Below are 72,089 nucleotides of genomic sequence, written 5' to 3'. Positions count from 1 at the left end.
ATGTTCCACTTCAGGTATGATTCCAGTGACTCACTACAGAGCTTTTATCAAACAAAGTTTATTTAAGAATGTAGTTGACAAGTATAGTAAGAAAATTAGCAACAACTTCTTTTGTTTCTCAATTACAAATGAGAAACAAAACAACCACTATAATGCATAACCCTTAACAAAGATATCTAAGGTGTTCAGCTGACCACATTTGGAATATTGTGTGCAGTTCTGGTCACCTCACTACAAGAAGGATGTGGAAGCGCTGGAAAGAGTGCAGAGGAGATTTACCAGGTTGCTGCCTGGTTTGGAGGGTAGGTCTTATGAGGAAAGGTTGAGGGAACTTGGACATTTCTCTTTGGAGCGGGGGAGGTTGAGAGGAGACTTGATAGAGGTTTATAAGATGATGAGGGGGATAGATAGAGTGAACGTTCAAAGACTATTTCCTCGGGTGAATGGAGCGGTAACTAGGGGGCATAACTATAGGGTTCATGGTGGGAGATATAGGAAGGATGTCCGAGGTAGGTTTTTTACTCAGAGAGTGGTTGGGGTGTGGAATGGACTGCCTGCAGGGATAATGGAGTCAGAAACTTTAGGAACATTTAAGAAGCTATTGGATAGGCACATGGAGTACTTCGGGATGATAGGGAGGAAATAGCTTGGTCTGGGTTTCAGACAAAGCTCGGCACAACATCATGGGCCGAAGGGCCTGTTCTGTGCTGTACTGTTCTATGTTCTATGTTCTAATCAAACCAAAGCCCTTGCCATAGACAAAACCCTTTAAACAGGTTCAATAAAGCAAGGTTTACTGCCCATGCGATAATGGAAATTGAGTGCTTTGGTTCAAGTCTGCAGACCTCTGGTTTCACTCCGAACAGTTTGGAGACAAGACAACTTCCCAAAACACCAGAGAGGCTCTGATCCAGCCCCCAACAACAGCAGATTATCACCCTTCAGGAAAATAATATCTTGTTTTCAGCTAAGCAGCAGAATGTTCAAAACAACAGGAAGAGAGGGAAAACACTTCTTTTTAGCTTGAGTTTAACCCTATGACAGTGCAGCACTCAGTACTGACCCTCTGACAGTGCGGCACTCCCTCAGCACTGACCCTCTGACAGTGCAGCACTCCCTCAGCACTGACCCTCTGACAGTGTGGCACTCCCTCAGTTCTGACCCTCTGACAGTGCGGCACTCCCTCAGTACTGACCCTCTGGTAGTGTGGCACTCCCTCAGTACTGATCCTCTGACAGTGCGGCACTCCCTCAGCACTGACCCTCTGACAGTGCAGCACTCCCTCAGTACTGACCGTCTGACAATGCGGCACTCCCTCAGTACTGACCCTCTGACAGTGCGGCACTCCCTCAGTACTGACCCCCTGACAGTGCGGCACTCCCTCAGTACGGGCCTTCTGACTGTGCGACACTCCCTCAGTACTGACCCTCTGACTGTGTGGCACTCCCTCAGCACTGACCCTCTGACTGTGCGGCACTCCCTCAGTACTGACCCTCTGACAGTGCGGCACTCCCTCAGTACTGACCCTCTGACAGTGTGGCACTTGTTCAGTACTGACCCTCTGACAGTGCGGCACTCCCTCAGTACTGACCCTCTGACAGTGTGGCACTCCCTCAGTACTGACCCTCTGACAGTGCGGCACTCCCTCAGTACTGACCCTCTGACTGTGCGGCACTCCCTCAGTACTGACCTTCTGACAGTGCGGCACTCCCTCAGTTCTGCAGTGGGGTTTTCCACCTTGGTTTTTTTGTTTTATTTTCCGGATTAAGCATTTGTGTACATTTCCTTGAGGGCTATGGTGAAGGGCTTGTGTTAGGTGTGGGTATGGGGGAGTAATCCCTGGGGGTTGGGGTGTGGGGAGAGTCCTATGGTGGGGAATGAGGGTTGGAGCATGGGGGGAGGTACATGATGGCAGTCAGGGGTGTAAGGGGAGACCTGTGATGGAAGTTGAGAGTTGGGTGTGTGGGGACAGACCCGTGGCTGGGCTCAGGGGTGTGTGTGGGGGGGAGGGAAGATCCCGTTGGGGCTGGTCTGGATGTTCACAACAGTTACCCAGAAGTTAGAAAAGGTTTAATTCTTCTAACGCTTTCTGAGTAACTATTAGTGTAACCCTGGCTGAACCAAGTAATGTTTGAGTTTTAAACTACATTTCTAGATGGTTCCGAGCGTGCTGCAATTGTCCAGGGGAAGTCAGTGTTTCTGGCAATTATTGTGCAAATCTTTACCCTGTAACGTCTGAGAGAGATTTTCCCAGCATGTCCTGAAAGCTGACCCTGGGGAGCCCGGACGCTCTCGCTCAATGTAACAATTTAATTCCTTTTGTCATTTTATTCTCACTGTTCTTTTGTCCTTTTTTTTACAAGGCTTGGAAAATCAACAAAAACTGACACCAGTGGATCTGAAGGATGACATCTTGTGGCTGAAAAGTGAGTTTTTTGAATGATTCACATCGTGAGGCTGGGGAAGGACAATGAAACCAATAAACCAACTCAGATCTTTCCCAGTCGGGGTATCTGGTAAACCCAGCACCCAGAGTGACTCTTGATGTCTCTGCTAACACACTCAGAATTCTGGATGAATGTGTTCATGTCACTCTCACACATACACACACACACACACACACAGTCACATGCACAGACATACACACAGACATGCACACACACACAGACATGCACACACACACGCATACACACAGCCACATGCAGACGCACAAACACAGACACTAGCACACAGAGACAGACACACACACACACACACATGCACTCACACACAGTTTCACACAAACAGACATACACATAGGTATATACAAGCACACACAGATACATACACTCAGGCACACAAAGACACACATATCCACACAGTCACACACACACACACACGTGCACGCACACACATGCAGCCACATGCAGACATATATACACACATGCATGCACACAAACACACACACAGACACATACACTGGCACACAGAGACAGACACATTGATACACACCCATTCACAGACAGACGCACACACACAGGCACTCACACACAGTCACATGCACACACATACACACAGGTGCACACAAGCACACACAGATACATGCACACAGGCACACACACATCGACACACAAACAGACACACACAGATGCACACACATACACACACATGCCCATATGGTGATGGAGTGAGATGATGAGAGGTGGAAGGAGGCCTGGAACCAATTGGGGCAAACAGCCCTTTTCTATACCAAAGATTTGAGGTAACTCAATGTAACTATGTCTATTTAACAATCTTCTTCACAATTTAGTTGAAGTATTCAGTTAGTTCTTAACATCACATGCCATTAATAATCAGGCCTCTCACATGGCACCATATCAAATGCCTTCTGAAAATCCATATGTACAACATACAGTGTAATCCTAGAAATGATGTTCTATTAATGCCACAAATATCTCTGGGTACATGTGTTAAGGAGGTCCTGTGGCGCAGTGGGTTAGCATGCCTTCTCTGACCCAGAAGCTCTGGGTTCGAGTCCCACCCTAGGACTTGATGGTCATCATGATGTTATAGTTCAGATTAGAAACTCTAATGTGTTTTATGAAGACTGCCTCGATCATAAGTTTTGCATCTTGAATTTGGCTCGGATAAGCATGAGATGTTCCACTTCAGGTATGATTCCAGTGACTCACTACAGAGCTTTTATCAAACAAAGTTTATTTAAGAATGTAGTTGACAAGTATAGTAAGAAAATTAGCAACAACTTCTTTTGTTTCTCAATTACAAATGAGAAACAAAACAACCACTATAATGCATAACCCTTAACAAAGATATCTAAGGTGTTCAGCTGACCACATTTGGAATATTGTGTGCAGTTCTGGTCACCTCACTACAAGAAGGATGTGGAAGCGCTGGAAAGAGTGCAGAGGAGATTTACCAGGTTGCTGCCTGGTTTGGAGGGTAGGTCTTATGAGGAAAGGTTGAGGGAACTTGGACATTTCTCTTTGGAGCGGGGGAGGTTGAGAGGAGACTTGATAGAGGTTTATAAGATGATGAGGGGGATAGATAGAGTGAACGTTCAAAGACTATTTCCTCGGGTGAATGGAGCGGTAACTAGGGGGCATAACTATAGGGTTCATGGTGGGAGATATAGGAAGGATGTCCGAGGTAGGTTTTTTACTCAGAGAGTGGTTGGGGTGTGGAATGGACTGCCTGCAGGGATAATGGAGTCAGAAACTTTAGGAACATTTAAGAAGCTATTGGATAGGCACATGGAGTACTTCGGGATGATAGGGAGGAAATAGCTTGGTCTGGGTTTCAGACAAAGCTCGGCACAACATCATGGGCCGAAGGGCCTGTTCTGTGCTGTACTGTTCTATGTTCTATGTTCTAATCAAACCAAAGCCCTTGCCATAGACAAAACCCTTTAAACAGGTTCAATAAAGCAAGGTTTACTGCCCATGCGATAATGGAAATTGAGTGCTTTGGTTCAAGTCTGCAGACCTCTGGTTTCACTCCGAACAGTTTGGAGACAAGACAACTTCCCAAAACACCAGAGAGGCTCTGATCCAGTCCCCAACAACAGCAGATTATCACCCTTCAGGAAAATAATATCTTGTTTTCAGCTAAGCAGCAGAATGTTCAAAACAACAGGAAGAGAGGGAAAACACTTCTTTTTAGCTTGAGTTTAACCCTATGACAGTGCAGCACTCAGTACTGACCCTCTGACAGTACGGCACTCCCTCAGCACTGACCCTCTGACAGTGCAGCACTCCCTCAGCACTGACCCTCTGACAGTGTGGCACTCCCTCAGTTCTGACCCTCTGACAGTGCGGCACTCCCTCAGTACTGACCCTCTGGTAGTGTGGCACTCCCTCAGTACTGATCCTCTGACAGTGCGGCACTCCCTCAGCACTGACCCTCTGACAGTGCGGCACTCCCTCAGCACTGACTCTCTGACAGTGCGGCACTCCCTCAGTACTGACCCTCTGACTGTGCGGCACCCCCTCAGTTCTGCAGTGGAGTTTTCCACCTTGGTTTTTTTGTTTTATTCTCCGGATTAAGCATTTGTGTACATTTCCTTCTAATTACAAGGTAAGAGTTAGACCCATAGAGTGGGATTTTCTAACCGCGCTCACCCCAAAACCTGAAAATCCCACCTGATGGACCTTTGCATGGTCCACTCCCTCCCCCCCCCCCCCTACCCCGTGTGATTCCCGTGGCAACTTGGACAGGAAAAGTTCCTCCTTTGAGCCTCAAATGGCGATGTGTAGCACAGTGTTATTTTACAATGCACTCACTGAGAATAATTATCAATTGCACTAAATTGCGAGAGAGATTCGGACTGGCTTGTGACCGGGATCAGCCTTTCAATAATTCTTCCTTTTCTCTTTCATGACTTGTGCTGAAAGGCGAAGAAATTACAGACGGTAAGATGTGAAAAATTTCAAATATTCAACACTTCAGGGCTGTACATTCTCAGTTCCAGTCTTTAATTGGAGTTAAATCCTCTCCGTAACAAGTCGATATAAAGTTCCTCTTTCTGCTATTTTAACACAATTGTTGATTGCTTTGAATTATTTGAGTAAATACATTCAAGAAAGACTCACACCTAAAGTCTGTAACTAAACCATCTGTCCTGACCTCAGGATGTTACAAGCCCAATGAAGTGCAGTTGCTACAGTAATGTCGGAGACACAGCAACCAAATGTGTGCACAGTAAGATCCCACAGATGTGTGATAATGACCGGGTCACCTGCTTTCTTCCATAGAATCCCTACAGTGAAGAAGGAGGCCATTCACAGAACACTATGCCGCCCTCTGACAGTGCGGCACTCCCTCAGTACTGACCCTCTGACAGTGCGGCACTCCCTCAGTACTGACCCTCTGACAGTGCGGCACTCCCTCAGTACTGACCCTCTGACAGTGCGGCACTCCCTCAGTACTGACCCTCTGATATGGCAGAAACTCCCTCAGTACTGACTCTCTGACAGTGCGGCACTCCCTCAGTACTGACCCTCTGACAGTGCGGCACTCCCTCAGTACTGACCCTCTGATATGGCAGAAACTCCCTCAGTACTGACCCTCTGACAGTGCGGCACTCCCTCAGCACTGACCCTCTGACAGTGCGGCACTCCCTCAGTACTGACCCTCTGAAATGGCAGAAACTCCCTTAGTACTGACTCTCTGACAGTGCGGCACTCCCTCAGTACTGACCCTCTGACAGTGCGGCACTCCCTCAGCACTGACCCTCTGACAGTTCGGCACTCCCTCCGTACTGACCCTCTGACAGTTCGGCACTCCCTCAGTACTGACCCTCTGACAGTGCGGCACCCCCTCAGTACTGACCCTCTGACAGTGCAGCACTCCCTCAACACTGACCCTCTGACAGTTCGGCACTCCCTCAGTAGATTTGATCACATAACATCCTGACTCCAATCACCTCAACCCCTGTTGGTCGACCAACATTGCACACTCCAGTCTTCCCACTGCCTAGTCAGAAAGCTAACACACTCTTCATTATCCAATATTTCCTTTCAATCTTAGATGTTTTATTATCCATAACTATAATGTTCAAAGAATTTTGAAAAAAACATAATAATTCCCAGGTGTTTCTCACCTGGAGATTAATCTTTAATTCTGAGGGTGGCACGGTGGCACAGTGATTAGCGCTGCTGCCTCACAGCACCAGGGACCTGGGTTCAATTCCCGGCTTGGGTCAATGTCTGTGTAGAGTTTGCCCATTCTCCCCGTGTCTGCGTGGGTTTCCTCCGGGTGCTCCGGTTTCCTCCCACAGTCCAGAGATGTGCGGGTTAGGTGGATTGGCCATGCCTGCCACTGTACCACCCGTACCGCCCCACGTGATCCTCTCTCATCCTTCTAAACTCCAGCGAGTACAAGCCCAAACTGTTTAATCTCTCCTCATGTGTTACAGTAACTTCACTGCAGTGTTAATGTAGGCCTATTTGTGACACTAATGAGTAAACTTTAATTTTAAAACCCTTTCGTCCCGGAATCATTGCCCATCCCTAATGGCCCTTTGAAAAGGTGGTGGCGAGCTGCCTTCTTGAGCCGCTGTGGTTTTCGGAGGTGAAGGGGCTGAGATGATGGAGTGGTTGTGATGCTGCGAGCTCGGGATGCTGTGTGACCGGCGGGGGGGCGGGGGGGGACGGGGGGGACTTGGTGCTGATGGTATTCCTGTGTCTGTGATGGATGCTCCGATCCTGGCAGGGGAATTCCTGTTTCCAATTCTGTGGAACTTGTGACTCTGGAAAAGGCTGTACTTGGTGTTGTTGCCAGTCTGTAAAATGGTTTCTTTTCATTCAGGTTTTGAGAAAGATTGTCTCGACTTTTCGGACAAGAAGCCCGTGTTTTTGCAGGATCACCTTCATAAATTGTTGGTATTCACGAATAACAAAACAGCTGAATTTCGAGACTTAAATGAGAAACAAAAGGCTGAAGGTATTTATTTGTGTTGGCAAATTTAAAACTGGAATATTAATGTTCATGTTATCCAATCCCAAGTCACAGTTAAGTTTATATTGTTATTTTTAAGGGGCCTGGTGTGTACTTAGTGGGGACGAGCGATTGAAAAGTTCAAATACATCAATGGGGATGAAGTAGAAAGGGTCGAGAGCTTCAGGTTTTTAGGTGTCCAGATGACCAACAACCTGTCCTGGTCCCCGCATGCCGATACTATAGTTAAGAAAGCCCACCAACGCCGAGCCAGCGACACTCACATCCCATGAGCAAATTTCAAAAACCGTGAATTTGCTGTTGCGAAACTCTTGCTGTAAAACCCAAGAATCCATTACGTTCTTGACTAACATAATCCATTTTAGGAGTCTGGGGATAATGATGCAGCTATATAAGACCCTCGTCAGACCCCACTTGGAGTACTGTGCTCAGTTCTGGTCGCCTCACTATAGGAAGGATGTGGAAAAGATTGAAAGGGTGCAGAGGAGATTTACAAGGATGTTGCTTGGATTGAATGGCATGCCATATGAGGATAGGCTGAGGGAGCTCGGTCTTTTCTCCTTGGAGAGACGAAGGATGAGAGGAGACCTAATAGAGGTGTATAAGATGTTGAGAGGCACAGATCGGGTGGACTCTCAGAGGCTTTTTCCCAGGGCGGAAATGGTTGCTACGAGAGGACACAGGTTTAAGGTGCTGAGGGGTAGGTACAGGGGAAATGTTCGGGGGAAGTTATTGTAACCTAACTCAACAGGAGGGAACAGGATGGGTTTTGTGGGGGAGAAGAATATGCTGTCGGCCATTTTGAAGTCAAATCATTGAAAACAACAAGAAGGTAAGTCAGAGAGGGATGTAAAAAGGCATCTGATGTCACCAACCAGCTGGGCTAGAATGAAATAAACTCCTGTTTGGGATACATTTACAGCAGCTCGCCTGGGTAGACCTTCTGGCTTAGTGGCTAACTGCAACACAAAGGGAATGGTGGTGAGCACTACAGCCAAGGGCTGGGATTTGATCTGTTAGAGCACAGTCAGAGTCATAGATATGACCCTAAGAAAACCTCTCGACATCCTGAGGCTAGGCCTTAACTCTGGCACTGTGGCCATTGACCAACACTTCACCCAAATAGCATCTGAGCCTCAGTCAGAAGTACGGGAGGACAATTCAATCATGAGAGGCATCACAGCCCAGCCACATCTTAATCCATCTCCATCTTCTAGGAGGTTGTGTTTGTGTATGGAGGAGGAATTGCTGCAAAATCTGTTACAATGCAGAGTGATAGAAGCGAGTTTTTAAAAAGTTTCAGTAGTACGTTTAACAATTTTCCATTCTTCAGAATGCACTCGATTACTTTTGGGTTTAATTGACTAGTCCGTCTACAGGAGGGGCAGGACTGGCAGCTCAATGTTCCAGGGTTCCAATGTTTCAGGCGGGATAGAGGCAGAGGGATAAAAGGTGGGGGGGTGGCATTGTTGGTCAGGGAAAATGTTACAGCGGTACTCAGGCAGGATAGATTAGGGAGCTTGTCTACAGAGGCCCTATGGGTGGAGCTGAGAAACAGGAAAGGTATGACTACATTAATGGAGTTGTATTATAGACCACCCAATAGTCAGCGAGAATTGGAGGAGCAAATCAGCGGAGAGATAGCTGACAACTGCAAGAAACACAAAGTTGTGATAGTAGGGGATTTTAATTTTCCACATATAGATTGGGACTCGCATACTGTTAAAGGTTTAGACGGGGTAGAGTTTGTAAAACGTGTTCAGGAGAATTTTCTACATCAGTATATAGAGGTGCCAACTAGAGAGGATGCGATATTGGATCTCCTATTGGGAAATGAGTTAGGGCAGGTGATGGATGTGAGTGTGAGGGAACACTTTGGATCCAGTGATCATAATGCCATTAGTTTCAACCTGATCATGGATAAGGATAGATCTGGTCCTCGGGTTGAAGTTCTGAACTGGAAAAAGGCCAAATTTGATGAAATGAGAAGGGATCTGGGAAGTGTGGATTGGCACAGGCTGTTCTCTGGTAAGGATGTAAATGGAAAGTGGGAGGCCTTCAAAGGAGAAATTTTGAGAGTGCAGAGTTTGTATGTTCCTGTCAGGATTAAAGGCAAAGTAAATAGGAATAAGGAACCTTGGTTCTCGAGGGAGATTGTAACACTGATTAAGAGGAAGAGAGAGTTCTATGAAATGTACAGGCAGCAAGGAACAGATCAGATGCTCGAGAAGTATAAAAAGTGCAAGAAGCTACTTAAGAGGGAAATCAGGAGGGCTAAAAGAAGACATGAGGTTGCTTTGGCAGACAGAGTGAAGGAAAATCCAAAGAGCTTCTATAGGTATGTTAGGAGCAAAAGGATAGTGAGGAATAAAATTGGTCCTCTTGAAGACCAGAGTGGTAGACTGTGTATGGAACCAAAAGAGATGGGGGAGATACTAAATGGTTTTTTTGCATCCGTATTTACTGAGGAAACGGGCATGGAGTCTACGGAAATAGGGCAAACTGGTAGGGAGGTCATGGAACCTTTACAGATTAAAGGGGAGGAGTTGCTCGCTGTCTTGAGGCAAATCAGAGTGGATAAATCCCCAGGACCGGACAGGGTATTCCCACGGACCTTGAGGGAAGCTAGTGTTGGACTTGCAGGGGCCCTGGCAGACATATTTAAAATGTCAGTATTCACGGGGGAGGTGCCGGATGATTGGAGGGTGGCTCATGTTGTTCCGTTGTTTAAAAAAGGTTCCAAAAGAAATCCGGGAAATTATAGGCCAGTAAGTTTGACGTCGGTGGTGGGCAAGTTATTGGAAGGTGTGATAAGGGATAGGATCTACAAATATTTGGATAGACAGGGACTTATTAGGGAGAGTCAACATGGCTTTGTGCGTGGTAGGTCATCTTTGACCAATCTATTAGAGTTTTTCGAGGAGGTTACCAGGAAAGTGGATGAAGGGAAGGCGGTGGATGTTGTCTACTTGGATTTCAGCAAGGCCTTTGACAAGGTCCCTCATGGGAGGTTAGTTAGGAAGGTTCAGTCACTAGGTATACATGGGGAGGTAGTAAATTGGATTAAACACTGACTCAATGGAAGAAGCCAGAGAGTGGTTGTGGAGGATTGCTTCTCTGAGTGGAGGCCTGTGACTAGTGGTGTGCCGCAGGGATCGGTGTTGGGTCCATTGTTGTTTGTCATCTATATCAATGATCTGGATGATAATGTGGTAAATTGGATCAGCAGGTTTGCTGATGATACAAAGATTGCAGGTGTAGTGGACAGTGAGGAAGGTTTTCAAAGCTTGCAGAGGGATTTGGACCAACTAGAAAAATGGGCTAAAAAATGGCAAATGGAATTTAACGCAGACAAGTGTGAGATATTGCACTTTGGAAGGACAAACCAAAGAAGAATGTCCAGGGTAAATGGTAGGACTCTGAAGAGTGCAGTTGAACAGAGGGATCTGGGAATATAGGTACAGAATTCCCTAAAAGTGATGTCACAGGTGGATAGGGTCGTAAAGAGTGCCTTTGGTACATTGGCCTTTATAAATTGGAGTATCGAGTATAAAAGTTGGAGTGTTATGGTAAGGTTATATAAGGCATTGGTGAGGCCGAATTTGGAGTATTGTGTACAGTTTTGGTCACCTAGTTACAGGAAGGATGTAAATAAGGTTGAAAGAGTGCAGAGAAGGTTCACAAGGATGTTGCCGGGACTTGAGAAGCTGAGTTACAGAGAGAGATTGAATAGGTTGGGACTTTATTCCCTGGAGCGTAGAAGATTGAGGGGAGATTTGATAGAGGTGTATAAGATTTTGATGGGTATAGTTAGAGTGAATGCAAGCAGGCTTTTTCTGCTGAGGCTAGGGGAGAAAAAAACCAGAGGGCATGGGTTAAGGGTGAAAGGAGAAAAGTTTAAAGGGAATATTAGGGGGGGCTTCTTCACGCAGAGAGTGGTGGGAGTGTGGAATGAGCTGCCGGATAAAGTGGTAAATGCAGGGTCACTTTTAACATTTAAGAAAAACTTGGACGGGTTCATGGATGAGAGGGGTGTGGAGGGATATGGTCCAAGTGCAGGTCAGTGGGACTAGGCAAAAAATAGTTCGGCACAGACAAGAAGGGCCAAAAGGCCTGTTTCTGAGCTGTAATTTTCTATGGTTCCGTGGTGACCCATAAACTATTTTGCCCTATCTACTCAGTCGAAACTGCTCATAATTCTGAACACCTGTATTGAATCTAGTAGCTTAAAGTTTATTTATTAGTCACAAGTAGGCTTACATTAACACTGCAATGAAGTTACTGTGAAAATCCCCTAGTTGCCACAGTCCGGCCTGTTTGGGTACATTGAGGGAGAATTTAGCACCCAACCCAGTACGTCTTTTGGACTGTTGGAGGAAACGCATGTAGACACGAGGGAGAACATGCAAACTCTGCAGAGCAGTGACCCAAGCCAAGAATCGAACCCGGGTCCCTGACGCTGTGAGGCAGCAGTGCTAACCACTGTGCGCCACAGTGCTGGCCTAAGCTCTCTACTCTAAGGAGGAACCCAGCTTCTCCAGTCTCTCCACATTAACTCAGGGGTTTCAACGTAACCCAACTCACCAGGAAGGAACAGGGTGGATTGAGGTCCCTCATTTCTGGAACCATTCCAGCAAATCTCCTTTCAACAAGACTTTGACATCCTTCCTAAAGTGAGGTACCTGGGATTGGTCGCAAATCTTGTTGGGGCCTGTGGTGAACCATAGATGGTTACCACTATGGGTACTGAACCATAGATGGTTACCACTATGGGTACTGAACCATAGATGGTTACCACTATGGGTACTGAACCATAGATGGTTACCACTATGGGTACTGAACCATAGATGGTTACCACTATGGGTACTGAACCATAGATGGTTACCACCATGGGTACTTGTACATATGTTACTCTTGTTACTGTTGGGGTTAGGGTTGGGGTGTTCCACCTGTTAGCATTGTTCTGCCTTCTTATAGGAGTATAAAGGTCACTGCCACTTCCTAGTGACCCTTTAGTCTGGGATAGTATTGTTAAGCAGTATGCTCTATTCTTGTTGCGAATAAAAGCCTTTATTCCCGGGTACGATCTAGCCTCCCGAGTGGATTAATCGCGCATCAATTTTATTCGCAACAATTTTGTTCAAAAAAATGGAGCAGATGCTGAAACCCGATCGGCTAACCTTGGATCCGCGTGCCGCGGGAGCGTCGAACACTTTCGACCATTGGTTGAAGTGTTTCCAGGATTATATTGACGCCTCGACAGCAGTCCAGACCGACGCCGACAGATTGCGGGTCCTCCACGCAAGGGTGAGCGACACTGTGTATGCAACAATCCGTGATTCCCAAGATTACAAAGAGGCCATCGAATAACTCGAAGCTGCCAGGTATGTGCAGAGTGCAAGCCGCACTTCTACCGGCCTGACAGGGCACACCTCATTAAGGCCACTCGCCCTTTTGAACGACTGAGTGTCGATTTCAAGGGCCCCCTTCCTTCGACAGATCGGAATGTGTATTTCCTCAACGTGGTTGACGAGTACTCCCGATTCCCCTTTGCCATCCCCTGTTCTGACATGTCCGCTGCCACGGTCATCAAAGCCCTGCGGAGTTTTTTTACCCTGTTCGGCTACCCCAGTTATATCCACAGTGATAGGGGTTCGTCGTTTATGAGCGACGACTTGAGGCAATACCTGCTCTCTAAAGGAATTGCCTCCAAGTAGGACTACGAGTTACAACCCCCGGGGTAACGGGCAGGTCGAGAGAGAAAACGCTACAGTGTGGAAGGCTGTCTTACTGGCGCTAAGGTCTAGGGGTCTTCCAGTCTCCCGTTGGCAAGAGGTACTTTCTGATGCGCTCCATTCAATCCGGTCCCTCCTGTGTACGGCAACCAACGCTACCCCACATGAGCGGATGTTTACCTTCCCCAGGAGGTCTTCCTCTGGGACCTCACTGCCGTCTTGGTTGACGTACTCAGGACCTGTCCTCCTGCGGCGGCATGTTAGGGCCCGCAAGTCCGACCCTTTGGTCCATCTCCTCCACGCCAACCCTCAATATGCCTATGTGGCATATCCTGACGGGCGAGAGGACACTGTCTCTATCAGAGATCTGGCGCCTGCAGGGGACCTGGAAACCCCCGTCACTCCCGCACCCCTGGTTAGGATTCCTTTGCCCATTCTCTCCCCTCCTGACACGGCGCGGGCAGCATCGGGACCTCCACTTAATCCTCTTACTCCCGTGTACAGCTTGCCTGAGTCCAGGAGATTGTCGCCACCTCGAGGTCCACAGGTGCGTGAGGAACTGGAGGAGTCACTGGACACCACCTTGGAGAGAGGGACACCACGGTCACCAGAACCGGCACTGGAGCCAGTGCTGCGGAGGTCGCAGAGACGGTGCGGACCTCCGATACGACTGAACTTGTAAACATATGGACAGTTCGTATTGTCTTTTTACCCCACCGGCCTTTGTTTTAAAGGAGGGGTGAATGTGGTGAACCATAGATGGTTACCACTATGAGTACTGAACCATAGATGGTTACCACTATGGGTACTTGTACATATGTTACTCTTGTTACTGTTGGGGTTAGGGTTGGGGTGTTCCACCTGTTAGCATTGTTCTGTGGTACACTCCGTTTGGCTCTGCCTTCTTATAGGAGTATAAAGGTCACTGCCACTTCCTAGTGGCCCTTAGTCTGGGATAGTATTGTTAAGCAGTATGCTCTATTCTTGTTGCGAATAAATGCCTTTATTCCCGGGTATGATCTAGCCTCCCGAGTGGATTAATCGCGCATCAGGGCCTAACCAGTATTTTATAAAGGTTTGGCACAATGTATCTTACACTGCTATCCAAAAGAACTTTAACAAAGAACAAAGAACAGTACAGCACAGGAAACACGCCCTTCGGCCCTCCAAGCCTTTGCTGCTCATTGGTCCAACTAGACCATTCGTTTGTATCCCTCCATTCCCAGACTGCTCATGTGACTATCCAGGTAAGTATTAAACGATGCCAGTGTGTCTGCCTCCACCGCCCTACTTGGCAGCACATTCCAGGCCCCGACCACTCTCTGCGTAAAAAACGTCCCTCTGATATCTGAGTTATACCTCGCCCCTCTCACCTTGAGCCCCGTGACCCCTTGTGATCGTCACCTCCAACCTGGAAAAAAGCTTCCCACTGTTCACCCTATCTATACCCTTCATAATTGTGTACACCTCTATTAGGTCTCCCCTCATTCTCCGTCTTTCCAGGGAGAACAAGCCCAGTTTAACCAATCTCTCCTCATAGCTAAGACCCTCCATACCAGGCAACATCCTGGTAAACCTTCTCTGCACTCTCTCTAAAGCCTCCACGTCCTTCTGCTAGTGCGGTGACCAGAACTGGACGCAGTACTCCAAATGTGGCCTAACCAGCGTTCTATACAGCTGCATCATCAGACTCCAGCTTTTATACTCTATACCCCGTCCTATAAAGGCAAGCATACCATATGCCTTCTTCACCACCTTCTCCACCTGTGCTGCCACCTTCAAGGATTTGTGGACTTGCACACCTCGGTCCCTCTGTGTTTCTATACTCTTGATGGCTCTGCCATTTATTGTATAACTCCCCCCTACATTAGTTCTTCCAAAATGCATCACTTCGCATTTATCTGGATTAAATTCCATCTGCCATTTCTCCGCCCAATTTTCCAATTTAGTTCAACAACCTTCTCAAATTTGGCCAGCTACCTTCATAGTTTTGTACATCCCCAGGTTTCCTGCAAGCTCAGTTACAGAACCGTCACTCCTGATTCAGAGTTGATTTTTCATGCTTTGTTTTTGATCTTTTTGCAGGCATTAGGTTTGAGATAATTAACTACGAGACAGTAGAGTGCACTAAGAATTGTAACTTCCGGAAGTTTTCGTTTCCAGTTTCCTTCGTGGTACAACACAACTCAAAGACATATCAAATGTCGTGCACCAAGCCCCCAAGAATTGAGTTTCTGGTAGGTACAATCTGAAAATCATGACATCAAACCTCCACCAGCGCCCTCAAGGCTCGATCTTCCATTACTCACCATGAGGGAAAAATCTGTTGGCAGATGGAACATGTTTCCCCCTTCTCCCACTCACTATTATCAGACAGTCACCAGACCATACAGAAAGCCTCAGGTTCAATCTGCCTTTGTGTAGGTTGGAGGTGCCACGATTACTCTGAATGTGCCTGGGGTCAGGAGTAGCTCAGCGCTAGGACTCTCGCCTCTGAGTCAGAGACAGAGAGTGATGAGGACATGGAGATTCCCACTCCATCTCCTCGCCCTTACCAACATTTCTTTGAATTCTTTCATGGGCTGTGAGCATTCCCGGTGAGAAAGTGAAGGTGGGCTACCCTCTCGAACTTCAGCAGTCCATTTGGTGTAGTGCATGCACAGCGCCACCAGGAAGGGGGCTGCAGGATTGTTGTCTGTGGGACTACTTCCCCAATTGTGACACAAGCAACCAGATGATCGTTATCATGACTTTGCTGGGATGACGGGGGAGGGCGTACCATTGTCATATCCAATGCCTAGCATGATGGTGTGTGGTCTGTCAGGTTTTATTCCTTTTCAACTTTTCTGAATCATATAATCCTACAGTGAATCGAGTCTGCACTGACAACAATCCCAACCAGGCCCTATTCTCGTAACCCTGCATATTTACCCTGCGAATCCCCCTGACACTAGGATCAATTTAGCACGGCCAATCAACCTAACCCGTGCATCTTTGGACTGTGGGAGGAAAGCAGAGCACACAAAGGAAACCCACGCAGACACGGGGAGAATGTGCAAACTCCATACAGACAGTGACCCGAGGCCGGGAATCGAACCCGGGTCCCTGGCACTGTGAGGTAGCAGTGTTAACCACTGTGCCACCACGCTGCTCCTGTAGCGGTTTGGTACAACTGAATGACTTGCTTGGCCACTTCAGCTTCGACTTTATGACGTCTTACCCAGGCCGGCCAGACTGGGTCAGGCTGGCAGATTTCATAGAATCATAGAATCCTACAGTGCAGAAAGAGGCCATTCGGCCCATCGAGTCTGCACTGACCACAATCCCACCCAGGCCCGATCCTCATAACCTGATGTATTTACCCTGGCTAGTTCCCCTGATACTAAAGGGCAATTTAGCATGACCAATCAACCTAACCTGCACATCTTTGGACTGCGGGACGAAACCGGAGCACCCAGAGGACACGCAGACACGGGGAGAATGTGCAAACTCCACACAGAGACAGTGACCCAAGCCGGGAATTGAACCCTGGCGCTGAGAGGTAGCAGTGCTAACCACTGTGTCACCGTGCCACCCCATTTCCTTAGTGAACTAGATGGATTTTTATTGTAATCGATAGTTTCATGGTCATCTTTACTGAGATTAGCATTTAATTTCAGCTGCCACGATGAGATTTGAACCAATGTCTCCAGAACATCTGTCATGGCCTCTAGATTTCTCATCCAGTGGTGTAACCCACTATACTACCACACCTGTGAATTCCCCTAAATTCTTTATTTGGTCTATTACTGACCATCTTGTATTTGTGGTCACTAGTTCTGAGCACATACACACGCAGGTGAAGAAAATATCCACCGCCATCCATTTGAACCACTTCATCATGTTAATGATCATTATCAGGTCTCTGCTTTGCCTTCTCAATAGAAAAGAGCCCCAGCCTGTTCAACCTTTCCTGATAGTTGCACCTCTCAGTTCTGGTAAGATCTTTGTAACTCAATGTTTCAATATATCGTTCCTCGTACAGAGCTCAGAACTGTACACTGTCCTCCAAGTGTGCTTGAACCAGGGTGGTGGAAAAATACAACATTATCTCCCTTCTTTTGTATCCTCTTCCTCTAGAAATAAACCGCAGTACAGCTTATGGTCTTACCAACTTACATCACTATATTTAACGATTCCTGTATCTGCATTCTCTGGCTTATTCACCTGTCTATGCTATTTAGTTTAGAGTCATAGAGGCTTTCAGCATGGAAACAGGCCATTTGGCCCAACTTGTCCATGCTGCCCTTTTTTTTAAACCCCTAAGCTAATCCCAATTGCCCGCATTTAGCCCATATCCCTCTATATCCATCGTACCCATATAACTATTTAAATGCTTTTTAAAGGACAAAATTGTACCCGCCTCTACTACCACCTCTGGCAGCTTGTTCCAGACACTCACCACCCTCTGTGTGAAATAATTGCCCCTCTGGACACTTTTGTATCTCTCCCCTCTCACCTTAAACCTATGCCCTCTAGTTTTAGACTCCCCTACCTTTGGGAACAGATAGTGACTATCTACCTTGTCTGTGCCCCTCATTATTTTATAGACCTCTATAAGGTCACCCCTCAGCCTCCTATGCTTCAGAGAAAAAAGTACCAGTCTATCCAGCCTCTCCTTAAAACTCAAACCATCAAATCCTGGTAGCATCCTAGTAAATCTTTTCTACACTCTTTCTAGTTTAATAATATCCTTTCTATAATAGGGTGACCAGAACTGCACACAGTATTCCAAGTGTGGCCTTACCAATGTCTTGTACAACTTCAACACGACGTCCCAACTCCTGTATTCAATGTTCTGACCGATGAAACTAAGCATGCCGAATGTCTTCTTCACCACTCTGTCCACCTGTGACTCCACTTTCAAGGAGCTATGAACATGTACCCCTAGATCTCTTTGTTCTGTAACTCTCCCCAACACCCTACCATTAACTGAGTAAGTCCTGCCCTGGTTCAATCTGCCAAAATGCATCACCTCGCATTTGTCTAAATTAAACTCCATCTGCCATTCATCAGCCCACTGGCCCAATTGATCAAGATCACAAGGTTCTTAAAGGCAATGTTGTCATATGGACTTAGAGTGAGTTTTCCTGGATATACTGTGATGCATTTGATGTTTTCTTTTTAAAAACAGGAGCTGAACACCCCAGAAAAAGAGACAATAGATGTCAGGAAAAGGAACATCCTATTCTACATGAAAACTGTGAAACAATTCTCAGTGTTTGAGTCTGACTTTGCACGCGGTCACTATCTGTGTACGAAGTTCGAAAATGGACTTTATAAATTAGCATTAAAGAATGTGACAACGTCTATCGATGAAGAAACTCACCTGAAGTTGTGCTCATAACCAGAAGAAGTGGATGTCAGGAGGAACGGATAAAGCAGGCACCTAAAAACTAGCTGACATTGCCATTAAAATGCTGGCAAGTAAACGAAAGCTCTTTAAAAGAAGCTGATAATGTGTGACAATAGGAAGTTAGGTACCTGCGCTTACTAAAGCTGTGGTTATACCAGGTATTCCATCATATTGTTTTGGATTGTAAATACATAATTACTGGTGAGTTTTAAGGAAAACAGTGTAAGTCTTGTTCAGTAGCTGCCTTGGGAAACTGGAGTGCAGCCAAGTACTGAAGTGTTAAGCTGTCATTTTACAAGTTAAAGGTGCTTTAAAATATACACTTGTTTTACGCAGAGAAGGAACATGTTAACATGTTAATTGGAGACTCTTTTTCAGAAACTGGAAATTATATTGTACTGAACTTTTGTAACAATTACTCTTAAATATTGAATACAGGAAAAAGTTATTCAACCATATTATGTTTATAATTACATTTTCCAACTCTTTTTATCCTTGTATAAACATTTACAGATCATTTTAAAACTGTTATGGTGTTGTTCAGAATTAAAACTATTTCAGAAAATAAGTTTATTGTAAAAGTGATTTGTGGGGCCAATTATAGCTGTGTCATTGCAGTAAATATGTGTTGTAAATATTGTGACAATACAGTGATTTGTTTTATTGGTGCTGCTTTGTCTGTATCCAGCAGCCCATATCGTTACTGCAGCAGCATAATTGATCCTAATTGCTTAAATGTTTGTTTTAATCTGGGTTAATGCTGTTATTTTAGTATTTTCCATTGGGGTATTTAGAATGGGGCTTGATTTAGGTTTTGATGGAAAAAGTCATTGACTGGCCAGGGCTAGGCTCACAGAGCGAAACCCAGTTCAGTTGCTGCTTATCATCTTTAGACAGAAGTAGCTCTTTCTCTCTCTGAAGACTGAAGACTGCTGTATGGGAGGCAGGTGCCTTTGGGGTTAAAAGCCTGGAAATCTAGCATCCATGTGGGCATATCTGTTTTTGGTGCTGATTGGTTCTGAAGTAGGATTTATGTCTATGGGGATATTGCTTAAATTGCAACTATAGTGATAGCTGTAAAGAATTATACTTTATCATGTTTAAGTATTTTAGTTGGCAAAAATTATGCTAATTCATATTCTAACTGCGTTCTTAAATAAAGTTTGTTTTAATAAAAGCTTCCTCGTGGGTCAATAGAATCACACCTGGAGTGAAACACCTTATACTCACACTAATGCCAAAATCAAATAAAGCTAACTTCATAATACGTCTTGGAGTTTCTGATCTGGTCCCCAACACAGGTAACAGAAATAACTTTGCTATTGCCTAGATGACTGCACAAACAACATTGCATGTCATATTGTATTCCCTGTTTGGCTGTGTTAAAGAAACATATTTCACTTGTGCCTGTTTGTTTTGCAACACCAGGTTAAAGTCCAACAGGTTTATTTGGTATCACGAGTTTTCGGAGCGCCGCTCCTTTATCAGGTGAGTGATTACTTGATGAAGGGGCAGCGCTCCGCAAGCTCATGATACCAAATAAACTTGTTGGATTTTAACTTGGTGTTGTGAGACTGCTTACTGTGTCCATCCCAGACCAACGCCGGCATCTCCACATCATGCTTGTTTTGCTTTAACAGAACCAAAAATCAGAGGATTATAATTCCGGGCCATTGTGGCACAACTCGCCTCAAACTGAGGTGAGGAGAAATTTCTTCAGCCAGAGGGTGGTGAATGTGTGGAATTCACTACCACAGAAAGTAGTTGAGGCCAAAACGCTGCCTGATTTCAAGAAGAAATTGGATATAGCTCTTGGGGCTAAAGGGATCCAGGGATATGGGGGGAAGGGGGGGATCAGGATATTGAATTCGATGATCAGCCGTGATCAAAATGAATGGTGGAGCAGGCCCGAAGGGCCGAATGGCCTTCGCCTGCTTCTAGTTTCTATGTTTAACTTCATAATATAATGGAGTTTCTCACCTGGTTCCTAACAATATTGTGTTTTTGTTTTCTGTGATGAAACTGTGCCTTTTAGAAATATATTTCTATCAAGTTTCTTGTAAGAGGCAATGTTTTGTTGCAAGGAATTGATTTGTCTGGGAAAAGAATCAAGCATCTCCATGCTGAGACTGCAGGATAATAACTCATTTTAGCTAATGGTGGGTCTGTCTAAACAAGAGTTAATGCATTTGTGTTTACTTGGTTTTTCCCCTGGCGTTTTCAGAGTAGAGGTTTGATTAGATTGATTGGCAGAGTCATGTGCTTAATGGGAGGAGCTAAGCTTGCAGTGGTAAACACAGTTTCTCGTTTTTTTTAAACAAGCAGATCCTGCCTGGTTCTGAAAGAAGCCACACGTCTCTCTCTCTCTCTGGAGGTTGTCTGGGAGCTTTAGGTTTGGCAACCTAAGTACAAGCATATATGCCTGTGTGTTGCTAGCTGATTTTAAATAGGGGCTTAAGTCTGTAAGAGGAGTATTGCTTGAATTGGAATTCATAGGGATAGGTTAGTAGTTAAGAATTGTACCTTGTCATGTTTAAGTATTGTTCAAATGTGAAAGGTTAAGCTAATTCATTTGTTATAGTTAAACAGTGTTGTTAAATAAAGTTTGTTTTGATAAAAGCTTCCCAGTATGTCATTAGAATTGTGGCTGGAGTGAAACATCTTCTCCTCACATTAATGCCAAAATAGCAAATTGTTGGGGTCTAGTCTGACTTTACAATAAATCTTGGGGTTTCTGATCCGTACCCTAACATCAGTTTGCTTGCTGCCCAGATTTATTCTCAATGCTGTTGGAACAGTTGCCAGGATCAATTGGCCTTTCAAACAATTTCTGTCAACATTGTACTTTGGTGTAGTAAAAAGCCCTGATATTTCTATAAAGTCTTAATACATCGCTGAAAAACAACATACCATTTATTCACTAACAATGGACTATTTTGAACGTAATCACTGATGTTATGTAGCAGCAAACAGCAATGAGGAGAATTACCAATTGACTTATTCAGCTTGATATGGCTGAATATAATTTTCCCTTACCAGGCAGCTTCAGATGCAGAAATGCCTATACTCGCCAATGATGATCCTATCTTTCAAATCCATCCATGGCCTTGCTCCCTCCCTGTCTCTGTAATCTACTCCCAACCCCACAACCCTCTGAGATCTCTACACTCCTTTGATTCTGGTCTCCTGTGTATCCCTGAATTTAACCTCTCCACCACTTGTGCTCGAGCTGCCTACTTCCGAAGCTCTGGAATTCCCTCCCATGATCTCTCTGCCTCGCTCGCCTAATTCTGCTCCTATGTCTTGTGGTCTTATCAGGTCATTGAGTGTCTTTAAGACAGAGATAGACAGGTTCTTGATTAATAAGGGAATCAGGGGTTATGGGGAAAAGGCAGGAGAATGGGGATGAGAAAAATATCAGCCATGATTGAATGGCGAAGCAGACCCGATGGGCCGAGTGGCCTAATTCTGCTCCGATGTCTTATGGTCTTCTTTAAGGCACTCTTTAGAACCCACTGCTTTCGCCAGGATTTGTTCATTTGTTTCAGCAAGCTTCTTCCTTAGCTCAGTAGCAAATTCTGATTGGTAACACTCTTGTGAAGCACTCTGGAATGTATTGCAAAGTAAAAGGTGGTACATAATTGCAAGTTGTTGTTGTGTTCACCAGTAACATTAACACCAACTACCTCAGCAATGAGCAAGTACCAACATTGCTTATTCCCATCATTCCTTGTTACAATTCCCACCTTTACTCCAACTGAAAGGTCACGATATCTCCGAAGATTGTCAATAGTGGATATGGGGAGGGAGAGATAGCAAAGAGGCCCCAATGTCCAATCCAGAAACAAGGGAATCTGAGGGTCAGAGGGAAAATTGGGTTGGTGTTGCAGCAGCTGAATCAGTTTAGAAAGAAACGTGCTTCTCCACTGTCTGGACTTTACTAACTCACATCTCCTAAGCTATGCAGACTACTACACCCATGTATCACATTGTCCAATCCAGGTAATGCCATTCCCAAGTGATAATGATGAATAAAAATGTGAACGAATTACAATTTGTTGACCTGTTGGGAGAATTATCCACTCTGCTCCTTTTAAAACTGCTGCTAACTAGGTTCTAAATGCTCCATTACATAGAAACATAAGATAGGTGCAGGAGGAGGCCATCAAGGTGAGGGGGGGGGGAGGTTTAACACGGATATCAGAAGGACGTATTTTACGCAGAGGGTGGTGGGGGCCTGGAATGTGCTGCCGGGCAAGGTGGTGGAGGCGGACACACTGGGAACGTTTAAGACTTATCTAGACGGCCACATGAACGGAGTGGGAATGGAGGGATACCAAAGAATGGTCTAGTTTGGACCAGGGAGCGGCGCAGGCTTGGAGGGCCGAAGGGCCTGTTCCTGTGCTGTTTTGTTCTTTGTTCTTTATTCGGCCCTTCGGGCCTGCTCCGCCATTCATCACGATCATGGCTGATCGTCCAACTCAATAGCCTAATCCTGCTTTCTCCCCATAACCTTTGATCCCAAGTGCTATATCCAGGTGTATCAACTTCCACTCACCTGATGAAGGAACAGCGCACCGAAAGCTCGTGCTACCAGATAAACCTGTTGGACTTTAACCTGGTGCTGTGTGACTACTTACTGTGCCCACCCCAGTCCAACACCGGCAGCTCCACATCAGAGTACTTAAAGAAGTGGTCCTGGAAAGAGTAAATCCATTGGTGGTTATTTTCCAAAATGTTTTGGACTTTGGACTTGTTCCTATAGATTGTTGGGTAGTTAATGTGAGCCTGTGATTCAAAAAGGGAGGGAGAGAGAAAACCGAGAACTATAGACCAGTGAGCCTGTCAGTAATGAGGAAGTTGCTGAGGTCCATTATCAAGGATTTCATAACTCGGTATTTGGGAAGCATTGATGTAATCAGACAAAGTCAACATGGATTTACAAAGGGGAAATCATGCTTGACGAATCTATTGGAATTCCTTGAGGATGTAACTCGGAAGGTTGACCAAGGAGAACCAGTGGATGTGGTTTAGACCTTCAAAAGAATTTCAACAAGGTCTCACATAACAGACTACTACATAAAGTTAACAAGCATGGGATTGCGGGTAATGTCTCGAGATGGATTGAAAGCTGGTTAGCAGATAGGAAGCAAAGAGTTGGCATAAATGGGTCTTTTTCCGATAGGCAGGCAGTGACTCATGGGGTTCCGCAGGGATCTGTGCTAGGACCCTAACTGTCTATATTAATTATTTGGAAGAGAGAACTAAATGTATTATCCCCAAATTTGCAGATGATACAAAGTTGGACGGGAGGGTGAGCTGTGAGGAGGATGCAAAGATGCTTCAGTGTGATTTGGACAGGCTGAGTGCGTGGGCATGTGCATGGCAGATGCAGTATAATGTGAATAAATGTGAGATGATTCACTTCAGGAGCAAATATGGGAAGGCAGATTATTATTTGAATTGGTGTAAATTGAGAGAGGTGGATACTCAGCAAGACCTTGGTGTCCTCGTGTATCATTCGCTGAAAGTGTGCAGATACAGTAGGCAGTAGAGAAGGTGGTATGTTGACCTTCATAGAAGAGGATTTGAGTATAGGTTTAGGGATGTTTACTGCAACTGTACAGGCGTTGGTGAGGCCACACCTGGGGTATTGTGTCCAGTTTTGGTGTCCTTATCTGAGGAAGGATGTACTTGCTACGGAGGGAGTACAGTGAAGGTTTACCAGGCTAATTCATGGGATGTCAGGTCTGTCATATGAGCAGAGACTAAGTCGGTTAGGATTATACTCACTGGAATTTAGAAGAGTGAGAGGGGATCTCATAAAAACTTAGAAAATTCTAACAGGATTAAACAGGGTAGATTCAGAAAGAATGTTTGCGATGGTGGGGGAGTCCAGAACTAGGGATCATAGTTTGACGCTTAGGGGTAAACCTTTTTAGGACTGAGATGAGGAGAAATTTCTTTACCCAGAGAGTGGTGAATGTGTGGAATTCGCTACCACAGAAAGTAGTTGAGGCCAAAACGTGTGATTTCAAGAAATTAGATGTCGCTCTTGGGGCTAAAGGGATCAAGGGATATGGGGGGGGGGGGGGGGATCAGGATATTGAATTCGATGATCAGCCATGATCAAAATGAATGGTGGAGCAGGCTCGAAGGGCCAAATGGCCTCCTCCTGCTTCTAGTTTCTATGTTTCTATCTGTGGCACCTGTCACTTACATCTGTTTATGGTATGATTGAAATAGATTCAAACTGAATCTCAGGCTCCTGTCTACCCATTAGACACTGGATCAGAGCCCCCTGAAAATGGGGTTGGTTGTTGAAGATGGAAAACCCTCTTTCCCCTCTGTCTACCCAACCAGCTGGAAAACCTCTGTTGGGCCCAGACATCTGGTCAAATCCTCCGATAAGTTCAGAAACAAGGGAGACTTAAAGCATTCTGATTCACATTGGAAGAACATTTGGCCAATTGGTTTTTCAACTATTTAATTGCATTTTATAAATAAACAATCTCTGCAGAGCAATATTTGGAACGCTTTCCTCAATGCTCTACAGCAGCCAGGGTTAGATAAAGCCTTCAAGAAAGATTTCTCCATCTTGTGTTTTCAATATTCTCTTCCTACCAACATTCTGCTGGGTCAGACATTCCAAAGTGAACCGAAAGGTCACCAAGTTTTATACCTCATTGATGTCTGTTGTGAGCATTGCCTGTGTGATTCCCAGGAGGACAAGCATCCGCTTGAGTGATATTCATTTACGTAGGCCTCGGGTGACCCAGGGTGCACTCCAATTAATGTCTTTAGACTGAACTGACCATGTCTGTGACTGGAATTAATTGTGGTTGGGTGAATAATTTCTGATTGCCGTAATGCATAAATGCTGTCTGGTTTGTGAAGGCATTAAAATTTTTAACTACTTTACCATTCCTGCTGAAGAGAAATTTCTTGCTGAGCAGATTGATGGGTGAGGCATGAAGTGCTTTCTCGTCGAGGATTTCCAAAATGAATCAGATGAAAACTTGGACTTGAACAGTAGCTCCCATTTAAAAAATGTAAATAATCAACTCTTACCAAAATGTTTCCCTCTATGAATCATTTACAAATAAATCTGAATAGGTTTAACTCTTGCAGATTTGCCTTACTTGGATTTTTTCCATTTCATTTCAGAATGTGTGGCCGACATGGTAAAATGAACCATTTCTACAGCATCTTCAACGACCATCAGACACCCCAAAGTGTTTCACAACCGTGGAGGACGTTTGAAGTTGGTCACTTTATCTCAACAAACATAAATGACAATGTGTACAGCAAGATCCCACCGGCAAACAAAATATTAACAGTATTGCTAGGCGTTATCAGAGTCGGTTAACCTGCAATCTGCTCCAGCCCCACAAACTTCCTAGAGCTCTGCGCTCATCTAATTCTGGCCTCCAACGCATTCCTGATTTTCATCACTCCATCAAAGATATCGGCTCCTTCAGTTTCCTGGGTCCCAAGTTCTGGAAGCCCCTCCCTAAGCCTTTTTGCCTCTCCACCTCTTTTCCTTTAAGATGCTCCTTAAAATCTATTTGCTTCGACTACGTTTTTGGTCACCTATCTGAATAGCTTTACCGTTCCTCACATGACGTTTGATAATTATTGCTGTTAAGCATCTTGGGGATATTTCATGATGTTAAAGGCGCTATATAAATTCAAGCTGTTGGTACTTCATCAGGAGCCCATTAACAGGGGACTGGCAATTAACTCTGTCTACACTTCCCGCTGCCTCGGCAAAGCAGCCAGCATAATCGAGGACCCCGTGCACCCCGGACATTCTCTCTTCCACCTCCTTCCGGCGGGAAAAAGATACAAAAGTCTGAGGTCACGTACCAGCCGACTCAAGAACAGCTTCTTCCCTGCTGCCGTCAGACTTTTGAATGGTCCTACCTCGCATTAAGTTGATCTTTGATCTTTCTCTACACCCTAGCTATGACTGTAACACTACATTCTGCACTCTCTCCTTTCCTTCTCTATGAATGGTATGCTTTGTCTGTATAGCGCGCAAGAAACAATACTTTTCACTGTATACTAATATGTGACAATAATAAATCAAATCAAAATTAAAAGATGCCACTCCCCCACCCTTTCCCTCCATCCCTACCCCCCCCCACCACTTCCACCACCCACCCCCTATCCCTACCCCCCCCCACCACTTCCACCACCCACCCACCACCCCCCCCAACCCCACCCCCAGCACAAGCTCGAAAGCCCCTGCACCATAGCTGCTTGGACTCTGATAACTGGCCAAACTACTGCTAAACTCAGAAACATGAGAGTTAAAACATTCTGATTCAGATGTAAAGAGTGCAGTTGATGGAATATAAAAGGCATTGACCAATTAGTGATTGAACAATTTAATTGCTCCTTCCCTGCAGATCAATAGTTAGGGCCCTTTCCTCAATGCACGACAACAACAATGGTTAGATAAAGGCTTCAAGGAAGACTTTTGTGTCATTTTATTCCCTTCCTGCCTATGCTTCTGCTGGGTCAGACACTCCCATGTAAACTAAATGCTCAACGAGTATTAAAATTCATTCATGCCTTATACTTAAATACTATTTTTGTGGGAAACCAATTTGAATAATTAATCCATTCCCCCACAGGAGTTATTGAAATAAATCCTGTCCAAATTTTGAAAGGATATCAATGCTGGAAGATGTGCATTTTTTAAAAAAATTGTGGATGTTTGTCAAGGCCAGGATTTATTGCTCATTGTGAACTTTGTCTGGGAAGATAGCTGTGCGCCATCTTCTTCAACAGCTGCTGTGTGTGTGAAGGATCTCCAACAAGCGCATTCGCTAAAGATGGGATCCTGAGGGATGCGGAAAAGTATGAAGGGTTTTTGATAGAAGGGAGAAAGAGTTTCGGAATGGGTGCGTGAATTAGAAATCACTGGTTTAAAGTAACTGGCAAAAGAATACAGGGAAACTGAGAATTCATAGAGGCTTATCAAGATAGGGAGCAGCACAGCGGCACGGTGGTTAGCACTGCGGTTAGCACTGCTGCCTCACAGTGCCAGGAACCCGGGTTCGATTCCCAGTTTGGGTGACTTGCTGAGGCCGCATGTTCTCCCTGTGGCTGCGTGGGTTTCCTCCAGGTGCTCCAGTTTCCTCCCACGGTCTGAAAGACGTGCTGAGTAGGGTGCATTGACCCGAACAGGCGCCGGAGTGTGGCGACTAGGGGAATTTCACAGTAACGTCATTGCAGTGTTAATGTAAGCCTTACTTGTGACTAATAATAAAAACTTAGATCTGAAATGCACCATTTTAAACGGTGCGAGATCAGTGCAATATCTCAGCGCGTTACCGGGCTGGAAGGCCACTGCAGAGATAGGGAATGGCCAGGATATGGAGGGGATTTGAAAACAAGGATGAGATTTTTAAAATTGAGATATTGCTTAAGCAAGAGTCAAGGGAGGTCAGTGAGCACAAGGGTGGGCAGGGTTTAGTACAAGCTAGGACATGGGTGCCAGAGCTTTTTTGGATGACATTTCTATGATTCTATGACATCAAGTTGACAGATGATAGGGAGGAAGTGGTGTAATGGTATTGTCATTGGACTAGTAATCCAGAGACTCTGAGGACCTGGATTCGAAACCTATCAGTTTATTAGTGAAACAAGTAGTCTTACATTAACAGTGCAATGAAGTTACTGTGAAAATCTGGAATTAAAAGTTTAATGATTACCATGAAACCATTGTTGATTGTTGTAAAAACCCATTTGGTTCACTAATGTCCCTTTAGGGAAGGAAATCTGCCGTCTATATCTGGTCTGGCCTACATGTGACTCCAGACCCCCAGCAACGTGGTTGACACTTAAATGCCCTCAGGGATGGGTAATAAAGCTGGCCCAGCCAGCGATGCCCACATCCCTATGAATGATTTTTTTTAAAATGGTAGTCTATTGGAATATTCAAGTCTGGCAGTTAAAAAAGGCATTGGTACAGTTTTCAGCAGCAGGGGAGCTGTGCAGAGACAGAATTTGGTCATGATGGAGGTGGAAATAAGCAATCTGAGCAATGGCGTGGCTATGGTTTAAAGCTCATCTCAGAGTCAAATATTACACCAAGTCATAGAATGCAGACAGGGCAGAAGGAGGCCATTCGGCCCATCGAGTCTGCACCGACCCACCCAGGCCCTATTCCTGGAGCCCCACCTATTAATCCCCTGACACTAGGGTCAATTTAGTATGGCCAATCAACCTAACCGGCACATCTTTGGATTGTGGGAGGAAACCAAAGCACCCGGAGCAAACCCACGCAGACACGGGGAGAACGTGCAAACTCCACACAGTGACCCGAGGCCGGAATTGAACCCGGATCCCTGTCGCTTCAATGCAGAAGAGCTAACCACTGTGCCGTCATCAAACCGGTTTAGCCTTCACTTAGATTTCGGCTTAAAAACATATTCACTTATCCCAAGGAACAGTTGGAAGCTTTTTCCCAGGGCAGAAATGACAATTACAAGGGGGCACAAGTTCAAGATAAGGGGGGAAAGGTTCAGTGGAGATGTTCGGGGGAAGGTTTTTTTTTTAAACACAGAGGGCGGTGGGGGCTTGGAATGCACTACCAAGTGAGGTGAGGTGGTTGAGGCAGTTACATTCGCCACATTTAAGACTTATCTGGATAGGCATATGAACAAACGGGGAATAGAGGGATATAAGCGTTTGGTTTAGATGAGTAAATGTGATTGGCGCAGGCTAGGAGGGCCAAAGAACCTGTTTCTGTGCTGTACTGTTTTTTGAACACTGTGGTAGGGCTCTGAAGGTAATCACTCACCATTGAAATTTACCTTTCCACTGAGCATTTCAGGGTCCTTTGCGCATCCACAACAGCACCCACATCAGAGAGGGTGCCAAAGCATTCAAAATACACACACAATACCTTTAAGTAATTTGCCATTAAAATATTTTCAGAACAGATTTAGAAATTGGGATCAATGTAGCGTCTCTGGTAGTATTACTGCATCTCATTAAGTCCAACCTCACTCCAGACAGCCCAGAAAGTTGAGACTAGAATACGGACTCTAAATACTGGGTTACTTTCATAATGGAGTGACCACTGGGCCACCTCGAGGCAGAAGGGTTAGGTTCAATTCAGACAATGGCGCTCAATATTAGGTTTTATCCATGATGTGGAGATGCCGGTATTGGACTGCATTGGGCATAGTAAGTAAATGGTGATGAAGGAGCAGTGCTCCGAAAGCTCGTGATACCAAATAAACCTGTTGGACTTTAACCTGGTGTTGTGAGACGTCTTACTAGATTTTATCCATAGAACATAGAACAGTACTGCACAGTACAGGCCCTTCAGCCCTCGATGTTGTGCCGAGCTTTGTCCGAAACCAAGATCAAGCTATCCCACTCCCTATCATCCTGGTGTGCTCCATGTGCCTATCCAATAACTGCTTGAAAGTTCCTAAAATGTCCGACTCCACTATCACTGCAGGCAGTCCATTCCACACCCCAACCACTCTCTGAGTAAAGAACCTCGGACATCCCTCCTATATCTCCCACCATGAACCCTATAGTTATGCCCCCTAGTAACAGCTACATCCACCCGAGGAAATAGTCTCTGAATGTCCACTCTATCTATCCCCCTCATCATCTTATAAACCTCTATTAAGTCACCTCTCAACCTCCTCCGCTCTAAAGAGAAAAGCCCTAGCTCCCTCAACCTTTCCTCATAAGACCTACCCTCCAAACCAGGCAGCATCCTGGTAAATCTCCTCTGCACTCTCTCCAATGCTTCCACATCCTTCTTATAGTGAGGTGACCAGAACTGCACACAATATTCCAAATGTGGTCTCACCAAAGTCCTGTACAGTTGCAGCATAACCCCACGGCTCTTAAACTCAAACCCTCTGTTAATAAATGCTAACACACTATAGGCCTTCTTCACGGCTCTATCCACTTGAGTGGCAACCTTCAGAGATCTGTGGATATGAACCCCAAGATCTCTCTGTTCCTCCACATTCCTCAGAACCCTGCCATTGACCCTGTAATCTGTATTCAAATTTGTCCTACCAAAATGAATCACCTCGCACTTATCGGAGTTAAACTCCATCTGCCATTTTTTGGCCCAGCTCTGCATCCTATCAATGTCTCTTTGCAGCCTACAACATCCCTCCACTTCATCCACTACTCCGCCAATCTTGGTGTCATCAGCAAATTTACTGACCCACCCTTCAGCCTCCTCCTCTAAGTCATTGATAAAAATCACAAATAGCAGAGGACCCAGCACCGATCCCTGTGGTACACCGCTGGTAACTGGTCTCCAGTCTGAAAATTTCCCATCCACCACCACCCTCTGTCTTCTATGAGATAGCCAGTTACTTATCCAGTCGGCCAAATTTCCCTCGATCCCACACCTCCCTACTTTCTTCATGAGCCGCCCATGTGGAACCTTATCAAACGTCTTACTAAAATCCATGTATACGACATCAACTGCTCTACCTTCATCTACACACTTAGTTACCTCCTCAAAGAATTCAATCAAATTTGTGAGGCAAGACTTACCCTTCACGAATCCGTGTTGGCTATCCCGGATTAAGCTGCATCTTTCCAAATGGTCATAAATCCTATCCCTCAGGACCTTTTTCATTAACTTACCGACCATCGAAGACTAACCGGCCTATAATTATCAGGGTCATTCCTATTTCCAATGGGTAAAGGTGTCCCCATTCTCAACATGAAGTTTGGGATAGCTTTTATCCACAGTGGGAACCTACCTAGAAGACACTCGGAAGATTACAACCATGTGGAAGGTCATGGGAAAGCACAGTTACTCTTCCTGGATAAGGGGCTCAAGAATCTCACAGGTGAGCCATGATTTAGGACTCTTCTGCGCTAGAACAAAAGTCAATAGTTTTGGTGCATAGTTTTATTCTGTTTCAAATTTACTGGAGCATCATTACAGCTCAAAGTTGTAGTTTACAATTTATGTACAAAGAATTAAATACTTGCCTGAATGCAGAAAATTCTCATAATAACCATCATTGAAACTGATTGATCAATATTTTAAGTATCTAGGATTGCTAATTATATAGAGAATTATATATTTCTAAATGTTACTGACTTAAACAATTGTTCTTAAACAAATGCCAACTTTTAAAGGAACATATTATACATTTACACTAGTTGAGAAACTAGCTGTACTTGCCAGTATACAAAACGTTATGGCATTTAATGTGTGCCTATGCGCCCTCAGTCATGCCACGAATAGAGCAATCTCCCTCAGCAAATTAGCTGTAACCAGGACATCGCAATGCATCAACATCTGTGAAAACAACACCTGGAGCAGAAATAGTCAATTGAAGGAAGGGCAATTTTGGATGCTGATACTTCACTGGTTCTATCGTGACATAAGCATGGAATTCATCTGAGCCACAGCACAGAGAAAACATTCAAGACTACACCGAGATGAATTCAGTCCAGTTAAGGATTAACCACTCATTGATATATTCAGGTCACTGGATTATTTTGTGAATTGACAGATGTTGGGCTTTCACCTATAATTCACCTGCTTTACTTCAGTGGCTCCCAAGTACAAACTGGTCACATTTTTGAAGTATGAGGAGTGCCAGTTATTGGCATCAAATTAACCCACTGCAGTTTGTTTGTAAAAGACCTTGAAGGGGGGGTACTGGAGTTAGACCTCGTGGTCTTCCAGATACCGGGTCTTCCACTCCTCCAGTGTCACTGCAGAATGAGGCATTGTGCATTACATGATCTAACGTTCCACTTCTTATAATAGACAATGCCCTCAGTTATTCTGCAAGGCACGACCACGTGGGATCCATTGATCTGTTCAAAAAGCATGCATCCTGCCTGCCTTTTTACACATCATTTACGCGGGAGGAGACAGGAAAATATGCACCATGGCAAAATGTTCCTACAGGTGCAAATCCATCGCATTGTGACTTCTGAGAAGGGACGTTCCTTTCTCTCCCAATTTCCTCCAAATCTATGAAGGCTCCTTGTTATTGGTGAGGTACGTGCTGAAATCACAGCTTGTGAGGCAGGCCTCACCAAACCAAACCCTGCACAATTTACTCTCCTGTAGCCACATGAATCTCACAGACATAAACTGGACAGTGAAATGACAGCCTAGACAGTCTGCAGTTATCACCTGTTATGTGCTAGGTTAGGGTGAGACCTTTTGGTAGCTTAATATGACTCAAACTCAAGAAGAAAGATTGTGCAAACTTAGTTGTATATTAACAGCAGCCAGTTGGGAATACTCACACAGTGACTGATGAATCCTGATGGGTTTCTATGATTCTATGAAACTGCACTCGAACCAAAGGATTCAGATGCTGTAATGTAATATATTGGATAGAATTCCATCTGAAACCAATACAGCATGGAATCGTAGAATCCGACAGTGCAGAAAGAGGCCATTCAGCCCATCGAGTCTGCACCAACCACAATCCCACCCAGGCCCTATCCCCGTATCCCTATGCATTTATCTTAGCTGGTTCCCCTGACACTAAGGGGTAATTTAGCATGGCCAATCCACCAAACCTGCACACCTTTGGGCTGTGGGAGGAAACCGGAGCACCCGTTGGAAACCCAAAGTTTGCTATTTCTACCCGCTGCTTATACTGCGTTATAATCTAACGGATTATCCAGTTTAAGTAGTGAATCTTATTTTTTGCCCAGTTTTCTTCACTGTAGCCATTAGCATCTGCCACGAACTTTCCACTGGGACAGATAAATAGTGTACCATACTCCAACAGGGTAGTGACGGAGAGGTTATTTTCTCTGGCTAAGGAATCTAGAATATGGAGACCAAGATGAGGGGTGGCCTGCTTAGGGCTGAGATTGAGAAATCATAGAATCCCTACAGGGCAGAAGGAGGACATACGGCCCATCAAGTCTACACGGACTCTCTGACAGAGCATCTTACCCAGGCCCACCCCCACCTCATTTCCTTCACCCCATGCATTTACCCCACTAATCCCTCTAACCTACACATCTTGGGACATTAAGGGGCAATTTAGTGTAGCCAATCCACTGAACCTGCATATCTCTGGAACTGCGGGAGGAAACTGGTGCACCCGGAAGAAAACCACGCAGACACGGAGAGAACATGCAAACTCACACAGACACCCAAGGCTGGAATGGAACCCGGGTCCCTGGTGCTGGGAGGCTGCAGGGCTAATTAGTGAGCCGTCCTTAAATCTCTTCGCTCAGAAAGTAGTGAATCTTTGGAATTCTCTACCAGTGGATTAAGGATGCTCCATCATTGAATGTAGATATCTGATCTCTTAGATTTGTGAGCAGGTGAGAGAGCGGAGGCAAAAGCTGCTGTGATCATACAGAATGATGGAGTAGGCTTGACTGGCTATACAGTAGTCACCATTTCCTTGAATTTCTTATGTTCTTTTGAATTTTATGTGATGTTGAGTTTTATTTCATGGTTTAATTAAGATATTCCAATTAAAGCGTACAGAAAGATCCTAAACCACAACAATAAAGCTTGTCCATTATCCAAATCCAAACATTCCTGGATGCTTTATCAAAAAAAAAACTTTTTATTTTCTCCCCCGCCAAAGACATTCATTAACTCACTGTGGGAAGGTTCCAAAAGGGAATTCCCTCAACCAGACATATCTTATGTGATCCTGGACAAGGGGTGTGAATTGTTGACCCAACCGTGGGGGAAATATCACAGGCAAGCAAAATCTCGTTAGTGGCTAACATTCACAAATATACACTACAGCTCTACTCACTTAATCGTGACCTGGAGAAAAACTGGATGGTCTCTCTTTCCCCTCTCGAGTTCCCAAAACAGACAGCTGGGCCTCTACGCTTTGATTCATTCTTTTAAGGCTGGCAGCCAGTCCCTATTGTGAGAGCCTGCAGAATCAGTGTTGAGATGGCAGAATCAAGCCCAACTCCAGTAGAGAAAGGGCTAGACAGACAAATTCTCTGTCTTGTGTCCATTCAGCTTTGCTATGACAAGACTTGCATTTTTATGGAACCTTCAGGACATTCTTTACAGGCCAATTAAATATCTTTTGAAGTACAGTCACTGTTAGAGTGTCGGAGTTACAGCACACAGCATACTCCCAGAAACAGCAGAGATCATCAGGTAATTAGCGATTACAGCTAGTAAATTAAGGATTTAAAAAACAAGTAACGTTCAACCCAAAATTATCATGCAAACTTCCTTCAAATAGTTTTGTTGAAAAATTCGAAGAGCGAATGAAGTTAGGGATGTAGGTGAATTAGATTTACTATTTCTGATATCCAAATGTCACAATGAAGCGCCAGGTCACCGGGCCAGACAGATGCTAAAATTCCCTTTGTTCTGCAATGGGTCTGTCTGCCAGACTGAGACCACCCAGCCCAGCTCACCCCCACCCGCCCCCCTCACAGATCACACCAACAACCAGACACGCTGGTCATGGCATCTTTCCACACCTCCTCCTCATGGCTCGTTGAAATGATCAGTGCTGAAAGCTACGGTGAAATGTGAGATATGGGCCCGTCCAAAATCTTTACACACCGGAACCTGTGAAAACCATTGTGCGGGACAGGGGGATGCACCAGCTCCAAAGACAGAACTAAAAGCGCTGATTGGTGCCTTCCCATCCCATAAGAAACTTCCGTTCTCTAGTTACAATTATCAAGAACAGAGCACAGCACACTGCCTTACAAAGCACTCTGATGCTGCTGTTTAACGACATTTCATTACAAGATGAAAAGACACTTGTGGATTTTATTCTCCAACGACGAACAGATTTCAGGAGCAAAGTTCGGGGGGGGGGGAATGGTCGGTGGAGTGCGGAGGAAAGAGAAGGGAAGTTTCTGGGGTCTTGCTCTGACAAACAAGACAATGAAAACAAGCTCATTCAAACCTGTACCTATATAAACAGGAGAGGGAGGGAGGAACGGACAGAAGGATATGGTGACAGGATGAGAGTTGGTAGGGTGGGAGGAGGCTCGTGTGCAGCATAAACAGCAGCAGGGTCTGCTCCCATGTTGTAAATATGCAACGACTTGGTTAAAAACACAATTTGATGCAAATAAAATGACGATTTTTGTTTGGTGTGAATCAAATTAATTCTGGTTTGTGTGGTGTGATATAATATTGGATATGCACTAAAAATAAATGACAGTTTTTGCAACGGGAACTTGCACACACTGTGGTGGGAAGTGCAACTTAATCACAAGACTGGTGGTATGACTGGATGACATAAGGCAACATCTACGATCAGTGTAGACAAAGGTTTCATAAGATACATTCGGAAAAACGTTTCCATTTTCTCAGCTCTTTGTAAAGAAATAATTATTGTGATTTGTCAAAAATGAAATATATATATATATATAGTTTTTTTAAAAACAAAGCAAGATGGTTCAGTTGATTGGACGGCATCATGATCAGGTAGAGAATTAGAGGCTCCACACCACTGCAACAGCCTTGCAGATCCCCACGTCGTGGTAATTGAAGTAACACAGGCCAGCGAAAGTGACAGCTGACAGTACGTGGAGGCCTATCTTGGCGAGCTTCATCTTAATTTCTCCGTGTACGTAATCTGTGACTATTTCACCAAGGCCCCTGAAAGAAAGCAGATTGGTTAAGGAAAAAATATTAACTGAGGAAATAAGCAGGCAGTGAACAAAATTCCAAATTATTGCTCATGGCATCCATTTCGCATTCCGTAGCGAAAGCCTGTGTTTGCCCAGGTTGTAATTTAGGATAAGAAACGCTGTCCCACCCTACTATGGTGCCATTGCAAGCATATTAAATCTACATGTCCAAATATGTACAGGTTAGGTGGATTAGCCATGGTAAATGCATGGAGTTAGTGGGATAAGGTGGAGGGGAGGGGCTGGTGGGGTGCTCTTTCAGTGAGTTAGTGCAGACCCAATGGGCCAAATGGCCTCTTTCTGCACTATAGGGATTCTATGGTTCTCAACCCATAACGTTTTTTCTTAAGTTTAAAGTTTATTTATTAGTCATCAGTAGGCTTACATTCACACTGCAATGAAGTTACCGTGAAAATCCCCTAGACTCCGGCACCTGTTCGGGTACACGGAGGGAGAATTTAGCATGGCCGAACCATCTCACCTGCACATCTTTGGACTATGGGAGGAAACCGGAGCGCCCGGAGGAAACCCACACAGACGCAGGGAGAACGTGCAGACTCCACACAGACAGTGACCGAAGCCGGGAATCGAACCCAGGCCCCTGGAGCTGTGAGGCAGCAGTGCTAACCACTGTGCCACTGGGTCGCCTGTAAATTTATTTGTTCTACTTTGAGAAATCTATAACATTTTGAGCAAAGTAGGACTCGTCATTAAGCTTCTATCTGTACATTTAATATATGTTGGGTAAAAGAAATTAGAGCCTGACCCTTCAGGAGTGAAATTTGGCAACACTTCTTCATGCATAGGTTGGTGGAAATTTAGAACTCTGTTCGGCAGGTATGGGGCAAAGACAGGTGCGTGGGGTTACGCTGCTGATCAGTCATGATCTCATTGAGTGCTGGACAGGCTTGAGGGGCTGAACGGCCTCTTCCTGTTCCTATATTTGGAAAGTTTTTTTTATAAACAGTGAACAAAGTTAAACCAGAAAATGTCGAGAGCAAAGCAAGGACAACTGAGTGAGAACAAAAAAAACCAAAATGATTGAGTGTGATATTCCACTTTCAGGAATAGGCACCAGATAAATCTCAAGGAACTGAAACTGGGCAGAATGATCAGATTCAGGACTTCCGCAGCAACGCGATTCCCATGAAGCTGCTTACATCACTCTGCTGCCCTGGGCATAGTACATTTAGCAAGGAAGGAAAATCGGAAAGTTTGCTCCAAGGTGAAGCGGCATATAAGTGCTCCAAGGAGACACTTCTGGAAATATTCCCCAACAGGAATCTAACTTGTGTCCCCGTGCTGCAGAAATAAAGAAAAGAAAGCCCAGGGGAAGGGGAGAGGAATAGCAGCATTCTTATCTCTAAGTCATAAGGTTGTGGGTTCAAGCCTCACTGCAGACTTGAGCACCCAATCTAGACCAAATTTATAAAAGCAGTTTTGAAGGCGGTTACTGCAGCGCGGGAGGTAAGAAATTTTAAATCAACGAACCCTTCATTACTGAGTTCCCATCCATTATTTTCACGCTATCAAAGCCCATCATCATTATTAAAAACTCTTAATTCTTTATCCTGGCCTTCCCTGTTTCAGATCAAATATTTCCGATTGGTCTTTCCACATTGTTGTTTTTCATCTCTGACATCAACATTTTACACACTCACTCCATTATGGGATACGCACAGTATTCCAAAGGTGGCCCAACCATACCCTATGCACAATTATAGAACTACTGCACATTATGAAGTCCCTTGTTTCCTAGGTTAGTTTAGTTCCCTCAGTTTTCTCCATTGATCCCTGGAAGTTTTATAGAAACATAGAAGATAGGAGGAGGCCATTCGGCCCTTCGAGCCTGCTCCACCATTCATTACGATCATGGCTGATCATCCAACTCAATAGCCTAATCCTGCTTTCTCCCCATAACCTTTGATCCCATTCACCCCAAGTGCCATATCTAGCCATCTCTTGAATACGTTCAATGTTTTGGTATCAACTACTTCCTGTGGTAATGAATTCCACAGGCTCACCACTCTTTGGGTGAAGAAATGTCTCCTCACCTCCGTCCTAAATGGTCTACCCCGAATCCTCAGACTGTGACCCCTGGTGGTTCTGGACTCCCCCACCATCGGGAACTTCCTCCCTGCATCTACCCTGTCTAGTCCTGTTAGAATTTTATAAGTCTCTATGAGATCCCCCCTCATTCGTCTGAACTCGAGCGAAAACAATCGTAACCTAGTCAATCTCTCCTCATACATCAGTCCCACCATCCCCGGAATCAGTCTGGTAAACCTTTGCTGCACTCCCTCGAGAGCAAGAACATCCTTCCTCAGAAAAGGAGACCAAAACTGCACACAATACTCTAGGTGTGGCCTCACCAAGGCCCTGTATAATTGCAACAACACATCCCTGCTCCTGTACTCAAAACCTCTCGCAATGAAGGCCAACATACCATTTCCCTTCTTTACCGCCTGCTGCACCTGCATGCTTACCTTCAGTGACTGGTGCACAAGGACACCCAGGTCCCGCTGCACACTCCCCTCTCCCAATTTACAGCCATTCAGGTAGTAATCTGCCTTAATGTTTTTGCTTCCAAAGTGAATAACCTCACATTTATCCAAATTATTCTGCATCTGCATTGATTAGCCCACTCACCCAACCTGTCCAGATCATTCTGAAGGATCGCTGCATCCTTGTCACAGTTCATCCTCCCACCCAACCTGGTATCATCTGCAAACTTTGAGATGTTACATTTTGTTCCCTCATCCAAATCAATATATATTGTGAAGAGCTGGGGTCCCAGCACCAATCCCTGTGGATTACTGCCTGCCAATTTGAAAAGCACCAATTAATTCCTATTCTTTGTTTCCTCTCTGCCAACCAGTTTTCTATCCATCTCAATACACTTCCCCCAATCTCATGTACTTTAATCTTGCATGATGTCTTGTGCGGGACTTTGTCAAAAGCTTTCTGAAAGTCCAAATATACCACATCGATTGGTTCCCCCTTGTCAACTCCATTAGTTACATCTTCAAAGAATTCCAACAGATTTGTCAAGCATGATTTCCCCTTCAGAAACCCATGCTGACTCTGTCTGATCCTGCCACTGCTTTCTAAACGCTCTGCTATAAAGTCCTTGATAATGGATTTGAGATTTTCCCCACTACTGATGTTAAGCTTATTGGGCTATAATTCCCTGTTTTCTCTCTATCTCCCTTTTTGAATATTGGAGTGACATTAGCTACCCTCCAATCTGCAGGGGACTGTTCCAGAGTCCATAGAATCCTGGAAGATGACCACCAATGCATCCACTATTTCTAGAGCCACTGTCTTAAGTACTCTGGGATGTAGATAGAAATCATAGAAATCATAGAAACCCTACAGTGCAGAAGGAGGCCATTCGGCCCATCGAGTCTGCACCGACCACAATCCCACCCAGGCCCTACCCCCACATATTTACCCGCTAATCCCTCTAACCTACGCATCCCAGGACTCTAAGGGGCAATTTTTAACCTGGCCAATCAACCTAACCCGCACATCTTTGGCCTGTGGGAGGAAACCGGAGCACCCGGAGGAAACCCACGCAGACAAGCCCTGGGGATTGTCCGCCTTCAATCAAGATTGTCAAGCCCTGGGGATTTATCCGCCTTCAATCCCATCAATTTTTCCAGCACCATTTCTCTACTAATATTGATCTCCCTCAGTTCTTCCCTCTCACTAAATCTTGCATTTGCCAACATTTGTGGTATTTAATTTTTGTCCCCTTTTGTGAAGGCAGAACCAAAGTATGTATTCAGTTGCTCGGCCATTTCTTTGTCCCCTATTATACATTCCCCCGTTTGTGTCTGTAGGGGACCTACATTTGTTTTCACCAACCTCTTTTTCTTCACGTATCTATGGAAACTCAGCGTCAGTCTTTATGTTCCCTGCAAGCTTACTTTCATACTGGATTTTCCCCTTCTTAATCAATCCCTTGGTCCTTCTTTGCTGAATTCTAAACTGCTCCCAATCCTCAGGCCTATTATTTTTCTTGGCCAATCTGTATGTGTCTTCCTTAGATCGGATACTCTCTCTAATTTCCTTGCTTTGTCACCTTGGTGACAAACTTATAATCTAAACATCAGCCAATATCTTTTGAATCAGAGTAGAGAAAAATAAAAGACTAAAAGAACAAAAGAAGTTAAAAGAGTCAGCAGTACAAAACATTATTTGTAGTTGCTTCAAATAGAGCTAAAAGTAACGCAGGTACGGAGAAGGGCAGTGTTATGGGATGTGGGTGCAGACAGTTGACCACTGAGCAGATACTGCAGAACAGGATGTCACACTTCCAATTTTAAATGGAAGAAAGTATCCAATAGCACAGGCCTGTCCAAAGCAATAAACAAAACATGCCATAAATACAACAGTGGGTGACATGGTAGCAGTGGTTAGCACTGTTGCCTCTGATTCGATTCCTGGCTTGGGTCACTGTCTGTGTGGAGTCTGCACATTTGTCCAGTGTCTGCGTGGGTTTCCTCCGGGTGCTCCAGTTTCCTCCCATAGTCCGAAAGATGTGCTGGTTAAGTGCACTGGCCATGCTAAATTCTCCCTCTGTGTACCCGAATTCCCACTCACCTGAAGAAGGGGCTTGCAGCTCCGAAAGCTTGTGTGGCTTTTGCTACCAAATAAACCTGTTGGACTTTAACCTGGTGTTGTTAAACTTCTTACTGTGTTTACCCCAGTCCAACGCCGGCATCTCCACATCATGACCCGAACAGGTGCCAGAGTGTGGAGACTAGGGAATTTTCAGAGTAACTTCATTGCAGTGATAATGTAAGCCTACTTGTGACACTAATAAATAAACTTCAAAGTTAAAAGGCCGGTTTTGCCATTTCATAAACTGGTTTGGTTAATTTTGCTTTGGTTGCTCAAGGTGCTAACTCAACGCTGATAATGGTTTCACAGTCACCAGCAGAGGCTGGACATCTCGCTAAGTGAGCACGCTTGGTGCGCAAGCCTATAAAGCAAGCATGGTCAAGCATTTTAATCAAAGCTGAACTTGATTCTGCTCACAAAGAACAAAGAAAATTACAGCACAGGAACAGGCCCTTCGGCCCTCCAAGCCTGCACCGACCATGCTGTCCGACTGAACTAAAACCCCCGACCCTTCCAGGGACCATATTCCTCTATTCCCATTCTATTCATGTATTTGTCAAGACACCCCTTAAAACTCACTATCGTATCTGCTTCCACTACCTCCCCCGGCAGCGAGTTCCAGGCACCCACCACCGTCTGTGTAAAAAAACTTGCCTCGTACATCTCCTTTAAACCTTGCCCCTCGCACCTTAAACCTATGCCCCCTAGTAATTGATTCTTCCACCCTGGGAAAAAGCTTCTGACTATCCACTCTGTCCATGCCTCTCATAATCTTGTAGTCTTCTATCAGGTCGCCCCTCAACCTCCGTCGTTCCAGTGAGAACAAACCAAGTTTCTCCAACCCCTCCTCATAGCTAATGCCCTCCATACCAGGCAACATCCTGGTAGATCTTTTCTATACTCTCTCCAAAGCCTCCACATCCTTCTGGTAGTGTGGCGACCAGAATTGAACACTATATTCCACGTGCGACCTAACTACCGTTCTATAGAGCTGCAACATGACTTGCCAATTTTTAAACTCGATGCCCCCGCCGATGAAAGCAAGCATGCCATATGCCTTCTTGGCTACCTTCTCCACCTGCATTGCCATTTTCAGTGACCTGTGTACCTGTACACTAGATCCCTTTGCCTATCAATACTCAAGGGTTCTGCCATTTACTGTATATTTCCTATCTGCATTAGACCTTCCAAAATGCATTACCTCACATTTGTCCGGATTAAACTCCATCTGCCATCTCTCTGTCCAAGTCTCCAACCAATCTATATCCTGCTGTATCCTTTGATGGTCCTCATCGCTATCCGCAAATCCACCAACCTTTGTGTTGTCCGCAAACTTACTAATCAAGCCAGTTACGTTTTCCTCCAAATCATTTATATATATTACAAATAGCAAAGGTCCCAGCACTGATCCCTGAGGAAAGCCACTTGTCACAGCCCTCCATTCAGAAACACACCCTTCCACTGCTACCCTTTGTCTTCTTTGACCGAGTTTTGTATCCACCTTGCTAGCTCACCTCTGATCCCATGCGACTTCACCTTCTGCACCAGTCTGCCATGAGGGACCTTGTCAAAATCCTTACTGAAGTCCATGTAGACAACATCCACTGCCCTACCCTCATCAGTCACTTCCTCGAAAAACTCGATCAAATTAGGGAGATACGATCTCCCCTTCACAAAACCATGTTGCCTCTCACTAATACGTCCACTTATTTCTACGTGGGAATAAATCCTGTCTCGAAGAATCCTCTCCAATAATTTGTCTACCACTGACACACAGCTCACCGGCCTGTAACTACCTGGATTATTCTTGCTACCCTTTTTGAAAAAAGGAACAACATTGGCTATTCTCCTCTGGGACCTCCCCTGTAGCCAGTGAGGATACAAAGATTTCTCTCAAGGCCCCAGCAATTTCCTCCCTTGCCTCTCTCAGTATTCTGGGGTATATCCCATCAGGCCCTGGGGACTTGTCTATCTTAATGTCTCTCAAGAACCCCAATGCCTCCTCCTTTTTGACCTCAACATGACTCAACCTATCTACACACCCTTTCCCAGACTCATCATCCACTAAATCCTTCTCTTTGCTGAATACTGACACAAAGTACTCATTTAATACCTCACCCATTTCCTCTGGCTCCACTCAGATTCCCTCCCTTGTCCTTGAGTGGGCCAACCCTCTTGCTCTTTATATATGTATAAAAAGCCTTGGAATTTTCCTTAATCCTGCTGGCCAATGCTTTTTCGTGACCCCTTTTGGCCTTCCTTACTCAAGTTTCTTTCTACTTTCCTTGTATTCCACACTTGCTTCGTGTGTTCCCAGCCTCCTAACTTTGACAAATGTTTCCTTTTTCTCTTTGACTAGGCTCACAATATCTCTTGTTATTCAAGGTTCCCAAAACTTGCCATACTTATCCCTCATCCTGACAGGAATGTGCTGGTCCTGAATCCCTATCAACTTGCACTTGAAAGCCTCCCACATGCCAGATGCTGATTTGTCCTCAAACATCTGCCGCCAATCTACATTCTTCAGTTCCTGCCTAATGTTGTTCTAATTAGCTTTCCCCCAATTTAGCATCTTAACTTGAGGCCTACACTTATATTTATCCATCAGTATCTTAAGGCTTACTGAATTGTGGTCACTGTTCCCGAACTGCTCCCCTGCTGAAACATCGACCACCTGGCCAGGCTCATTCCCCAATACCAGGTCCAGGATGGCCCCTTCCCTAATTGGACTATCCACATACTGTTTCAAGAAGCCCTACTGGATGCTCCTAACAAACTCTGCCCCATCCACGCCCCTAGCACTGAGTGAGTCCCAGTCAATATAGGGGAAGATAAAATCTCCCACCACAACAACCCTGTTACTTTTACACCTTGCCAAAATCGGCCTACATATCTGTTCCTCTACCTCCTGCTGGAAGTTGGGTGGCCTATTGTAAACTCCCAACATTGTGACTGCACCCTTCCTATTTCTGAGCTCTACCCATATTGCCTCGCTGTATGAGCCCTCCGAGGTGTCCTCCCGCAGTACAGCTATGATATTCTCCTTAACCAGCAGCGCAACTCCCCCACCCCTTTTACATCCCCTTCTATCCCGCCTGAAACATCTGTATCCTGGAATGTTAAGCTGCCAATCCTGTCCTTCCCTTAACCAAGTCTCTGTAATGGCAAACTACATCATAGTTCCAAGTATTAATCCAAGCTCTAAGTTCATCTGCCTTACCTGTTACACTTCTCACATTGAAACAAATGCATTTCACTCCACCAGACCCTCTGATTAGCAACCTCACCCTGCCTGCTGTTTCTCTGAGTCTTACTGGCCCTACTCTCTGGGTCCCCTTCAGCTAATTCACCTTTGCTTTGGTTCCCACCCCCCTGCCAAACTAGTTGGAATCCTCCTGTGTGACTCTAGCAAACCTCCCGGCCAGAATCATAGAATATTTATACCCTTCCGGTTTAGATGCAACCCGTCCTTCTTGCACAGGTCCCACCTGCCCTGGAAGAGACCCCAGTGGTCCAGATGTCTGAAACCCTCCCTCCTACACCAGCTGTTTAGCCACGTGTTGAGCTGCATTATCTTCCTATTCCTAGCCTCACTAGCACATGGCACAGAGAGTAATCCTGAGATTACAACCCTAGAGGTCCTGCTTTTTAACTTTCTACCTAACTCCCTAAACTGCTGCAGCAGGACCTCATCACCCTTCCTACCTATGTCGTTAGTACCAATATGTACAACGACCTCTGGCTATTCACCTTCTCCTGTACTATCTTCGAGCAATGTCCAGAATGAATCCTGGCAAGCACCATTAAGGTTACCATACTGCGTTATTCATCCAGTTACTGCTCTACTCCTGTTCCCCTGCTCTCTCTCTCTCTCTTCACCCGCCCCCCCACCCCCCAACCAGTTACTGTAAACTCTACAAATTGATTTCCCTAATGGAAAAAACAGACAGTGGTGAACTGCTTTTTCATAAGCATCAAACCAAAAATATTCTTTCAAACCAGAGAATTCAGTTGAACTGATTGAATTCAGAGCACTGTCAGGAAATGTGTGGGGCAACCACAAATTCTACTTTCAGCTCAAGTGACCTGAGAGCAGAGAAACATTACGTCACATCTGGAACAAAAAAGTGATTAATTGCTTCTCGCCGGCACTCTGATTATTTTCAAGTGTACATTTACTGTAAGCAAACTTAATAATTGATTCCTGTCATGCTCCAGCCATCACCAACGTGAAAGTTGCATTGGCCATTGTATAGTTCAGTTAATGGACATAATCGAACAATGTGGGGCAAGGCTTGCATTTATCCAAAACAGCATCAATTCATATTTATATAGCGCCTTGAATGTAGTGAAATATCCCAGGTACTTCTCAGCAACATCATCAAACCAAATGCTTGGCCAGAGAGGTAGGTTTTTAACAGCAACCTAAAGGAGACAGGTGGAGAGATGTAGAGAGGGAATTCCAGCGTTGAGGGCCTACACAGCTGAAGGCATGGTCAGTGATGATGGAGTGATTAAAACCAGGAACGTGCGGAGGCCTCAGAAGGTTATAGCACTGGAGGAGATTACAGAGATAGGGAGGGATCAGGGGTTCCAGATGGGGTTTGAGAACATTGTCCTGATGATCCAATCGGTGAAGAATTGAGGCAGACTGACCCCATCCAGTTCAGAAGCAAATGGGTCACTCTTGTCCAAAACATTCATTTGGCTTCTATTGAGCAAGCAATACAAGGAACACAAGCGTCCTCCACATACAGAGCAGAGTCACAACTGGTTAGTAATTCTCTTCCTTCCAAATTTCAAACCAACTAATCTGAAGGCCACTGATGCATGCTGAGGTCAGAGCTTCATCCTTCTCTTCCTTGGGTAAATGGCCATATTGTACCACAGCCTCAAACCATCTTGTTCTCACCTGACATCTACATACACATGCAGTAACCCAAGGATAGGCCATGGATGGCAATCAGGTCCTGGAATTGTGTCTGAATTTTATCCGTGATACCTTGAGACTGAGGACCAATACCACATTTAAAAAGTTAACAGCTCAAATGAAATCTCAGCGACATTCCGCTCCAATTAGCTTAGTTTCTGCCTTTATCAATGATGTGGAGATGCCGGCGTTGGACTGAGGTGGGCACAGTAAGAAGTCTCACAACACCAGGTTAAAGTCCAACAAGTTTATTTGGTATCATGAGATTTTGGAGCGCTGCTCCTTCATCAGGTGAGTGGAGAGTTGGGTTCACAAACAGGGCATATATAATCATAGACTCAATTGCAAGATACGACAATTGCAATACGACAACGGATGAACAGACACCGCTCAACAATCACCAGGCAGGAGTATTCCCTTCCTGTCGGGGAACACTTCAGCAGTCAAGGGCATTCAGCCTCCGATCTTCGGGTAAGCGCTCTCCAAGACAGCCTTCAAGACACACAACAACGCAGAATCGCCAAGCAGAAACTGATAGTCATGATAGCCAAGTTCCACACACGAGGATGGCCTCAACCGGGATCTTGGGTTCATGTCACACTGCCCATTTGGCCTGAGCTTGCAAAGTCTTACTAAGTGTCCTGGCTTGAGAATTCACACCTCTTTAGCCTATGCTTAGCCCTCTCTCCACTCACATTGTAAAGACTTGATTACCTGTAAAGACTCGCATCCCAACCATTATCTTGCAATTGTGAGTCTGTGTCTATATATGCCCAGCTTGTGAACCCAAGTCTCCACTCACCTGATGAAGAAGCAGCGCTCCGAAAGCTCGTGATACCAAATAAACCTGTTGGACTTTAACCTGGTGTTGTCAGACTTCTTACTTTACAAATAAAGGTACCTTAAGCCTTCACTCCTTCCACCATCAGTGCACAGTGACAGCGACACAAATTCCTGATGGAAGTCTACAAGATTATGAGGGACATGGACAGAGTGAGTAGTCAGAAGATTTTTCCCAGGGTGGAAGAGTCAATTACTAGGGGGCATATGTTTAAGGTGCGAGGGGCAAGGTTTAAAGGTAATGTACGAGGCAGGTTTTTTTACACAGAGGTTGGTGGGTGCCTGGAACTCGCTGCCGGGGGAGGTAGTGAAAGCAGATACGATAGTGACTTTGAAGGGGCGTCTGGGCGAATACATGAATAGGATGGGAATAGAAGGATATGGTCCCAAAAGGGTAGGGAGTTTTAGTTCAGTTGGGCAGCACGGTCGGTGCAGGCTTGGAGGGCCGAAGGGCCTGTTCCTGTGCTGTAATTTTCTTTGTTTATCAATCATCCTCTGCCTGGGCCTGGAGGTCTGGAGTGCATCTGCTTCAATGCGAGGAGTGTAACGGGTAAAACAGACGAACTTAGGGCCTTAATGCTTGTGCGGAATTTGGATGTGGTTGCGGTGACGGAAACTTGGTTAAAAGAAGGACAGGACTGGCAGCTGAATATTCCGGGGTATCAGTGTTTTAGGCGAGACAGAGGAGGGGCTAAAAAAGGTGGGGGAGTAGCGATATTAGTTAAGGAGCATATTACCGCGGTGCAGAGGGTAGACAACTTAGAGGGGTCATGTACTGAGTCGCTGTGGGTGGAACTCAGAAACAGGAAGGGTGCAGTCACTATGCTGGGGGTGTACTACAGACCACCCAACAGCCCACGGGAAGTGGAGGAAAGGATATGTCAGGAGATTCTGGATAGGTGCAGAAAACATAGGGTTGTTGTAGTGGGGGACTTTAATTTCCCTGGCACAGACTGGAAAGTGCTTAGAGCTGGGGGACCGGACGGGGAGGAATTTGTAAAATGCGTACTGGAAGGTTCTTTGGAACAGTATGTAGATAGCCCGACTAGAGAGGGGGCTATACTGGACCTAGTTCTGGGAAATGAGCCCGGTCAGGTCGTCAAAGTTTCGGTAGGGGAACATGTGGCAAATAGTGACCACAACTCTGTTAACTTTAGGATAGTAATGGACAAGGATGAGTGCTGTCCTACGGGCAGGGTGCTAAATTGGGGGAAGGCTGACTATAGCCGGATTAAGCAGGAATTGGTGGATGTTGATTGGGAGAGGATGTTCGAGGGTAAGTCCGCGTCTGGCATGTGGGAGTCTTTTAAGGAACTATTGATAAGGCTGCAGGATAGGCATGTGCCTGTAAAAAGGAAAGATAGGAAAGGTAGGATTCGAGAGCCGTGGATAACCAGGGAAATTGAGGATCTGATTAAAATGAAAAGGGAGGCGTACGTTAAGTCCAGGCAACTGAAAACAGATGGAGCTCTGGAGGAATACAGAGAGAGTAAGAAAGATCTCAAACGGGGAGTTAGAAGGGCAAAAAGAGGGCACGAGATGTTCTTGGCAGGCAGGATTAAGGAGAATCCTAAGGCATTCTATTCATACGTTAGGAACAAAAGAGTTGTCAGGGAGAAAATCGGACCTCTCAGGGACAAAGGAGGGGAATTATGCTTAGAACCCAAGGGAATAGGGGAGATCCTAAATGAATACTTTGCATCGGTATTCACGAAGGAGAGGGGTGTGTTAACCGGGAGTGTCTCGGAGGGAGGTGTTGACCCGTTAGAGAAAATCTCCATTACGAGAGAGGAAGTGTTAGGTTTTTTAGGGAACATTAAAACTGACAAAGCCCCAGGGCCTGATGGCATCTATCCTCGACTGCTCAGGGAGACGAGAGAGGAAATTGCTGGGCCTCTGACGGAAATCTTTGTCGCTTCTTTGGACACGGGTGAGGTCCCTGAGGATTGGAGGATAGCAAATGTGGTCCCGTTGTTTAAGAAGGGTAGCAGGGATAACCCAGGAAATTATAGGCCGGTGAGCTTGACGTCCGTGGTAGGGAAGTTGTTGGAGAGGATTCTTAGAGACAGGATGTATGTGCATTTAGAACGGAACAATCTCATTAGTGACAGACAGCATGGTTTTGTAAGAGGGAGGTCGTGCCTTACAAATTTGGTGGAGTTTTTTGAGGAAGTGACAAAAACGGTTGATGAAGGAAGGGCCGTGGATGTCGTCTATATGGATTTCAGTAAGGCATTTGACAAAGTCCCACATGGCAGGTTAGTTAAGAAGGTTAAGGCTCATGGGATACAAGGAGAAGTGGCTCGATGGGTGGAGAACTGGCTTGGCCATAGGAGACAGAGGGTAGTGGTCGAAGGGTCTTTTTCCGGCTGGAGGTCTGTGACCAGTGGGGTTCCGCAGGGCTCTGTACTGGGACCTCTGCTATTTGTGATATATATAAATGATTTGGAAGAAGGTGTAACTGGTGTAATCAGCAAGTTTGCGGATGACACAAAGATGGCTGGAATTGCGGATAGCGAAGAGCATTGTCGGGCAATACAGCAGGATATAGATAGGCTGGAAAATTGGGCGGAGAGGTGGCAGATGGAATTTAATCCGGATAAATGCGAAGTGATGCATTTTGGAAGAAATAATGTAGGGAGGAGTTATGCAATAAATGGCAGAGTCATCAGGAGTATAGAAACACAGAGGGACCTAGGTGTGCAAGTCCACAAATCCTTGAAGGTGGCAACACAGGTGGAGAAGGTGGTGAAGAAGGCATATGGTATGCTTGCCTTTATAGGACGGGGTATAGAGTATAAAAGCTGGAGTCTGATGATGCAGCTGTATAGAACGCTGGTTAGGCCACATTTGGAGTACTGCGTCCAGTTCTGGTCGCCGCACTACCAGAAGGACGTGGAGGCATTGGAGAGAGTGCAGAGAAGGTTTACCAGGATGTTGCCTGGTATGGAGGGTCTTAGCTATGAGGAGAGATTGGGTAGACTGGGGTTGTTCTCCTTGGAAAGACGGAGAATGAGGGGAGATCTAATAGAGGTATACAAGATTATGAAGGGTATAGATAGGGTGAACAGTGGGAAGCTTTTTCCCAGGTCGGAGGTGACGATCACGAGGGGTCACGAGCTCAAGCTGAGAGGGGCGAAGTATAACTCAGACATCAGAGGGACGTTTTTTACACAGAGGGTGGTGGGGGCCTGGAATGCGCTGCCAAGTAGGGTGGTGGAGGCAGGCACGCTGACATCGTTTAAGACTTACCTGGATAGTCACATGAGCAGCCTGGGAATGGAGGGATACAAACGATTGGTCTAGTTGGACCAAGGAGCGGCACAGGCTTGGAGGGCCGAAGGCCTGTTTCCTGTGCTGTACTGTTCTTTGTTCTTTGAAGGGGGGGAGGTTTAACACATATCAGAAGGACATATTTCACACAGAGGGTCGTGGGGGCCTGGAATGTGTTGCCGGGCAAGGTGGTGGAGGCGGACACACTGGGAACGTTTAAGACTTATCTAGACAGCTATATGAACGGAGTGGGAATGGAGGGATACAAAAGAGTGGTCTAGTTTGGACCAGGGAGCGGCGCGGGCTAATTGTCCCTTGTTTCTCGTTTCAAGGCTTCATTCTATGATCATCTTGCTGGTGCCAGTACAGAGCGAGACTGCGGATAGTTGGGAACCTGTCTCGGGGGCAGGGAATTCATATGGTGTTCATGGAAGTGGAAATGACTAGGGTTGGGAAGCATTTTCCGATCAGGGCCATTGTGATCTCCTGGACTCGTTTCGATCGCCTCAGGGGGTCGGAGAGGAATTTCCCAGATTTTTTTTTCCCCATATTGGCCCTGGGGTTTTTCACTCTGGGTTTTCGCCTCTCCCTGGGGATCACATGGTCTGGAATGGGGGGGTGGGGGTGAGTTAATAGGTTGTAATGAACAAAGCATCGTAGCTGTGAGGGACAGCTCGGTGGATAGGATATTGGTATGTAGATAGGCTGGAAAATTGGGCTGGGATCCTGGATTCAGGATTCAATCCTGGACCGGGGAGCGGCACGGGCTTGGAGGGCCGAAGGGCCTGTTCCTGTGCTGTATTGTTCTTTGTTCTTTGTTCTTTTGCCTCCTTGAAGGACAAGGGCAGCATATGCATGGGAACACCATCTTCAACCTTCCAGGGTAGAGAATTTCAAAGATTCACAACCCTTTGAATGAAGTATTTTCTCCACAGCTCAGTCCTAAATGATTGGTCCCTTAACCTGAGATCGTACCCCCATGTTTTGGATTCCCCGACCAGTGGAAACAATTTCTCAGTGTCTCCCCTATCAAGCCCCTTTAGAATTTTGTAGATTTCAATGAGATTGCTTTTCATTCTTCTAAATTCCAGCGTATACAAACCCAATTTACTCTACCTATCAAGTTTGTCATCTTTTTCAAAAATGTTCTGTTTTTTCATTATAACCAAAATGAATAACTTCACATTTTGCTGCTTTATACTCCATTTGCCATCTTGTTGTCCACTCACAGAACCGGCCAATATCTCTTTGCAGCCTCACTGTGTCCTTCCCATAGCTTACCTTTCCACCTAATTTGGTATCATCAGCAAACCCCCTTCAATTACCGAACCACTTGTAAGGGTAAATTAATTAAGATACTGCTATTCCTTCACTATCGCGGGGTTAAAATTCTGAGGACTTCCTTTCGAACAACACTGTGGACGTAACCTACACCAGCTGGACGGCAGTGATTCAAGAAGGCAGCTCACAACTTTCAAACCTCAAGGGTAATTGGGGAAGGGCAGTAATTACCCAGCAATGCTCAGATCCCAAGAACGCATAAAAAAGTCTAAAGGAAACAACCCCAATTTCCCTCTCATTACTCCCATCATTCTTCCTGAGTCGTCTACCTCGACTCAATAATTCATTGAGGAAAGAAATAGAAGATAAATTACCACAAGAACTTAAAAAATGATCTTACCAGTGACCGTGGAGAGTAACAGCTGCAGCCAGTGAGAAATCCATGACAGCTCCCGGGTAGATGTACGCAGCAGGAAAAAGGCCCAGTAATGTTATACTTAGTATTCGCTCACTAGTCCAGTGTCGAGAGGCAGCTTTCGAACCAGCTAACAGAAGAAAGGACAAAATGAGACACAACGATTGGATATAATGGCGTCGATCACACAACATACAAATCTCTCGAACCATGCTAACTTAATTGTACAGCACAGGCCATGTAAATAGCCCTAGGGTTCCAGTTTGCAAATCAGCATTACAAAGAACAGTACAGCACAGGAACAGGCCCTTTTTCCCTCCAAGCCTGTGCCAATCACGTTTACCTACCAAAATCAACCACTTATATCCCTCTATTTCCTCAGAACAGGCTTGGCCATAGAAAGAAGTTTAACAACACCAGGTCAAAGTCCAACAGGTTTATTTGGTAGCAAAAGCCACACAAGCTTTCGGAGCTGCAAGCCCCTTCTTCAGGTGAGTGGGAATTCTGTTCACAAACAGAGCATATAAAGACACAAACTCAATTTACATGAATAATGGTTGGAATGCGAATACTTACAACTAATCAAGTCTTTAAGAAACAAAACAACGTGAGTGGAGAGAGCATCAAGACAGGCTAAAAAGATGTGTATTGTCTCCAGACAAGACAGCCAGTGAAACTCTGTGGGGGTTACAAATAGTGTGACATGAACCCAATATCCCGGTTGAGGCCGTCCTCGTGTGTGCGGAACTTGGCTATCAGTTTCTGCTCAGCGACTCTGCGCCGTCGTGTGTCGTGAAGGCCGCCTTGGAGAACGCTTACCCGAATATCAGAGGCCGAATGCCCGTGACCGCTGAAGTGCTCCCCAACAGGAAGAGGACAGTCTTGCCTGGTGATTGTCGAGCTGTGTTCATTCATCCGTTGTCGCAGGGTCTGCATAGTTTCCCCAATGTACCATGCCTCGGGACATCCTTTCTTGCAGCGTATCAGGTAGACAACGTTGGCCGAGTTGCAAGAGTATGTACCGTGTACCTGGTGGATGGTGTTCTCACGTGAGATGATGGCATCTGTGTCGATGATCCGGCACGTCTTGCAGAGGTTGCTGTGGCAGGGTTGTGTGGCGTCATGGTCACTGTTCTCCTGAAGGCTGGGTAGTTTGCTGCGGACAATGGTCTGTTTGAGGTTGTGCGGTTGTTTGAAGGCAAGAAGTGGGGGTGTGGGGATGGCCTTGGCGAGATGTTCGTCTTCATCAATGACATGTTGAAGGCTCCGGAGGAGATGCCGTAGCTTCTCCGCTCCGGGGAAGTACTGGACAACGAAGGGTACTCTGTCCACTGTGTCCCGTGTTTGTCTTCTGAGGAGGTCGGTGCGGTTTTTCGCTGTGGCGCGTTGGAACTGTTGATCAATGAGTCAGCCAGTGATCAATGAACACTACAGACAGTTACCTGCAGATCCGACCAAAGAACACACCCGTCAACTCAACACTCTGATCAAGACCTTTGATCCGGACCTTCAGAACACCCTCCGTGCTCTCATCCCACGTACTCCCCGCGTTGGAGATCTCTACTGCCTCCCGAAGATACACAAGGCAAACACACCCGGCCGTCCCATCGTATCGGGCAATGGGACCCTGTGCGAGAACCTCTCCGGCTATGTCGAGGGCATCCTGAAACCCATTGTACAAAGAACCCCCAGCTTTTGTCGCAACACGACGGACTTCCTACAGAAACTCGGCACACATGGAGCAGTTGAACCAGGAGCGCTCCTCGTCACAATGGATGTCTCGGCACTCTACACCAGCATCCCCCATGACGATGGCATTGCTGCAACGGCCTCCGTGCTCAGCGCCAACAACTGCCAGTTTCCAGATGCAATTTTACATCTCATCCGCTTCATCCTGGACCACAATATCTTCACCTTCAACAACCAGTTCTTCATCCGGACACACGGAACAGCCATGGGTTTTATTCGGGTGAATGGGGAAAGATGACTTCTTCCGAATAGAAAATCAGTTTCTATGATTCTATGTAGGGTTTCTATGATATGTGATGCTCGGGACTTCTGGGGCAGGCCAAGATGGATCATCCTCTCAGCACTTCAGGCTGAAGATGGGAGCAAATGTTTCATCCTTGCTTTTTAAAAAAGGGCGGCACGGTAGCACAGTGGTTAGCACTGCTGCTTCACAGCTCCAGGGACCTGGGTTCGATTCCCGACTTGGGTCACTGTCTGTGTGGAGTTTGCACATTCTCCTTGTGTCTGCGTGGGTTTCCTCCGGGTGCTCCGGTTTCCTCCCACAGTCCAAAGATGTGCGGGTTAGGTTGATGGGCCACGCTTAAAAATTGCCCCTTAGAGTCCTGAGATGCGTAGGTTAGAGGGATTAGCGGGTAAATATGTAGGGATATGGGGGTAGGGCCTGGGTGGGATTGTGGTCGGTGCAGACTCGATGGGCCGAATGGCCTCCTTCTGCACTGTAGGGTTTCTATGATTCTATGATTCTATGGGGACCAAATTCGCACCTCAATATGCCAACTTCTTCATGCACAGGTTCGAACAAGACTTCTTCACCGTACGGGACCTTCAACCGATGCTATACACTAGATACATCGATGACATTTTCTTCCTTTGGACTCATGGTGAACAATCACTGAAACAACTCTATGATGACATCAACAAGTTCCATCCCACCATCAGACTCACCATAGACTACTCTCCGGAATCGGCTGCATTCTTGGACACACGCATCTCCATTAAGGACGGTCACCTCAGCACCTCACTGTACCGCAAACCCACGGATAACCTCACGATGCTCCACTTCTCCAGCTTCCACCCTAAACACGTTAAAGAAGCCATCCCCTACGGACAAGCCCTCCATATACACAGGATCTGCTCGGATGAGGAGGATCGCAACAGACACCTCCAGACGCTGAAAGATGCCCTCATAAGAACAGGATATGGCGCTAGACTCATTGATCAACAGTTCCAACGTGCCACAGCGAAAAACCGCACCGACCTCCTCAGAAGACAAACACGGGACACAGTGGACAGAGTACCCTTCGTTGTCCAGTACTTCCCCGGAGCGGAGAAGCTACGGCATCTCCTCCGGAGCCTTCAACATGTCATTGATGAAGACGAACATCTCGCCAAGGCCATCCCCACACCCCCACTTCTTGCCTTCAAACAACCGCACAACCTCAAACAGACCATTGTCCGCAGCAAACTACCCAGCCTTCAGGAGAACAGTGACCATGACACCACACAACCCTGCCACAGCAACCTCTGCAAGACGTGCCGGATCATCGACACAGATGCCATCATCTCACGTGAGAACACCATCCACCAGGTACATGGTACATACTCTTGCAACTCGGCCAACGTTGTCTACCTGATACGCTGCAAGAAAGGATGTCCCGAGGCATGGTACATTGGAGAAACTATGCAGATGCTGCGACAACGGATGAATGAACACAGCTCGACAATCACCAGGCAAGACTGTTCTCTTCCTGTTGGGGAGCACTTCAGCGGTCACGGGCATTCGGCCTCTGATATTCGGGTAAGCGTTCTCCAAGGCGGCCTTCACGCCACGCGACGGCGCAGAGTCGCTGAGCAGAAACTGATAGCCAAGTTCCGCACACACGAGGACGGCCTCAACCGGGATATTGGGTTCATGTCACACTATTTGTAACCCCCACAGAGTTTCACTGGCTGTCTTGTCTGGAGACAATACACATCTTTTTAGCCTGTCTTGATGCTCTCTCCACTCAGGTTGTTTTGTTTCTTAAAGACTTGATTAGTTGTAAGTATTCGCATTCCAACCATTATTCATGTAAATTGAGTTTGTGTCTTTATATGCTCTGTTTGTGAACAGAATTCCCACTCACCTGAAGAAGGGGCTTGCAGCTCCAAAAGCTTGTGTGGCTTTTGCTACCAAATAAACCTGTTGGACTTTAACCTGGTGTTGTTAAACTTCTTACTGTGTTTACCCCAGTCCAACGCCGGCATCTCCACATCTTGGCCATAGAAGACATAGGGTAGCGGTGGAGAGGTCGTTTTCTGAATGGAAGTCTGTAACGAGTGGTATTCCGCAGGGATCAGTGCTGGGGCCGTCTGCTATTTGTACATACACAAACCATAATTGATGCAGAAGAGGGTTTAAAAACTATCTACTGAAAATCCAGTCATTCTTTTGGGGAAAAAAAATTCCAACAACTTGGACTGAGAAAGTGTGAATCAAAAGTAACTGCAATACATATGAACCTAAAAGATGCTATTGTTTAGAAATTGTGCAACATTTGAAATTCAGGTCAACTTTCAGGTGTTAGTTTTTGCTGTTAGAACCATTTGAAGAAACTTTAAATAGAGGCACATTTGATGAAATTGGAACAGCTGAAATTACCTGTTAATCACATCAGGACATTGTTCCAATCCATGGTCATTCCCAATTGTTCTCAATCTCATTAACGAAAGTCAGGAGTGTGATGGAATACTAACATGTCTGGATGAGTGCAGTTCCAACAACACTCAAGAAGCTCAACGCCATCCAGGACAAAGCAGCCTGCTTGATTGCTACCCCTTTCACAGACATTCAATCCCTCCACCACCGAAGAACAGTGGCAGCGGCAACTACCATCAACAAGATACACTTCAGGAACTCTCAAAGGCTCCTTAGCAGCTTCCAACCCCATGAACATTACCACCGAGAAGGACAAGAGCAGCAAATACCTGGGAACACCACAACTGGGGGTTCCCCTCCAAGTCACTCACCATTCTGACTTGGAAATGTATTGCTGTACCTTCACTGTCGCTGGGTTAAAATCATGAACTTTCTCCCCAACAGCACTGTGAGTGTACCTACACCTCAGGGATTGCAGCGGTTCAAGGGGGCAGCTCATCACCTCCTCCTCAAGGGCAACTGGAAATGGGCAATAAATGGTGGCCTTGCCCACATCTCAAATGAATCAAAAAAAAACTGCAGCACTCACATTCACTTAAACATAAGCAAAAATGGAATATACCAAGAATTGTTATTGGTCAGAATATACTTTCAGGAGCATTGCTCCATGGCAATATTATGCATTATTTTTCTGGTAATGTGCCTGTGTGCATAACCTACTGTGCCCTTTGAAGGTTACAAGTTTCAGTTGCTATAGCTTCCTGTGGTTAAAGGCTATTTGCTCTCAGCATGTCTTACATGTGGCTCCTCAGGTCAGTTAAAAGCTACGTTTCAGTTACTTGGAAATGCTCTCGACAGTGGAAATTAAGTCCTTGCTCATTTCATTGGAAATTCAGAAATATGCATTGTAGCTTTCCATGTACAGAAAAACAGCTCAAGACTCTTTACATGGAGGTAAAGACAATGACTGCGAAGCAACAGAAGGAAAGGGAGATACAGACAGACTTGGAACCTAAAACATGGCTGCAGGAGGAGCTTCACATTCATTTTTGAAAGGGAAAGGGGAGAAGGCAAGGAGGAACAGAGTAGACAGGAATTTCAGGGGACAGGGACATTGTAGCTACCAGTGAAGGAACAGAAGAATAGTGATAAAGAATAGCCCAGCACTAAAAGACAGACTTGAACTTACATAGTGACTCCGACACACAATCTCAGGACATTCTAAAGCATTGTACAGACAATTATGTGCTTCTGAAATGTGGTCATGACTGTAGGCAATGTGGCAGCCAATTTATACACAGCAAACTCTAATAAAAAGCAATGAGATAATGCCCAAATCATTTCACAGAATCACGACAGGGCAGGAGGCGCCATTCGGCCCTTCAAGGCTTTGTCAACTCTCTGACAGAGTATCTTACCCAGGCTCTCCCTCGCCCCCCCCCCCCCCCTTACCTTGCACATTTACCATGGCTAATCCACCTAATCTCGACATCTAAAGTTTAAAATGTATTCATCAGTGTCACAAGTAGGTTCACATTAACACTGTAATGAAGTGAAATGTGAAAATCCCCTAGTCGCCACACTCCGGCACCTGTTCGGGTACACTGAGGGAGAATTTAGCATGGCCAATGCACCCGAACCAGCACGTCTTTCGGACTGTGGGAGGAAACCGGAGCACCCGGAGGAAACCCACGCAGACACGGGGGAAACAGGTAGACTCCGCACAGTCACCCAGGGCCAGAATTGAATTGGGGTTCCTGGAACTGTGAGGCGGCAGTGTTAACCGCAGTGCCACCCGTTTGTTTTGTGATGGTGATTGAGGAATAAATGTTGGACATTGGTAGAACTTGCCTTCTCTTTCAAAATAGTCGTAAGGTATATTTTGCAACCACTTGAGAGAGGATATAGCCTTGGTTTAATGTCACCTCTGGGAGAAATGAACAATGCAGCACTCCTACAACACTGCACAGAAGTGTCACCTACAATTTCCTGACTCATGGGCCACAGTGCGACCCATGGAGCTGTAGTAGGCAAGAGTGGATAGAGGGAATGGGGGCAACCACAGAGACATTTGAAAGCAGGTATTTCAATCTTGTCATTGACTTAGAGGCACACTGGAATGGGTTGCAAAACAGGATTATTGAAATAAAGGAACTTGTTGTGCCAGTAAATGAGTGGGCCAATATTTTTTGAACTGTTCCAGCTTGAGTTAGGCAGGTTGTAGGAGCGCAACTAAGAAAGTGACAAAGGTCAACACTTGTCTGGGTTTACAGATCCACCAGTTAGCAGACAGCAACTGACACCCATTAGAAAGGCACTTCATTAAGGAATGAATGTCTTCTGAACTATAAGCAGTCTCAAACAACACCAGGTCGAAGTCCAACGGGTTTATTTGGTAGCACAAGCTTTCGGAGCGCTGTCCCTTCATCAGGTGAGTTACCCAATGAAGCGGCAGCGCTCTGAAAGCTCATGCTACCAAATAAATCTGTTGGGCTTTGACCTGGTGTTAAGACTTCTCACTGTGCCTACCCCAGTCCAACGCCAGCATCTCCGCATCATGTCTTCTGAACTGTTAGGGAAAGGGGAGAAATTACTAAAATAGGAGGGAATAAAATAGGATTGCGAATGAACAAAAGGACACAACATCGTGGGCCGAAGGGCCTGTTCTGTGCTGTACTGTTCTATGTTCTATGATACGATAAGATGAAGAGGTTCCAGTGCCATAAATGTCGGTATAGACCAGTTAGGCAAAACTGTTTGAGCTAAAGGCCTGATTTTACTTGATACTTAGCTGAGGTTAGGCACTCACCTCATTAGAAACTGTGGACACAAATCTACATCCCATGGCTTCACATTGAGGCATGCTAATATGTTTTCATTGAATTCCTACAGTGCAGAAGGAGGCCATTCGGCCCATCGAGTCTGCACCAACCCAGGCCCTTTTCCCACATATTTACCCTGCTAATCCCCCTGACACTAGGGTCAATTTAGCATGGCCAATCAACCTAACCTGCACATCTTTGGACTGTGGGTGGAAACTGGAGCACCCGGAGGAAACCCATGCAGACACGGGGAGAATGTGCAGACTCCGCACAGACAGTGACCCAAGGCCTGAATCAAACCCGGGTCCCTGGCGCTGTGAGGCAGCAGTGCTAACCACTGTGCCACCGTGGAGCCCCTTTGTTTTTGAATCAATTTTATTTTTGTTGCTGATTTGTTGCCTTGTGCTGGAATATGGTTGTGCACGTACCAGCCACTACGTAAGCCAAGTCAGCGAGTACCAGATGGCAAATGAACTGTAGGGGAGACCACAGCTGTGCCTATGTGTGTCCTCTCTGAATAACCATGCATCTGTCCTATCAGCAGGAACATTAGCTGAGTTCCCAGGTGCCAAAAGTCAATTATAGCTTCCCAACTGCTCACCTAGCAGAGATCAACTCTTAACATAGAACAGGAGACATTTCTGAAACCTTTCGAAAGCAATTAAATAGATCTGCAACAGCAACACAATGAGGTTGCAGAAAGATGCAATGCCGATATGTGTTTCAATTTCGGTATTATTTCCCAATTTAGTGCAGATTGATAGGCAAATGGTGGGCAGAACATAAATTTAGTACATTTGATCATATTCAGTTCTCTAATCCTGCACAGTAGATCCTTTAGCAATACCATTACAGTATGCATTGAGAAGTCAGGCTTGTGCAGATGCAGGGAGGAAAAGCCTTGTCGCTCACCACTGGGCCATTGCGGGCATTGCACAGTCACCTGATTAAGGGCCAAATTAGAGAGCAACCAGCCAGCAACCAATTACAACTTATGTGGTCCTGGAGGAGACAGAGCTGAAAAACAGTTACTGTATGAGTCAACAGCACTAAACAATGGAATGATTCAGCAAGTCTGTACAAGTGAAATAAACACACATTGCTCACAAATTACTGTACATCTCTGGCAACCACATGACTGGAAGGGACTGATTGCGTCAGAGAGGGTAAGAGGCAATACTGCCAGGAATAGAAAATAGTAGCTACAAGGAAAGTTTGGATAGGCAGGGGTTGCTTTCTTTGGAACAGAGGAGACAGAGGGGTGATTGAATTGAGGTGTATAACATTATGAGGGGCCTGGTCAGAGTGATTTGGAAGGACCTCGTTCTGTTCCCAAGAAAGGTCAATAACCATGATCGAAAGGAATTGGTGGAAAGATTCTAGAGGTGTTTGAGTAGTTTTCGCAATCAGGGGGTGGTGGGTGTCTGGAATACTCTGTCTGAAAGGGTGGAAGAGGCAGAAATCCTCATCACATTTTTTAAAAAAAACATCTAGGGGCAGCACGGTTGCACAGTGGTTAGCTGTGATTCAATTCCCGGCTTGGGTCACTGTCTGTGCGGAGTCGGCACGTTCTTCCGGTGTCTGCGTGGGTTTCCTCCGGGTAATCCAGTTTCCTCCCATAGTCTGAAAGACGTGCTGGTTAGGTGAATCGGCCATGCTAAATTCTCCCTCAGTGTATCCAAACAGGCACCAGAGTGTGGCAACTAGGGGATTTTCACAGTAACGTCATTGCAGTGTTAATGTAAGCCTACTTGAGACACTGATAAATAAATAAACTTTACTTTTGGATATTCACTTGAGATGCCATAACCACAGGACTACAGACCAAGGGCTTTCATTTGGCTGGCAGGGACACACAGAGCCAAATGGCCTTTTGTTGTTGCAGGTCATTTTAACAAGAGGATACTACTGGGTAACCTTGAATCTTCTATTATCAATTTAACATGCCTCCATCTTCTGCAATTCCCTTCTCTACACAGAAGATATTCTCAAAATATCTCTCATCACCCATATCTTTGGGCCCAATTATTAATCCCATTTATCTGTCCTTGCCCCCCATTTGGTATCCATTTTATTTTCCCCTCCATTGCACTTTAAGATGCTGAGATATATCTTGAACAATGAACTATAGAAACACAAATCTGTGTTGTTAACAGCAGCACATTCCAGTGCCTTTACTGCCATCTAGTGCGTACAACAGTATGTAACATTAAAACTGATCTGTTCCAAGTGGAATGAACCAAAGGAAATTATGCCGAGCTGCAAATTATTTTGTGGTGGGTGCAGCTTGATTTTTCTATACTTTTAATCAGTAAGGTGCAGTAAGAAGTCTCACAACACCAGGTTAAAGTCCAACAGGTTTATTTGGTTTCACGAGCTTTAGGAGCACTGCTCCTTCATCAGGTAAGATGCAGTTCAAGGAACAAAAAATAAAGCAAAAAAGTGTGCAGTAAAAGGACAACTTTGTGTTTCAGGTGGGGTTCCGTATGAATGTTGAGTTCTGGAGGAGGTGTCCCACCAGCAATAAGCTGCTCTATTATATCCACAGCAGTTGACTGACTTGCTGCATTACCCAACATTTTGTTTCTCTGTTTCAGAATTCTACATGATGTGGGGGTGCCGTCATTGGACTGGGGTAAACACAGTAAGAAGTTTAACAACCTGGTGTTGTCAGAATTCTACAGTCCTGGCAATGCAGCCCTTCAAGCCTGTTCCTTAATTCAATTAGATCATAGCTGACCTATACCCGTAGCTGATCTTAACCCGATCTATTTTGGTCCTGTAATTACCCTGGCCTAACTAAAATCGAATAATCACAGTTTTGAAATTTTCCATTTTCTGGCAGGGGAGGGTAAAGGGTTTTCTACATTTCCACCAATCTTTGGGTGAAGTGTTACCTAATATCATCTCAAAACAGCCCAACTCTGATGGTGAGGTTATGTACCCTTGTTCTGGACTCCCAACTAGGCGAAGTAGTTTCCTTCTATCTACCCTAATAAAGCATTTATCTTAACCATTTAATTTGATCACCCCTTAAAACTTCTACAATTTGGAAAATACAAGCCTGTTAGCAAAAAATGTAAAATACTGTGGATGCTGGAAGTAGAACCAGTGCAGGAGGCAATCCAACCCATCCAGTCTGCACCAAAAGGGCAATAGATTTATTATTGTCACATGTATCAGCATTCAGTGAAAAGTATTGTTTCTTGCGCGCTATACAGACAATGCATACCATTCATAGAGAAGGAAATGAGAGAGTGCAGAATGTAGTCTTACAGTCATAACTAGGGTGTAGAGAAAGATCAACTTAATGCAAGGTAGGTCTATTCAAAAGTCTGATGGCAGTCTCGATGGCAGCTTACCCAGGCCTATTCCCCCCTCACCCTAACCCCATGACCCTGTGCATTTATCCTGACTAATCAACCTAACCTACGCATCCCTGGGTACTAAGGGGCAATTTAGCTTGGCCAATCCATCTAACCTGCAGATCTCTGGTCAGGGAGAGGAAACCCACACAGACACGAGGAGAATGTGCAAACTCTACACCTAAGGCCAGAATTGAACACGGGTCCCTGGCGCTGTGAGGCAGCAATGCTAACCACTGTGCCACCATGCAGAAATCTGAAATAAAAACAGAAAATGTTGCAAATACCTCGGTCAGGCAGCATCTGTGAAGAAAGAAATACCATCAAGTTGACAGCCTTTCATCAGACGCAGTCTGTATGAACATGTCCTTATAACAGCACTTGTGGGTGTACCTGCACCTCAAGAACTGCAACAGTTCAAGAACCTTCTCAAGGGCAACTAGGGATGGGCAATAAATACTGGCCTAGCCAACGACGCCCACATCCCATAAATTATTATTATTTTTTAAATCATAGAAATCATAGCAACCCTACAGTACAGAACGAAGCCATTTGGCCCATCGAGTCTGCACCGACCACAATCCCACCCAAGCCCTACTCCCATATCCCTACATATTTTACCCGCTAATCCCTCTAACCTACGCATCTCAGGACACTAAGGGGCAATTTTAGCATGGCCAATCAACCGCACATCTTTGGACTGTGGGAGGAAACCAGAGCACCCGGAGGAAACCCACGCAGACACGGGGAGAACGTGCAAACTCCACACAGACAGTGACCCAAGCCGGGAATCGAACCCAGGTCCCTGGAGCTGTGAAGCAGCAGTGCTAACCACTGTGCTACCATGCCGCCCCTTTAAGGTTTGGGATCCTTTTAGGTTTGGGATCATTCTGATGAATCTTTGATACAACACCTCCGAAGTCAAAAGGAAAGCTGCAGGTCCTGCTTCAGGACATAATTTAGAGCAAAACCTCGGAATGTCCCAAGTTCCATTCTTCAAATGGGCTTTTAAATCAAAGCTCTGCCTGGAAACAGACTTGAGGGGCTGAATGGCCTAATTCTATTTGAAGCTAATTGGAATATTTCGCTGAAACTTAATAAAATGCTATACAAAATGTTTTGGTTTGCTTCCAGCTCCCGGTGATCTGTGCTGCTCACAAATACCATCCAAGCCTTTGATTCATCCTTTGTTACACACTGTATGTCAGTGCTTCGCTATTTTCCAATGTGACCCCACTTTAATACTTGGAAAATTAACTTGACCCCAATACCAGCAAAAACAGGAATAAAGCAGCACAGTAACATTCCATATGTAATCATCAACATTTGCAAATTATAGATCAATATATAATGCATCATAGCAACATGAATATCTGTTTTACTTTGTAAAATATATATGTATTCATGCAAGCTTCAGCCAGATTTCCTCGTGACAGAAGACTGTGAAGCCTCTCTACCCCCATTCCTCTCGCACTATAAGCTACTCCTCCCTCCCCTCAAACAGTAATCAGCCTCTCCATGCCTCTAGCCATTATTCAGCCCCTCTTCTACACACCCCACCCAAGGTCCCAAACCTACTGTCACCACACCTCCCCCTTCCTCTCTGTGCTCGCCCTGTTGGTGCTTGTGAAGGAGAGTTGCCAGCTTGGTGTAGGAACTTGCACAGCAGGCAGACAGAATCAGAAACGCAGTAAAATGTGAAGCCACCATTCACTTTCACAGCTGAAGTGCATGAGCTCCTGGTTTTTCCTGCACTCAGTCAATGAGTGTCTCTGCCTGTGCCAAGCTTGGCACATAATCAGGCCAGCACCTCTAGAAATGCTTCCTAATGTCCACCTCTTTGCTGTTTGGTGGCATTGATCCAGTGGATCCAGGGCTGCCACATCAGAGTCTCCTTTGCACAACTGCCATTGTTATCTCAGAGGAGGGGACGCTCGTGACCCCAAACGCTGTGCCTCCCCTTATTCCTCCCATCCTGGATCCTAAGCAGCCAATAACAAAAAGCTTGGCTTTACCCGCGACACAGAACCCTGCAGGTACAACACTTACCCAAATAGCTGGGAGACATGTGAATCTGCGATGCCATATGTACTGGAGGCTGTTGGGTCTTTTTGGAAGCAACAAGAGGTCCAGCTGCCCATGATTTACTGAAGAATGTTGCTGGAAAGGAGAGAGAAACAGGCAACAAGCCCAAACTTTAATAGCAGCTGCAAAATTGAAGCTATTTCAACAAATGTACTTAACGTACTAACCCAGTTACTATTCTACTACGGATAAAGGTTACAATAGAAATTTGTATATACGTGTGGCAATCATTTATTTGTTAAATATAGGTCTGCCTTTCAGCAGATTATCGTTGATCTGTATTTTAACTTAATTTACCCATCTTGATTCCAAAACCCTTAATCACAAAATCAGAAACCCTACAGTACAGAAAGAGGCCATTCGGCCCATCGAGTCTGCACCGACCACGATCCCACCCAGGCCCTCTCCCCATATCCCTACATATTTACCCGCTAATCCCTCGAACCTACGCATCCCGGGACACTAAGGGGCAATTTAGCATGGCCAATTAACCTAACCCACACATCTTTGGACTGTGGGAGGAAACCGGAGCATCCGGAGGAAACCCACGCAGACACGGGAAGAATGTGCAAACTCCACACAGACAGTGAGCCAAGCCGGGAATCGAACCCAGGTCCCTGGAGCTGTGAAGCAGCAGTGCTAACCACTGTGCCACCGTGCCGCCCCAGTAATGATGAATTTCAAACTTCATGCATGATAGGGAATTAATCTTATATCTCCCTTGACTTCCAGCAGCACTCAAGCCTAACTTTTACTTAAGTTTCAGCTTAAGAGATAAAGTTAAAAAAATTATGTTTAAAATGTCTTTTATTGCTCCATATGTTCATGACCTGAGAGTTCTTTACCCCTCACAGCTGTTCATTTTATTGCCCCTCAGTGCTATGGGTATGTTCTACCATTATATTTATCTCCATTTCTATAATCTATGCTCAGCATTTGCAGATCAATATTAAAGTAAAAATGAGGAAGCATGAGGAAAAAGATTAAAGAATAAGTAAAAGAAGAGGAAATGGATGGTAGGGGAATAGATGGATCGGTCACTCGGTCAGACTTTGGCCTTCCACCGACACGATGTGGGCTGAAATGCTACCACCATTCATGCTGGTGCAATTTTCCCATCCCGCTGTAATGAATGGAGATTTGGCTGGGCGCCAAATTCTCCAACCTCACTGCAGTGGGAGCATGGCGTGAACAGCTGGTAAGATCGCACTTGTGGATTCAAATGTGTCCTTGCCTAACAAAAATATCAGTCTCAGTTTTGGTATATTCAGTTGACCCACTCAGCCCCCAGGAGCTTTTAAGATCAGAATTTCAGATTTCATTGCCCTTACTGTGAAGAGTTTCCTGACTTAACTTCAATGATATGCCCCCTTGTGCTATAATCCCACACCAAGGAAGTAATTTCTCTCCAGCAATTTTTTGTTGCTGCAGAGTAGATAAACAAGCCACATGATACTTTTATTACAAATGATATTGTGATTCAGTGATGAAATTGGTGGCGAAGAGTGGCAAGTTAAACCATGAGCTGATGGAGGTGACAGAGGTAAAGATAGTATGCCCAATGAAAAACAAACCTCCAATCAGAAACAAGGAAGATTTGATATAAATGTACCCAGAGCATTTTGACATGATGGCAGGATGCTTCAAAGATTCCGATCATCACAACACTCAAGAAGCTCAACACCTTCCAGGGCAAAGCAGTCCACTTGATTGACATCCCTTCCACAAACATTCACTCCCTCTACCACCAAGTGGCAGCAATGTGTACTATCTACAAGATGCACTGCAGGAACGTGCCACGGTTCCTTTGGCAGCACCTGCCAAACCCACAGAATGCTAGTTCTTCAGATTGGTGTACACACCCGTAGTAGTAAGCAGAGTCCTGAAGAAAATCACAGCCATCTCCGATGTCAAGAAATTTGAGTCAAGAAATTTCCAGTTCTTCCAGTACGAGTTCTTCCATATCTTACACGCCAGAACACACTTTAAATCCACGAGAAATCATGAAAATCAGAAACATAAGAGGAGTTTCAACAAACTCAAAGATAGTATATAGGCAAGGAGACAAATTGGCCTTACCACAACAGAAGGAAACCTGTCACTCTTCAAGTATTTGGTTCTAGGAAAGGACAGAACAGCCTTGCTGCCAGAGGGAAGACTATTAGCATTCTCATCCATAGCTCTACCATCAGTTGGGACCAGTTAAGGCAGCATAGAAAGAGAACTTCTGCATTTTTATATGGATGTGAAAAATCTATGGGACAAAGTTCAAAGTGAAGAGTGGTCATTATCCACTGGGACAGATCTACAGGAAAAATCTGTATAGAGCAACAGCTGGACTGCAAAGGTAACTCTTGAAGCTTCAGAGTTACAATTTCACTCTGAAATATAAGCTAGATAGAGAAATAATAATAGCAGATGCCCTATCTTAGTCGTCTGCACAAGAGAAACATGAGGTAAAATATCTAGGCATACAGATCAATCGCCTAATGAACGTAACACCACCAAAACTGACTCAAATTAGAGATGAGACCAGCAAAGATGAAGAGCTACTGATGCACCCACAGCAAGTAATCCAGGGATAGAAACATAGAAGACAGGAACAGGAGGAAGCCATTCAGCCCTTCGAGCCTGCTCCACCATTCATCACAATCATGGCGAATCGTCCAACTAATCCTGCTTTCCCCCCGTAACATTTGATCCCATTCACTCCAACTGCTATAATTTTTTTCTTTTTTTTGTTTTTTTACATACAAATGGCCTGATAAGATGCAGCAAGGACAGCCAGTCTATCAGAGATTCAATTCAGTAGAAGATGGTGTTCTGTTGGGTGGATCCAGAATGATCACATTCCAAAATGGGGCAGCACAGTGCCACGGTGGTTAGCACTGCTGCCTCACAGCGCCAAGGAACAGGGCTCAATTCCAGCCTTGGGCAACTGTCTGTGCCGAGTTTGCATGTTCTCCCCATGTCTGCGGGGTTTCTTCCAGGTGCTCCGGTTTCCTCCCACAGTCCGAAAGATGTGTGAGTCAGGTGGATTGGCCATGCTAAATTGCCCCTTAGTGTACCAAAATCTGCAAGTTAGATGGATTACTGGGGTAAACGTGTGAGTTTATGGAGATACAGTGAAGATGATTTGGATGAGAATATGGTTAGTAAGTTTGCAGATGACACCAAGATTGGTGGCATAGTGGACAGTGAAGAAAGTTATCTCTGATTGCAACGGGATCTTGATCAATTGGGCCAGTGGGCTGACGAATGGCAGTTGGAGTTTAATTTAGATAAATGCAAGGTGATGCATTTTGGTAGATTGAACCAGGGCAGGACTTACTCAGTTAATGGTAGGGCGTTGGGGAGAGTTATAGAACAAAGAGATCTAGGGGTACATGTTCATAGCTCCTTTAAAGTAGAGTCACAAGTGGACAGAGTGGTGAAGAAGGCATTCACCATGCTTGGTTTCATCAGTCAGAACATTGAATACAGGAGTTGGGACGTCTTGTTGAAGTTGTACAAGACATTGGTACGGTCACACTTGGAATACTGTGCACAGTTCTGGTCACCCTATTATAAAAAGGATATTATTAAACTAGAAGAGATTTACTAGGATGCTACCAGGACTTGATGGTTTGAGTTATAAAGAGAGGCTGGATAGACTGGGACTTTTTTCTCTGGAGCGTAGAAGGGCGATCCTATAGAGGTCTCTAAAATAATGAGGGGCACAGATCAGCTAGATAGTCAATATCTTTTCCCAAAGGTAGGGAAGTCTAAAACGAGGGGGCAAAGGTTTAAGGTGAGAGAAACAAAAGGGTACAGAGGGGCCATTTTTTCACACAGAGGGTGGTGGGTGTCTGAAACAAGCTGTCAGAGGTAGTAGTAGAGGCGGGTACAATTTTGTCCTTTAAAAAGCATTTAGACAATTACATGGGTAAGATGGGTATAGAGGGATATGGGGCAAATGCGGACACAGTTGGGATTAACTTAGGGGTTTTAAAAAAAAAGGGACGGCATGGACAAGTTGGGCCGAAGGGCCTGTTTCCATGCTGTAAACCTCTATGACTCTATGCTCCTGGGTAAGATGCTCTGTCTGTGAGGGTCGGTGCAGGCTCGATGGGTTACTGTTGGAATTCTATGATTCTGCTCGAGGATTCAAGACAATGCAGGAAGAGTTTTCTGTAAGATACACGGGAAGCCGCGGGGGGGGGGTGATGGAGAAGTGTAGGTTCAGAACCAGACCCCAGCTGTTGCCGACCCTCCTGAGCAGGTTGACCCTGAGGTTTGACCCCGAGGGGAACCAAACCCTCAAAACACTTGCTTAAAGCTGCCTTCCTCTCAGTCAATCACAGCGGCCCCGGCGGGGTGCATTCCCCAGGCAGTGACTGAGAGGCGGCTGGGGGGGGGGAGAGCAGGGTGGCTGTTACCACAGCAACCGGGCCTAGTCAGGACAGAGGGAGTCAGCCCCGGGTGGTGGTGGGGAGGGGGGTCAAATTTAGAATAAACTCTCAGCCCATCACCTCCCAGCACGGGCTGGACATTAACCCCCGGCCAGCGGAACGCTCTCTCTCCCTCATTGGCCGCTAAGGGATGGTCAACTCACGCCGAAAGCCACGTCCACAAAGCGGGCTAAGCCTCAGCACAGCCGCCATGACCAGCTCCCTCCCGCAAGGTCACCCAGCCGGAAGCGAATGCAGGTCACCGGAAACCCATCGCTGCGCATGTTCCGTCGGTGCTGGGGCATGATGGGAGTTGAAGTCATCAGCTGCTCTGACCTTTCTCTACATTGACAATCAGTGCTGGCTGCTTTCCATGGTGCTTCATTGGGGAGGGAGGGGGGCATCACCACCCCAGCCATGCTGCTCTAGATTGTGATGTGGAGATGTGCTCTAGATTGTCACAGTAAGAAGTCTCACAACACCAGATTAAAGTCCAACAGGTCTATTTGGTATCATGAGTTCTCGGAGCGTTGCCCCTTCATCTGGATATTGCCCCTCGATATAAATTGTCCCATTGGTAAGACAAGAAGCAAGGGCACACTTCCTTGTGATAAAGAGGAAGGGGCCTAGTTTGCTCAGGTGTAACTGGCTCAGCAAAATTCCACGCATAGATCATAGAAACCCTACAGTACAGAAAGAGGCCATTCGGCCCATCGAGTCTGCACCGACCACAATCCCACCCAGGCCCTACCCCCATATCCCTATATATTTACCCACTAATCCCTCTAACCTACACATCCCAGGACACTAAGGGCAATTTTTTAGCATGGCCAATCAAACTAACCTGCACATCTTTGCACTGAGACCAAGCACACGAGGGTGGCCGAGAATGTTATTAAGAAGTTGTTAAAAAAGGAGGTAGACAAAAGGCGGGTAACTATGGGCCAGTTAGCTTAACTTCTGTAGCAGGGAAAATGTTTGAATCTATCATCAAGGAAGAAATAGCGAGACATCTGGATATAAATTAACCCATTGGTTAGATGCAGCATGGGTTTATGAAGGGCAGGTCATGTTTGACTAACTTGGTGGAATTCTTTGAGAACATTACATGTGCAGTGGACAATGGGGAACCTGTGGATGTGGTGTATCTGGATTTCCAGAAGGCACTTGACAAGGTGCCGCACCAAAGACTCCTACATAAGATAAAGGTGCACGGTGTTACGGGTAATGTATTAGCATGGATAGAGGATTGGTTAACTAACAGAAAGCAAAGAGTGGGGGAAAATGGGTGTTTTTCTGGTTGGCGATCAGTGACTAGTGGTGTGCCTCACGGATCAGTGTTGGGACCGCAATTGTTTACGATTTACATCAACGATTTGGAGTCGGGGACCAAGTGTAGTGTGTCAAAATGAGATGGGTGAAAGAGCAAAGTATGCAGAGGACGCTGAAAGTCTGCAAAGGGATATAGATAGTCTAAGTGAGTGTGCAAGGGGCTGGCAGATGGAGTATAATGTTGGTAAATGTGAGGTCATCCATTTTGGTAGGAAAAACAGCAAAATGGACTATTATTTAAATAGTAACAAATTGCAGCGTACTGCGGTGCAGAGGGTGTCCTTGTTCAGGAATCTCAAGGAGTTGGTTTGCAGGTGCAGCAGGTAATTAAGAAGGCAAATGGAATTTTGTCCTTCATTGCTAGAGGGATGGAGTTTAAAAACAGCGAGGTTATGTTGCAGCTGTATAAGGTGCTGGTGAGGCCACACCTGGAGTACTGTGTACAGTTTTGGTCTCCTTACTTGAGAAAGGATATACTGGCACTGGAGGGGGTGCAGAGGAGATTCACTAGGTTGATTCCGGAGTTGAGAGAGTTGGCTTATGAGGAGAGACTGAGTAGACTTGGGCTATACTCATTGGAATTCAGAAGAATGAGGGAAGATCTTATAGAAACATATAAGATTATGAAAGGAATAGATAAGATAGAAGCAGAGAGGTTGTTTCCACTGGTGCGTGAAACGAGAACTAGGGGATATAGCCTCAAAATAAGGGGAAGCAGATTTAGGACTGAGCTGAGGAGGAACTTCTTCACACCAAGGGTTGTGAATCTGTGGAATTCCCTGCCCAGTGAAGCAGTTGAGGCTACCTCATTGAATGTTTTTAAGGCAAGGATAGATAAATTTTTGAACAGTAAAGGAATTAAGAGTTATGGTGAGCGGGCAGGTAAGTGGAGCTGAGTCCACAAAAAGATCAGCCATGATCTTATTGAATGGCGGAGCAGGTTCGAGGGGCCAAGTGGCCTACTCCTGCTCTGAGTTCTTATGTTCTTATGTTCCTATCAGGTGAGTGGAGAGATGGGTTCTCAAACATGGCATATCTGTCTACATATGCCATGTTTGTGAACCCACCTCTTCACTCACCTGATGAAGGAGCAGTGCTCTGTAAGCTTGTGCTACCAAATAAACCTGTTGGACTTTAACCTAGTGTTGTGAGACTTATTTCTGTGTCCACCTCAGTCCAACGCCAGCATCTCCACATCATGACTCTAGATTGTGTCTCTTATCAAAGCAGAACTTCCAACTTTAGGAAATTATGAGGGTGAAAACAAAAGAGAAAACGCTGGAAAATCTCAGCAGGTCTGGCAGCATCTGTAAGGAGAGAAAAGAGCTGACATTTCCAGTCCAGATCACCCTTTGTCAAAGCCATATGAGGGTGAAAACTTGTCCAATGCATCAGAATCTCAGAATTGTTACTGATTTTGGTGCATTGGCCATGCTTAATTCTCCCTCAGTATACCCAAACAGGTGTCGTAGTGACAACTAAGGGATATAATAACTTCATTGCAGTTAAATTATAAGCCTACTTGTGACACTAACAAATAACTTGTTTTGACTTATAATTCTCACGTACTGAAACAGTGAAAAGTATTGTTTCTTTTGATTTGATTTATTATTATTGTCACATGTATTAGTATACAGTGAAAAGTATTGTTTCTTGCGCGCGATACAGACAAAGCATACCGTTCATAGAAATAGAAAGGAGAGGCTGCAGAAAGTTACAGTCATAGCTAGGGTGTGGAGAAAGGTCAACTTAATGCAAGGTAGGTCCATTCAAAAGTCCGATGGCAGCAGGGAAGAAGCTGTTCTTGAGTCGGTCGGTACGTGACCTCAGACTTTTGAATTTGTTTTCCCGACCAAAGAAGGTGGAGGTGTGCATGGGGTCCTTAATTATTCTGACTGCTTTGCCGAGGCAGCGAGAAGTGTAGACAGAGTCAATGGATGGGAGGCTGGTTTGAGTTATGGACTGGGCTTCATTCACAACCCTTTGTAGTTTCTTGTGGTCTTGGACAGAGCAGGAGCCATACCAAGCTGTGATACAACCAGAAAGAACGCTTTCTATGGTGCATCTGTAGAAGTTGG

At 45.5% G+C, this 72,089-nt stretch overlaps 2 protein-coding genes across 6 annotated transcripts in view; one reads left to right on the top strand and one right to left on the bottom strand.

The window, feature by feature from the left end:
- Nucleotides 1–19,755, top strand: part of LOC144479966 (uncharacterized) — a 418,329-nt gene extending 398,574 nt beyond the window's left edge. For 4 of the 5 annotated variants that reach the window (XM_078199098.1, XM_078199095.1, XM_078199096.1 and 1 more), the window contains exons 4-8: nucleotides 2,364–2,426; nucleotides 5,391–5,408; nucleotides 7,306–7,440; nucleotides 15,276–15,427; nucleotides 18,364–19,755. In XM_078199098.1, the coding sequence (XP_078055224.1) occupies nucleotides 2,364–2,426; nucleotides 5,391–5,408; nucleotides 7,306–7,440; nucleotides 15,276–15,427; nucleotides 18,364–18,576 (581 nt within the window). In that variant the 3' untranslated portion in view covers nucleotides 18,577–19,755. The remainder of the gene's footprint in view (nucleotides 1–2,363; nucleotides 2,427–5,390; nucleotides 5,409–7,305; nucleotides 7,441–15,275; nucleotides 15,428–18,363) is intronic. The other variant, XM_078199099.1, reaches the window with a different exon arrangement.
- An 11,743-nt stretch (nucleotides 19,756–31,498) lies between these two features.
- On the bottom strand, nucleotides 31,499–68,929 carry sdhdb (succinate dehydrogenase complex, subunit D, integral membrane protein b). The gene is made up of 4 exons (XM_078199100.1): nucleotides 68,844–68,929; nucleotides 64,214–64,324; nucleotides 51,576–51,720; nucleotides 31,499–36,190 (listed from the first exon to the last, which is right to left on the bottom strand). The coding sequence occupies exons 1-4, from the start codon at nucleotides 68,890–68,892 to the stop codon at nucleotides 36,025–36,027; spliced, it is 471 nt and encodes a 156-aa protein (XP_078055226.1). The 5' UTR covers nucleotides 68,893–68,929; the 3' UTR covers nucleotides 31,499–36,024.
- Between the last annotated feature and the right edge of the window lie 3,160 nt (nucleotides 68,930–72,089).

The sequence above is a fragment of the Mustelus asterias genome, chromosome 27 (genome assembly GCF_964213995.1).
Source record: "Mustelus asterias chromosome 27, sMusAst1.hap1.1, whole genome shotgun sequence".
In the NCBI taxonomy this organism is placed as follows: Eukaryota; Metazoa; Chordata; class Chondrichthyes; order Carcharhiniformes; family Triakidae; genus Mustelus; species Mustelus asterias.
The sequence above is the reverse complement of the archived record's forward strand: the minus strand, read 5'-3'. Positions and strand labels throughout refer to the sequence as shown.

Coding starts and splice junctions, on each gene's coding strand:
- sdhdb (XM_078199100.1), bottom strand. CDS start 68,892: ATGGCGGCTGTGCTGAGGCTTAGCCCGCTTTGTGGACGTGGCTTTCGG. Junction 64,325..68,843: donor TTGTGGACGTGGCTTTCGGC/GTGAGTTGACCA, acceptor TCTCCTTTCCAG/CAACATTCTTCAGTAAATCA. Junction 36,191..51,575: donor GTTACTCTCCACGGTCACTG/GTAAGATCATTT, acceptor GCTTTCTTTCAG/GGGCCTTGGTGAAATAGTCA.